Consider the following 70,456-nt stretch of genomic DNA (forward strand, 5'->3'; position numbering starts at 1 on the left):
ACTCAGAAGGCTGAGGCAAGAGGATTCTTTGAGTTCAGGAGTTGGAGGCTGCAGTGAGCTATACTTGTGCCACTGAACTCCAGCCTGGGTGACAGAGCAAGACCTTATCATAAATAAATAAATAAATAAATAAAGCTTAAACTCCTTAACAAACTAGGGAGTACAAAATAATACCACAAGGAGATATTTTCCAGGCACTAAATGGGCAAAATGAAGATATTGGAAATGCCAATGCCAAGAGCTAGTGAGAAAGTGAAGCCACAGGAACTTATATGCTATGCACTACCTTGCTGATTAGTATAAATTGTTCCAATCACTTTGGAAAATAATTCAGCCTTCTCTTGTAAAATAGAACATACAGTATGACACAGCATTTTCACTCCTAGATATATATTCCAGAGAATCTCTTTTACCTGTGGCCCAGGAGACATGTACAATAATGTCAATAGACTGTAGCAAGATATAACAGCATGCATAAATCCCACAAACAGTGTTGGGTAAAAAGAGCAAATTGCAGAAGACTACACAACATGATGTCATTTTTATAAGATACATACACACACACTATACATATATGTATATCATACATATGTTGTAGAACTATTTAACACACACAAAACGCAGTCATACAATTACCTTGGGCATGGAGTTGGAAAATAAAGGCAATAGAACACATGCACCTTCAATGCTATTGATAATTTAGCATGATTGGCTAGATCTGGGAACAGTGTGGGAATCAGACAGATTGCAAGAATTGGAGCAGTGATGGGAGAAAAAATGCAGCTTGACCAGTTAGGTCTAAACTCCAAATCATGGGTGTTCATGTTATTATTTACTTTACATACACGTTGTACATACTCTTAATTATTAAATATTATGTGATAAGATAATTTAAAGAATATTTAAGGACCAGGAAGTGTTTATGACATAATGCTAAAGGAAAAAAAGTGGAACATAGAACTCTGGATGCAGTATAAGAATCTGTTTCATTTTAAAACAGGGACACACTTCATTTGTGGGTATTTGTGTGCAGAGAAAAAAGATTGGATAACATCAAAATATTATAAGCAAATGTCTCTGGATATTGGGATAGCACGTGATTTTTTTCTTTATACTTTTCTTAATGTTCCAAATATTTCACAAGGGCATAAATATACATGAATTTTACAATCATAAAAATTGTGCTGGGTGTGGTGGGTCGTTCCTGTAATACTAGCACTTTGGGAGGCTTAAATGGCAGGGTTGCTTGAGTCCAGGACTTCAAGAGCAGCCTGGGCAAAATAGTGAAACCCTATCTCTACAAAAATAATAATAATTTTAAAAAATAATAAATACATAAAATAAAAAGTCTGTTTTAAAAAAATTTTAAAGTTTGGTAGAGGTTAAGCCACTTTTTACTAAAAATTATGTCAATGTTCATGTTTAAATTTCAACTCTATTTTTAACATTCTAAATCTTAAACTAGGTGGTGAATCCAGAAATGTTCATTATGTTATTCTTTATATCTTTATAATATGTGAAGTATTTCATGATACTGTTTTAAAGTTGCTATTAAAAAGTAACTAGGCAGGATGTGGTGGCTCACGCCTGTAATCCCAGCACTTTGGGAGGCCAAGGTGGGCAGATCACCTGAGGTCGGGAGTTCGAGACCAGCCTGACCAACATGGAGAAACCCCATCTCTATGAAAAATACAAAATTAGCCAGGCGTGGTGGTGCATGCCTGTAATCCCAGCTACTCGGGAGGCTGAGGCCAGAGAATTGCTTGAAACTGGGAGGCGGAGGTTGCGGTGAGCCGAGATCGCCCCATTGCACTCCAGCCTGGGCACCGAGAGAGAAAAAAAAAGAAAAGAAAAGAAAAGTAACTACATGGCTGAAGATTTTTTTTAAGCAAATCTTAAATGAAATGCAAACACCAGGACTGTGAATCTGTAGCTTTGGTCACAGGTAGCAATATGGCCTTACTGGCTGTATAGCACTTACTGAATTTTTCTTGAGAATTCTAAAATTTCAGAGTGGTGCCAAATAAAATTGCATCAAGAAATCTGGAAGGAACGATTTCTTCTGGTTTCAAGAAATCTAATTTTATATTTTTGTGACATAAGACAGGTTTTCTTTTTTCCAGAATGATCCTCTACTCTGAATAACCATAAAATTTCACTTGTGGAATACATCAAAATTATTTATATAACAAAATTCTCTTAAATATTTTATAGTAATCTTTCTAAAAATCCTTCAGTCTTTCTGTACTTGTCTAGAGTTGCAAAGATGTAGTGTTAACATTAATATTAAAAGCACTTTCAATGAAATTTCTAAACAGGAGCCAACCCTCTGAGCTGGTATTTCAAAGCAGTATCTATAAACAGAGCAATTTGTTCCAATTTCAGATGAAATCAAGCTGGGAACCTAGAGAGCTCCCCCGCCCCAGGATCTAGGGAATTGTAGTCAGGTCCTAAGCTTCGGAAAAAACGAGCAGCAGAGTATGGTCTGATAAGCTTCGTGCATTTTATTTTGCTTTTCCTCCTGTATTTGATTTGTTGTCATACAGGAAAGGATTTATGGGTGAGAGATCAAGTGCGGACCAGACTTGATTCTAGCCTGGAGCCCGACCTCACCTCTGCTCTGCTGGATCTGCTGGCCTCAGCACGAAAAACCACAACCCCCGAAAGGCCTTAAGGATCCTGGGCGGGGTCATTCTGTCAATTGGTTGTTCCGCTGTCCTAGCGAAGCGATGATTGGTCAGATCTGGAGATGCGGTGTGGCTAAGGCTGTTTGCCGGAATAAGAGCAGAGCCAGGGCCAAGAAACGCTAGTCTGAGCGTTTAGGTCAGAACTACCCCAGTATCCTGACAGCAGGAGCTCGAGAGAAGCATGGCTCAGCGGTGCGTTTGCGTGCTGGCCCTGGCGGCTGTGCTGCTCCTAGTTTTCCCCACCGTCTCCAGATCGATGGGCCTGAGGAGCGCGGAGCATCAAAGGGCGTCGCGAATCCCTTCTCAGTTCAGCAAAGAGGAACGCGTCGCGATGAAAGAGGCGCTGAAAGGTGAACCCGGGTCCCCTTCACCCACCTGTGCTCAGATGTGGGTCCCTCCCTCCCCAGGTCAACCCGTGACTCCCCGCTTCCGCCGCAAAGTATCCGCTACTGCAGCTGGAGCCCCGACACGGACCCCAGCCCGGCCCCAACACCCTTCCCAGCACATCGTGCCCCGGTCTGGGGACGCCACACTTCCCCCATACCTGGCTCCTGGAACTCTGGTGTGCCCTGCCTAACCTGGAAGCTCCAACTTCACCCCTCTTGGCGTGACCACCGTCCATTCTTTCCCCTGCTTGCCTCGAGTATTACATCAGCTTTCATTTGTACATCAATTTTAACCTTTGAAAGTTTGCATGCCTGATAAATTACTGCGGTGTCGTAAAATAAGACAAATGATATTAGTCTTATCTACAAAGGAGAGAAATTGAGGCTTAGGTCAGCTAAATGATCTTCCCCAGGGCCCCACAGCAAAGAGTGGGCAGTGGGTGACAGCATCTAGTGCCTGTCGGACTCGCTGGGATCAGATGGCTCTAAAGAAAGGGAGTGGAGTGTTCCCGGGGTGTGGGATGTTCCTAACTCTCAATCCTAATTGAAGAACATGTCTCCCCTAGATCTCTAATTCAGACCAAAATTCATTACCGTTCTGAATCTGCAGTTTCCGGGAAACAGGAAAGTTTCTGTTGAGTGCTAGATCCTATGGGATGAAATCCTTCTTTACCATTCAGCTTAGCTCCAGTCTTTTCCCTTTCATTAAGTAATGGATTAAGAGAGACTGCCTGCATAAACATATAGAAGCAGATGCAGGGACCAAAAGCTAACCCCAATGGTTGGATATAGATTTTTCATATGCTAGAGTGACAGGCCTGGGAGGCAGAGCAGGCCTTTCCCAAAGCATAAATAATCCTCTGAAAGGCATTAGACAGCCACTTACAGTCTGCACAGAAGAGAACAAAAGCTACATAAGCTAGAATAGGGACCTCATAGCAGCACAGCTTAGAACTCTGAGCAGGGGACGGAACACCTGAGATCAGATCCTTGGGTCTGCCCTTGAGTAGGTACTTGAATCTTTCTGAACCTCAGCTTCCCCATCTATCTGGTGGGCTATGCTATTGGAGGGTTGATCCTTAGCAAAACTGATGAAGTTTGTCTTTCAGAGATGCTTCCTACCTCAGGTGAATTTGTTCTCACTGTGTTCTTGGAGAGCAGTCTAATTCAATATTCTCATGATTCATGCTTTCCCTCCCAGTGGTTTTGTCTTTGATCATGGAACTCTTTAAAACTGTAAAGCCTTAAAGACTCAAAGGGATGAGCCCAGTGAAGATTCAGGAACTGAGACAACTGAGTAAGGAGGATGAGATTATTTTAGGACTGAGGAGTTTGTTTGGGGGTCTTCTAAATCCACCCCTTCCCAGGCATTATATGCCCAAAAAGCTGGTCTTGGTTGACAGACTAGTGAGACTCTGCGTGAGGAATAAGCCTTTACACACAAAAACACACAAGCCTCATTGATGTAGGGACCCAGGACAGTGGGTGCCTTGAGAATGATGAAACTTGGATTCATCAAAGCAAGTGGTGATCTCAGAGGTAGTGAGGCCTTAGGAAGCAATTTATAGTAGCTTCCCTTCAAGACCAGGGTCCAAAAATCCACTTCCCCCCAATCTTAGACTGTATTTGCCTTTAAGAACCACATCAGCCTAAACAAACCCAGAAGACATAGGTTTAAATCTGTAGTCTGCCTGTTGCTCAGACATCTCACCTAACCTCTCCAAGCGTTTTCCCTCATCTTTGAATTAGAAGAAACAATAGCGCCTACCTCACATTAGTGTTTTGCCCTCTGCAATATGATCATGAATGCAAAAGAACTTTTTGTGCACAGAGGACTGTAGAAAAAAAATGATTAATTCATTTTCAATCTTTCATCTCTATTTGACTCTGACAGGTGCCATCCAGATTCCAACAGTGACTTTTAGCTCTGAGAAGTCCAATACTACAGCCCTGGCTGAGTTTGGAAAATACATTCATAAAGGTCAGCTACAAATCAGGGGCAAGGGGTGGGTGGTAGAAATAGCAATGGAGACACAGTTCTTTTACAGACTGATAAAGAAGTTTATTTTGTGACTGATCAGAGGACAATCTAATTCCCATGGGCAGAGTAGAGACTGTAGATTTGCTCTTGGAAAAACTAAGCCACCACATGTAGGGCAAAGACTGAGAGTTCATCCAGCCATTGCGTTAGAGTATAAACTCTCTCAATCTTTGCCCTACGTATGTGTCATTCAATAAATGTTAAATCATCAAAAGGTAGAACTAGGGTTTCCTTTTACTTGTGCAACTGCCCAGAACTATGTTCCATGCTCCTCCCACCCCTACCTCCTTATACACCCCCACACACCGGTACACATACACTCCATGTACTCAGGCCTACCCCAGATTCATTACGAACACATTTCTAGGCCTCTAGGCAGTCAACAACTTTGAGCTATAACATCAGTCTTTTTCCCTCATCCCCACCACCCATTGAATACAGAGCTGAGGAAGGATGGGTCAGAGGAAAAAAGGATTCTTAGAACTCCTCCCTCCCCTTGTGAAAATCTCATGGAGAGTAATGAGATTACCTTCCTAAATCTAATTAAAAACAACCCCTCCAAAGTTGTCAGAGGTGGGAGAAGCTGGCCTAGGAGCAGCAAGCAGCCCCCTCTCTAACACCCTGGGACAAATGGCTCTGGGATTAGCCATGCATGGTGGCGAGCACCTGTAGTCCTAGTTACAGGAGGCTGAGATGGGAGGATTGCTGGAGTCCAGGAGTTCAAGGCTACAGTGAGCTATGAATGTGCCACTGTGCTTGAGCATAAGTGAGAGAGCAAGACCTTGTCTCTGAAAAAAGAAAGAAAAAAAAAAGAAAGGAAGTAAGGAAAAAACAAAAATGAGTGGCTCAGGGATTATTGCCCAGTAGCCAAGCTGAGGCCAGGCTGAAAAGGCTGGAAGTCTTTACTGAATAGGAGACAAACATAGGAAAAGAAATGTATAGTGACAGTAAACTAGATAAGCTAGGTGACAAGATAAAACCATATTCTTCTTCAGTTTTCAGGTATCCACAGAAGTATATGTGAATTCTTCCAAAAAGCCCAGAGAGAGATAAAATTTATTTCTCCTATGTAGCTAAGGTCACTTGAATAATTGACCCTAGGAACAACTACACCTGCATGCAGAAGTACGACCTTGTGCTAAACAGAATAATCTTTATGTTCACATAACACATACACTAGATGTGTGGCTTTTTAAAAAGAAAAATGTCTGTGAACTTTTTAATATAATATTTAAATATAATTTGGTTAATGAGGCCTACTAATGTAATATAATAATTTAATATAATTTGGTTAATGAGGCCTCCTATGGTCAAAATTTAATGCATCCCTCATCTGCATAGCCCTTTAACACGTACTTGTGATAGCATGTTATAGGTCTGACCAAGCCTGAGCTTGAGATACTGACCATCTTAATAGTGAGTCTTTTTTTTTTTTTTTGAGTTAGAGTCTTGCTGTGTCAGCCAGGCTGGAGTGCAGTGGTGTGATCTCGGCTCACTGCAACCTCCACCTCCTGAGTTCAAGCAGTTCTCCTGCCTCAGCCTCCCAAGTTGCTGGGATTACAAGCACGTGCCACCACGCCCGGCTGTTTTTTGTATTTTTAGTAGAGACGGGGTTTCACCATGTGGGCCAGGCTGGTTTCGAACTCCTGACTTCAAGTGATCTGCCCACCTCGGCCTCCCAAAGTGCTGGGTTACAAGCATGAGCCACCAAGTCCAGCCGAGTCTTTTTTTTTTTTTTTTTTTGAGATGTAGTTTTGCTCTTGTCACCGACACTGGAGTGCAATGGCGCAACCTCGGCTCACTGCAAACTCTGCCTCCCAGGTTCAAGCGATTCTCCTGTCTCAGCCTCCTGAGTAGCTGGGATTACAGACATGAGCCACCACACCTGACTGATTTTTGTATTTTTAGTAGAGACGGGGTTTCGCCATGTTGGCCAGGCCGATCTCGAACTCCTGACCTCAGGTGATCCACCTGCCTCGGCCTCCCAAAGTGCTGGGATTACAGGCGTAAGCCCCTGCGTCTGGCCTTAATGGTGGGTCTTGATTTGCATGTTATTACACAGTAATAGCACATTGAAATATGGGGAAGACAAATTTCACAGATTGTCCAGGTAGATCAGGAATCAGACTAGCTTTGTCCTAGAAGGCTTCCTAAAGAAGGATGCATGTTTAAAAAAATAAATAAATAAAGGAACAGGAAGCACAACATGGTAGGAAAACCTAAGGAAACTGTTAACCCTGGTTCTCTTTCCCTGCCTTTTTTGCTTCTAGTCTTTCCTACAGTGGTCAGCACCAGCTTTATCCAGCATGAAGTCGTGGAAGAGTATAGCCACCTGTTCACTATCCAAGGCTCGGACCCCAGCTTGCAGCCCTACCTGCTGATGGCTCACTTTGATGTGGTGCCTGCCCCTGAAGAAGGCTGGGAGGTGCCCCCATTCTCTGGGTTGGAGCGTGATGGCGTCATCTATGGTCGGGGCACACTGGACGACAAGAACTCTGTGATGGTCTGAGATGCAATGTTCCCTCTGCCTTGGGGCCCTAAAGATCAATTCAGGATGGGGGTGCTTGGCTGACCCTGGAAGGTGGGAGATAATGGTAAAAAGAACCTTGGCTCCAGGAGACCTGGGTTCCAGCCATCAGTTTGTCACTTCCCTTCTCTGGGCCTTGATTTCTCAGCTGTAAATGGGGTTAAATGGTCCCCAGGGACCCTTTCAGTCCTGACACTGATATGTTTATGCTCTTCTCCAGGTGGTAAAGGTTCTGTTTCTCCGCATCAGGTCCCCTGTACCATTTGAATCTGTTCTCTTTCAAGAGAATCTATCACATCCTCATCCCACCAGCCCTGATAACAGGCAACTGAATGTCTCTGATACCGTGGTACTCCCACCTAAATAATGTCTTTTTCCTCTTCCATTGTGCTTCTGAACCCCAGGCATTACTGCAGGCCTTGGAGCTCCTGCTGATCAGGAATTACATCCCCCGAAGATCTTTCTTCATTTCTCTGGGCCATGATGAGGAGGTAGAGCCTCCTCACCCTATACCTATCTCTGTTCTCTGTTGAGGGTAGGGGAGTGGGTGCTTAACCCTAGTCCAGTTTGCCCACAGCAGCAAGGTCTCCATGATACGGTAGTTTGCCAGCTTCTCCGTGTGTCTGTATGCCAGGACTATCTAAGGACCTTGACCAAAATTCAGATTCCTGGGCCCTGTGCCCTAGATCTGAATTTTTAACAAACTCCTTCATAATATCTGCGGCAGGCAGGGGGTCCATCACCTATACCCTGAGAAACATACGTGTGATGGAAAAAGAACTGAAAAAGGAGAGTGATGACTGCGTTTTATTTCCAATGATGCTACTTACTTAGACCCTGGGCAAGTCACTTCACTCTTTTGGCTCCAGTTTCTTCATTTGTGAAATAAGGGAGGGTGGGCCCTTCCAGCTCTGACATTCCAGAATTCTGTAAGGCAGGATTCTGTAGGGCCCTGGCTCCCAGGAAGGAGACTAGGTAGAAAGGTTCTGGAGCCCCTAGCTAGGCTGAATGGGTCCCCATTAGCTATGTCTGGAGGTCTGTCTCTGGCTGAGAAGGACTATAGCTCTGTGTTGCATGTCTGCAGTCGTCAGGGACAGGGGCTCAGAAGATCTCAGCCCTGCTACAGTCAAGGGGCGTCCAGCTAGCCTTCATTGTGGATGAGGGGGGCTTCATCTTGGATGATTTCATTCCTAACTTCAAGAAGCCCATCGCCTTGTGAGTAAAGCATCCCACCCCACACCTTGGAGGGAATTCTCACCCCATTTGAGATGACCCCAGCCTGCTGTCTGTAAGCCATGCTGAGACAACTCTTTGTTTACACCTCCGGATTAATTGCCTCGATCTTTAACCTCTCCTAGGCTTCCCCTTCCATTCTTCCTCCAGTATAAAATTTTTAAAGCAGCATGAAGCTACCTCCTTGCCCACTAGACTATTGCACAAATGGGCCTATGGGCCTATGGGAGAATTCAGAGAGGCAAGAAGTCAGGAGAGTGGTTTCTGATCCTCTTCTACAGGATTGCAGTCTCAGAGAAGGGTTCCATGAACCTCATGCTGCAAGTAAACATGACTTCAGGCCACTCTTCAGCTCCTCCAAAGGAGACGAGCATTGGCATCCTCGCAGCTGCTGTCAGCCGGTAAGCAACTCCTGACCCTGCTCCCATGCCAGACTTGAGATGGAAGACCTGGCACTTTCCCACTTTAAATTTGAGGAGGCTAAGCTTCCTGCCCTAAAGTTGGGCTGGGAAACTATGCTATAAAAAATTGACACTAGAGGAAGAACAGAAGGGGAAGCCCAGGACAGACTAAAGATCCAGGTGATTAATACAACAGGTGTAAACAAAGAGTTATCTCAGCATGGCTCACAGATACCAGGCTGGGGTCATCTCAAATGGAGTGAGAATTCCTTCCAAGGTGGGGGTTGGGGGATCCACAGGAGAGACAGAGCCACCAGTATCCTGCAAGGGCTGGAGTCAGAAGAGGATCTATCAGTATATCCATATGGAAAGCAAGGACCTACAGGCAGAAGCTAGGTCAGGCAGCTAGAGTAGCCCAGAGTCCAGACATTTAGAATCACAAATTGGCAATGACTGGTAGAGCTGTCGAAATTCTCCACCTGTCCTGGCAGGAGGACAAAAATAAATAAGAGTCGCTGGCTATGAATGAGGACAGCAGAATCTGTAACAGCAGAGCTTACCCCTGGCTGGGTTTTCTTAGCAAAGTGGGAAGGAGTGCTATATTCATTCAAATTGTCAGGAGACTGACAATTCTGCTGTAGTATGGGATGGGCTATGAGAGTGGACACACAGGATTCTAGAGAACAGCAGAGGGAGGAAAGAAGGACTCTAATGCAGATTTGGTAGACAGGGAAAGCTCCTGGGGGTGTTTTGAGATCTTCAGAATGTTGAGTTGGTGGAGGTGGGAGGGAGGTGAATGGGAGACCTCTTGGCCAGGAGTGTTGAAACTTCCTCCTGTCTCCCTTCTCCTCCTCTTCAAGCCACTGATCTTTGGCTGGGGTTCGCTAAGTCTTGAGGACTCTGTTTCTCTTCCAGATTGGAGCAGACACAAATGCCTATCATATTTGGAAGCGGGACATTGGTGACGGTATTGCAGCAACTGGCAAATGAGGTATGGGAAGAAGTATCACATACTCCTGGTCAGCTAGGAACAAAAGAGTGACAGAAAAGTAACCTTTAGAGTAAGAAAAGGACCCTAGTGCTGTCCAGTGCTCTGCCTATTCTCACCTATTCCCAGCCAGTGGCTGAGCCAAGACAGAGGGATCTGGCTTGTTCTCTATGGCTGTTAGTGTGTTTCTGAGACCCTAAGACCTAACCTACCCTTTGGGAGCTGGTTCCCACTTATCCTTGAGGTTGCTGAGCAATTGTTCTAACGAACCAGATAAGCCCAGCCAGACAGTAATTGCCTCCCCATTCCTGATCCTCTAGCCGGGATTGAGCTAACTGAATTTAGCAGCACTCCTGACTGCTAAGGGCCCCTGAGGCAGCTCTAAAGTAGAGAGAGACTCAGGTCTCAGAGACCTAGGCTAAACTAGAGGTGACCCTGTGGTGCTGACCCCTCTGAAATCCTGCTGACCTTGTTCTTTCCCAGTTTTCCTTCCCTGTCAATATAATCCTGAGCAACCCATGGCTATTTGAACCACTTATAAGCAGGTAAAGTATTATCTTTCCTTTTTTCACATCCGTCACCTCAAACCTACCCACCCCCCAGGCCCCTCTCCTTGGCTTAACTGGGCCTGACTAATCATCCCTCAGCCACCAGATACTGCATCTCTAAGTGTGTATATTTAAGACATCTCTAAGATGTCTCTCTCAGTCTTAAAGATCCCCAAGGTTCAGGAAAGTGGGTAATCTTTCTGCGCTTTCCTTCACCCCATTGGTTCTTTCTAACATCTGACCTTGGTCCTTTTGTTTTAGGTTTATGGAGAGAAATCCCCTAACCAATGCAATAATCAGGACCACCACGGCACTCACCATATTCAAAGCAGGGGTCAAGGTAACATCCCTTGTTCCTTCCCATATAGCTTTTCCCTACCACCCTCCACTCCTCCTTTCCTTGAATCTATCTACTGGCTCTTCCTTCCTTCTCTGTGTGTCAGCTGGATCCAAGCCTAGCCACGCAAAGACATAGGCCTTTCTGAAATCTTGAAGGGAGTTAGACCATTCTTGTAACTGCCAGTACCACCAGCACAACTTCAGGGGGCACCATTCACCTAGAGTATAATGTGACCTTGAAGCACTCTAGTAATCAGGTATATAAGTGAATGATGCCTCTGAATTAATTCCTGGCATAACTTACTGGAGTGTCCAGTGTGTCAGCTGTAGTGTTCATCAGAATAATAGCACTGTGTCCTGACATTTGAATGGTGTTTTCATCTCCCCAGGATACTTTGTTACTCCATCTGAGCCTTCTAAGAGCCCTATGAGTATTGCCCCAATACCCAGTTGAGAAAACAGAGGCACAAAGAGGTTGCAACAGCTAATTTGCAACAGCCCAGTTCTATCCCTCACCACTTAGTGCTTTTTTGCACCATACGAGTTCAAAGAAAGATATGCACTTGGGGAGTCTCCCGGCCTCCAAGGAACAATCCCTCCATAGCCTAACTCTTTTCTCCAATTAGTCCTGGATTCCTCCTGGTCAGGCAAAAAAGTCAGATTTTACAACTGGACCTGGGAAACCACCAATCCCTGCTAGAGGGTCGGGAATGGGGAGGCAATTACTGCCTGACTGGCTTATCTGATTGGTTAGAACAATTGCTCAGCAGCCTCAAGGATAAGTGGGAACCAGCTGCCAAAGGGTGTATTAGGTCTTAGGGTCTCAGAAACATACTAACAGCCCTAGAGAACAAGCCAGATCCCTCTGTCTTAGCTCAGTCACTGGCTGGGAATAGGTGAGAATAGGCAGAGCACTGGCCAGCACTAGGGTCCTTTTCTTACTCTGAAGGTTACTTTTCTGTCACTCTTTTGTTCCTGCCTAACCAGGAATATGTGAGGAGTATGTGTTCTTCTCATCCCCCTCAAGGATCAAACTTGATGTGAGCCCCGTGCTATGCCATGATAGGGGTCAACAGAGGCTCTGGCTGCCCCATCGTGAGTAAGCAGTAATGTTAACGGCTGCAGAAATGTCCTGGGTGTGCTAGGAAAGGAAGTGCACACAGAAGGCTTCTAATGGCACAGCATAGGGCCAAAACAGAGATATCTGGGCGATCAGAGAAAGCAGCCTTGCTCTGAACATCTCCGTGACCCTCTGCAGCACCAAGAAGCACGAAGCTCTGGCTTAAAGCAGAGACACCCCTTCAGCTCTGAATATAACATGTCACTTAGTTCAGAGAAGACAAGAGGCAGACTAGAAAAGCTAAGCCTTGGGTCCTTAAGTCAAATCAGCCAGCTCTGCCTGAGCTGAGGAAATTAGCATTTCCTGGGCAGGCAGAGGTAGAAGATTTGAGGTTAACTCAAGCCAGGGTTTTATGCTTCTCTCTCTAGGTGAATGTCATCCCCCCAGTGGCCCAGGCCACAGTCAACTTCCGGATTCACCCTGGACAGACAGTCCAAGAGGTATGTACCATATGTTCCAGACAACTCATGCAGCATCAGGGAGATGTGGCCCTCAGGGCCCGGGTTTAACTACAGTCCTAGGGCTGGTCCAGTGTCCCATTTATTCAACCAACATTTTTCAAAGACAACCTATGCACCGGATACTTCACTAGGATTGGAGATCCTGGGTTTGGGTAAACATGGGGTCTGGAGTGGAAGATGAGTATGAATAAATGATAGCAATACCTGTAGTAACAAACATTATATATAACATTATATATATGTAGTAGGCTTGCTATGTATTTGGCACCTTTCTTCCTTTCTTTTTTTTTTTTTTGAGTCAGAGTCTCGCTCTGTCGCCCAGGCTGGAGTGCAGTGGCACGATCTTGGCTCACTGCAACCTCCGCCTCCCAGGTTCAAGCAATTCTCCTGCCTCAGACTCCCAAGTAGCTGGGACTACAGGCACGTGCCACTATGCCCGGCTAATTTTTTGTATTTTTAGTATTTTGTATTTTGTATTTTTTGTATTTTGTATTTTTTTAATTTTTTGTATTTTGTATTTTTAGTAGAGATGGGGTTTCACCGTGTTAGCCAGAGTGGTCTTGATCTCCTGACCTTGTGAGCCACCTGCCTCGGCCTTCCAAAGTGTTGGGATTACAGGCATGAGCCACCACGCCCAGCCATATTTGGCACCTTTCTAAGCTATACCCGTACATTTTAATCCTCACAACCACCCACCCTAAATCTGCATTTAACTGGTGAAAATTGAGGTACAGAGTACCAGAGCAATCAAACAGCATAACCAAGATTATACATCTAGCAGTCTAGTTCCAGAGTTTGTGCTTTTAGCCACAACCCTAAACTATGATTATAAAAATTAGAGGTGAACAAATTGCCATAGGACCACTGCAAAGAAATAAATTCATGCTACTTCTTAGGGTCAAAAAAGTCTTTTCCGACTACAAAAATTTTGAACTGGGCCTTAGAGGACAAACAGAACTTGGCTAGAAGTAAGACATTCATTGTTGCTTAACGAATAGAATAAATTGGGGACAAGTAATAGGAGATGAAAACTGATAGGAAATGGAGTTGTAGTTTAAGGATCTAGGCCTTGTATGCTATGCTGAGGAGTTTGGGCCCTAATCTGTGAAATCTGTGACAGGAGAGAACTTTTAGAGGTCTTCAACCAAATACTCAGATTTGCTTTTAGAGAGGTCATGCTAGCAGCATTGCAGAGGGAGTGCTGGAGGAGAAGGAGACACAGAGCTATTTCAGCATCTTAGGTAGTGCATGTGAAGGTCTGGACTGAGGCCACAGTCATGGGGTGGAGAAGAGAGCAACCAGCAGAGGTGGGAGAGAGGTGGGTTCAATAGGATGTGGTATGTATATGGGTATGGAGCGAGAGAAAAGCAGGATGGCTCCAAGGTTTTTAACCTGGGTAGTAGGCCAAGTAGTTAATGCCTTTGACTAAGATTGGGAATTCAGAAATTAAAACAAGTTCAAGAACATCATAATTTGGAAGTTTGAGAAGCTTATAATATATGAAATAGGCAATTATAAATACCTCAGGTCTGGAGAGAGATATGAACTAGAGATATAGGCTGGAGTGTCATTAACATCATGGGAACCTCTAGATTCAATAAAAGCCCATGGGAAGAAGGTGCAGAGAGCTAGGAGAGAAAAGAGTTGAGGCCAGAGCCTTGCAATGGTCTGCTACAAACATCAATTTAAAAATGAATGTATAATTGCAAACCACGATGAGTACTATAATGAAGAGGAACCTGGTGCTTGTTAGAGAATATAACAAGGAAGCAGACCCCATCTGGGAATCAGGCAGGGCTTCCTAAGGCAGTAATGTTTAAGCTGAAAGCTGAAGGGTGAGTAGAAGTTACACAGAATGTCTGACATCCACAGTAAATGCCAGCTTATTTATACATCAGGCTGAGCTAAAAGGAATTCAAAAGGTAAACCCGATGCTTCAAAAAAAAAAAAGATCCAAAAAGGCAACCCAGTGACTATCAGATGAGTAACACATTCCAGAATATACCAGGGTTAGGGGCAGTACTGTGGCACAGATCATCGAGGGTCAGTGGCACTTGGACTTCTATGGTCCTTTCTCCTAAGTTCTTCTCCAGAGAGGACTTTAATTGTCCTCATGCAAGGAGAGAGGCACACTCCTCATTGTAGAGGGGGGAGCAGGTTGACATCCCGCCCAGAGCCCCCCAGCATTGAGGGGGTTGGGGGAGTGGGGGGTAGTTAGGACCAATGTGAGCCCTGGGTTCTCCTGCCTTTCATCAGGTGCCAACCTTTGTCCTCTCCCTGGGGTCTCATGGGGCCAGGAAATCACTGAATTCCCCTCATTGAGCTTCTTTCCACTAGTTTTTTTCCAGCCTCATTCCAACTCCATGCCCTTTCCAAGGGCTGTTTTCCACCCAGCTGGGGCTTTCATCTCCCCAGGTCCTGGCACTCTTCCCTCCTCTCTATTCCCCTGCCACAGTGACCTTCCTTCCGGTCTCTCTGATGAAACCTCTGGAATCCCTAGGTCCATCCTGCCCACGTGCCGCAGTGAGGAATGGAAAGCCTCCATATTCAGAAAGCTTGTGGGAGCATTTGTCCTGGTTACTCTTCTCCCTCCGACCCCAGTTCCATGTGTCAGGAACACTCCCTGCTGCATAGAGCCTTGGGCTGTATCCAGCAGGAACACAGGCTGCCCCCAGAGTTCTCTTGCTCCATATTCAACTTCAGATGTAGATAGGTCTCCAGCACCTATTTGTGAGGAACAGAACCTTCAGAAATCCAAGAGGCTGCCATGTGGAAAGGAAGGTGTGTCCTGAATGGGCCTGAGGGAGTAGAGAGAAGGCCAGTGGGAGATGTTTGAGGGAGTCTCCACTTGAGGGAGAGTTTTGGAATGTACTATCTTGGACAGTGATTGTGCTCCTCATCACTAAAAAGGCTCAATAAGAGTGTTGTAGAGAAGATTCTTTCCTTTCTTCCTTCATTTATTCATTCAAGTGTCTATTGGTAGCTACTGTGGACTAGACATTCTTCTAAGCATTTGGGAGAATGGTGAACAAGACAGATAAGATTCCCATTCTAATGGTGCTTACATTCTAGTGAAGAGACAGCAGTAAGCAAGGACTTTTTTTTTAAGTGGTAAATACCACAAAGAAAGTAATAGGATGCTGTGTCACAGAGTAATTGTGGTACAGAAGTAGAGCAGTGAGCTCCTTTAAATGCAATGGTCAGTGAAGCCCTCTCTGAGGAGGAGCAAAGACCTGGCAATAGCATCCAGGCAGCAAGAGCACAAAGTGGGGAGCAGTACAGATGCCCTCTAATTTTGACAGGTAAGATTCTGCTGAGTGTTTATGATGCGTCTAGTACTATATTACATCCTGTGGAGTATATTCATTGTCAAAAAAAAGGAGAGGCAGGGCCAGGCACAGTGGCTCATACCTATAATCCCAGTACTTTGGGAGGCTGAGGCCAGAGGATTGCTTGAGGCCAGGAGTTCAAGACCAGCCTGGACAACACAGCGAGACCCTATCTCTGCAAATAAAAATAAATATTAAGCAGGCACACTCCTATACTCCCAGCTACTCACAGGAGGCTGAGGCAGGAGGATCTCTTGATCCCAGAAGTTGGAAGTTACAGCGAGCTATGATCACACCACTGCACTCCAGCCTGGGTGACAGAGCAAGACACTGTCTCAAAAAAGAAGGAGAGGGATTAGATATTACGGGACACCATATCTGAGTTATAAGGAAGACATTTAAAACTGAACTGCTCAAAAATGGAGTGGTATATAGCATGCAGTGACGAGCTTTCTGCCACTGGAAATATTCCAGCAGATGGGATGACAACCCGTCATGATTTTTCTAATGAGCAGCCTTACAGCAGGACAGAAGCTGGACCTGCTAACTCTAAAGACCTTACCTGTTTTTAAGTATCCATTGTCCTTGCCTTCAACTGCTGTACCGTTCACTTACAGGAAAATATCTCTACACATAAAACAGAGAACAACATAAGGTTGTGGGAATGCACTGCAAGAACTACAGGAGATGTGGGCCCAGTGCAGTGGTTCACGCCTGTAATCCCAGCATTTTGGGAGGCCAAGCTGGGCAGATCACAAGGTCAGGAGTTCAAGACCAACCTGACCAACACGGTGAAACCACTAAAAATACAAAATTAGCCGGGCATGGTGGTGGGCGCCTGTAATCCCAGCTACTCAGGAGGCTGAGGCAGGAGAATCACTTGAACCCAGGAGGTGGAGGTTGCAGTGAGCCAAGATAACACTATTGCACTCCAGCCTGTGTGACAGAGCGAGACTCCATCTCAAAAAAAAAGAACTACAGGAGATCAGAGAAATGAGAGATTTGTGTGCTCTAAAGTCACCTTTGAGGTCTCTCACCATTGACAAGTCTCTCCTCCTAGTTCCAGTCTTGTACCTCCGATTCTTGCCCAAGGTGGTCCCTCTATTCTAAATAAGCAAATAACAGCTAGCATTTTTTGAGTGCTTACTATGTGCCAGGCACTGCCCTAAGCACATTACACTTTTTTTTTTTTTTTGAGATGGAGTCTTGCTCTGTTGCCCAGGCTGGAGTGCAGTGGCACGATCTTGGCTCACTGCAAGCTCTGCCTCCCGGGTTCATGCCATTCTCCTGCCTCAGCCTCCCGAGTAGCCAGGACTCCAGGCGCCCACCACCACACCCAGCTAATGTTTTGTATTTTTAGTAGAGACGGGGTTTCGCCATGTTAGCTAGGATGGTCTCGATCTCCTGACCTCAGCACATTACACATATTAACTCCAGTAACGGTCACCACCACTTATGAGGTAGGTGCTACTATCATCTACATGTTAACAGATAGGCAGCCTGAGGCACAGAGAGATTAAGAAGCTTGTCCAAGGTCACACAACTGTGAGTGACTGAGGCACAAAGTTGGTTGTCACATCTCAATTTTTGTGCCTGCCCTTCTCCATGCTCAGACGATCTGTTGCCTCACCTCTGTCAGTTTCATATCCTTCCTTGAAACTCGGGCTAAACATTCATACCACTAAGGAGTCCATCTCAGATGAACACCTCCTCTCAGGTTCTGCTCCACACCACCTCTAACTGTATGTACTTGGGAAGCAGTAAAGCATTATTCCTGTAAAGTCAGACAGATACCCGACCTGACAATACTGACTGTATAACCCATGGCAAGTTATTTAATGAATCAACGCCTATTCTTATTTTTATTGGTTCACATCTTTTACATTTTATGTATCCAAGATTTATTGCATGACTTTATGTGCTTGCTACTGGAAATGTGGAAATGAGATAGACACAGTCCCTGCCCTTGAGTCAGACACAGTCCCTGCCTGGCCTAGCAGCTAGTGGGAAACCTGAGCTCCTGCAGCCTCTTACTGAAGGGATCCATTCTGCATGCCTTCTTCGATTTCTGGAGGGACCTCTAAGGAATTCGGGGCAGTGGGCACAGTCCCAACCCACCTCATGGAGGCTGACTTCAGAAACTTGCCAATGGGCTGAGAATATGTCAAGACCGTGCATTAATTCTTGTATTAGAATATTTGTATTATAAGTGCTAGAGTGAAAATATGCTCTGAGAAGTGAGAATACACTTTGATGACCCCTTCGCCCATCCAATAGCAGGATATTTGTTTTGATTCAAATGGTGGTTTCTAAGCCAGAAGTGGGAACCTTCACTTCCTCTCCAGACTCAACTCCTAACATTCTTCTGGCATAAAAGAGGTACTCTTGGGGCCGGGCACGGTGGCTCATGCCTGTAATCTTAGCACTTTGGGAGGCCAAGGCAGACGGATCACCTGAGGCCAAGAGTTTCAAGACTAGCCTAGCCAACATGGCAAAACCCCGTCTCTACTAAAAATACAAAAATTAGCCACACATGGTGGTGCATGCCTGTAGTCCCAGCTACTTGGGAGGCTGAGGCAGGAGAATTGCTTGAATCCAGGAGGCAGAGATCGCAGTGAGCCGAGATGGCGCCACTGCACTCCAGCCTGGGCGACACAGTGAGACTCTGTCTCCAAAAAAAAAAAAAAAAAGGTACTCTTGACCAGGCGTGATGGCTCACGCCTGTAATCCCAACGGTTTGGGAGGCCAAGGCGGGCAGATCACTTGAGGTCAGGAGTTCGAGACCAGCCTGACCAACATGGTGAAACCCAGTCTCTACTAAAAATACAAAAATTAGCCAGGCGTGGTGGTGCATGCCTGTAATCCCAGCTACTCGGGAGGCTAAGGCAGGAGAATCGCTTGAACCTGGGAGGCAGAGGTTGCAGTGAGCCGAGATTGCACCACTGCACTCCAGCCCGGGCGACAGAGTGAGAGTCCGTCTCAAAAAAAAAAAAAAAAAGAGATACTCTTAAGATAATGTCCCCCATTCAGGTGATCTGCAGCTATGGGACAACCCACCCTTTCTGGAGCAGAGAAGTTTTAAAGCAACTACTGAACAAATGGGTTGGGACTAGTGCTGGAGCTTTGGAGAGCAAGTGTCCCTCTAAGCCAGTCTCCTGGTCCATTCCCACGTGGCTCTATGTGACCTAATCCTCAGGGTCTGGTCTACTTCCTGACTGGAGCCAGGAATTTTTCTGGATTCACTCTAGTCGTTTCAGACTGAATTTTCTAGGAGTTTCCTCAGGTTCTTTCCCCAGGAAAGGAAGCAAAGAGAGAAAACTTGAATACAAGTATCATAACTTCTGACTTTTTGTCTGTGTTGAGCTCATCTTCCTGGCTCCAGTGCAGCTGGTTACAAACAGGAAGCAGGAATGCCCAGAGAGGGGAAAGAAAAGTGTGTGACCCTTTCATTACCTGTCTGAGGTTCTCCGAGGCTGAAGCCAGGTCATCACATCTATTCCCCAGCCTCGAGATGATTGACATTCTGCTGTCTCTTCCACACTTTCATCCAGCCTCTGGCTCACCACCCAAGGGGAAAGATACATAACTTCCTGACTTTCCAATTCCCAACCAACTTTCCATCCAAGGGATGTCTCACCAATGCCCTTGGAAGGAGATTCCATGTTCCTGGCTGAAATGGTGCTTTTTGTAAGGATAGCTATAGGCTTTCAAGAGAGCCCAGGCATTGCTCTGTAGTGACCCAGTAGTCAATTTTCCAGCCAGGCCATCCCCTTGCCACTTTGTTGGTTTGATTGCTCATGTAAATTTGTTCCAATTCAAGATCTGATTCATAACTGTAACACAAGTCTCCCAAAACACTTAACCTAAATCTATCATGCTGTAGGTTGCTTTCCAGGAAGACCCAGCTCTTACATCACCTATAGCCAGTCAACTGAAATTGAAGTCCCAGTGCTTAAAAAAAAATAAGTCCTGTCTGTAAACCCCCAGGCTCTGCCTTGCTGGAAAGAAATCAGGATATTTAAGCTCATATCGTAGGTGTATAGAAATCAATAAGAAATTGAACCCCCTTTGTTTCTACCCTGGAGGTCCTGGAACTCACGAAGAACATTGTGGCTGATAACAGAGTCCAGTTCCACGTGTTGAGTGCCTTTGACCCCCTCCCCGTCAGCCCTTCTGATGACAAGGCCTTGGGCTACCAGCTGCTCCGCCAGACCGTACAGTCCGTCTTCCCGGAAGTCAATATTACTGCCCCAGGTAATGACTTCATCAGCTGTGGCTGGAGGGAGGAGGGGGCTGGAACTGTTTCCTATCCAATGTCTACTTCCCCACCCCCACCCCAGATGTTCAGCCTGTAAACAGCTGGCTGCTTCCCCTCCTGAAGAAACTAGAACTGTATTTTCCCTTCAGAGTGGAAGTGAGAACGCAAACAGGAAAGGAACAGAAACAATAAATTAGGTCAGTCAAGCCTGGGTCCTTGCTTAACCTAGGCCAGCCACTCTGGCATAGAGGGGAGAATTGGCTTAGACTACTCCCTCCTCTCTAGGAGCCACAGAAGGGGCCAAGATCTTCCCAGAGTCTGGTTCTGATCCATTCTAGGATAACAGCTCAGCAGCAGAGCTCAGAATCCTCAGCTCAGAAAAGCCTCCCAGCCCATAACATTTGCCTTAACCTAATTTATGCTTCCCAGCCCGGACCAATCCCAGCAGCACCCCTCTGTACCCCTTCTGCAGCCTTCTAGCACACCATCCAAATCTATGCTTTGCAGACAGTGGTTCTCCAATCTAAGAGTGGAAGAGGTCTCCCCAGGCAACTATTAAAATGCAGATTACCTGGATCCACTGCAAAGATTTGGGTTAACCAAATCTGGAAGGGACCCCAGAATTTGCCTTTTTCACAAATACCCCCAGGAGATTCTGACACAAGGTGATGACTAACTATAGTTTGAGAATCTCTGGTCAATGGTTATTGCTCTAATATTAAGGCATTGCTCGGCCGGGCGCGGTGGCTCACGCCTGTATTCTCAGCACTTTGGGAGGCAGAGACGGGTGGATCACGAGGTCAGGAGTTCAAGACCAGCCTGTCCAATGTGGTGAAACCTCGTCTCTACTAAAAATACAAAAATTAGCTGGGTATGGTAGCTCACGCCTGTGGTCCCAGCTACTTGGGAGAATGAGGCAGGAGAATCGCTTGAACCCAGGAGGCAGAGGTTGCAGTGAGCCGAGACAGCCCCACTGCAGTCCAACCTGGGTGACAGAGCAAGACTCTGTCAAAAAAAAAAAAAAAGACAGACGTTGCTCAATAATAATGATATTGCTCAATTATTAATGCTCTAATATTAAGGCCTGTGTCTAGTTTTCTTTTCTCTTGGTTTAATCAGAGATTCCTCCAAACATCCAGGAACCTGGCCCTCACAGTCCCAGATTCTCCTCTCTTGGCCCTCAAAGGCTACCTACTCTATTCTCTTTCTTCTGGAGCACTTACTGTAATCCACCAATGGGGCCAGGCTTTTGCAGAAAAAAGATAGGCAGAAATCAACTACAAAGCAAGGAACTGTGAAGGGCCTGGATGTCCATTTGAAACCAGGAGTGGAAGATGGAACAAAAACAAATTACCATCTCAAATCACCACACACACTTGAATTGATCCTCCAGGGTGTCTTTTCCCAGAGAACACACCTATGGGCACAAGTCCCAGCCTCTGCTAGGTGACCTGCTACCACCTTAAGGAGAGTGGGAAACTGGAAAAAGAGTATCCTGGCACTTTCCAGACCTAAGGTCTGACTCTAGGAAGACAGAGTCATCCTTCAGAGGATGAGAATAACAGGAAATTTTGTTCCAATTCAAGAGGGTTATATTTTATAGTAGTAAAGTTCTCCCAGAGGGTATTTATTCCTGACCTAGAGTGATACAGAATAAAGGTCAGGTGATAAAGAAGTGCTATCTAGATTCTGGTTTCTTAAATAGCAAATGGCCACGGCCTTGGGTATGAAATGAAGATATTGGCCTCCCTGGTCGTCATGGGGAGAGGACACTTCCAAGGGCATTGGTGAGACATCCCTTGAATGGTCCATCCAAGGGATGTCTCACCAATGCCCTTGGAAGGAGATTCCATGTTCCTGGCTGAAATGGTGCTTTTTGTAAGGATAGCTATAGGCTTTCAGGAGAGCCCAGGCATTGCTCCGTAGTGATCCAGTAGTCCTGATTTTCCAGCCAGGCCACACCCCAGCCACTTCGTTGGTTTGGTTGCTCATGTAAAGCCCCTTTCCTGTTGATCTTCCCTCTCTAGTTACTTCTATTGCCAACACAGACAGCCGATTCTTTACAAACCTCACCACCGGCATCTACAGGTTCTACCCTGTCTACATACATCCTGAAGACATCAAACGGTGAGTGGAACAGGTTTGAGCAGCAGGTGGGAGAAAAGAAATACACTTCACGTGTCCTTTTCTCACCCCATGCTCCTGACAGTCCACAGAATCAGGGGGAAAGCCAGGATTTGGCAAAATGAAATGGAGACATTGTAGAACCTAACAGATCTACTGTCCTTATTGCCAGAGTCTCATTGTCACCCCCTAGAATTTATGGAAATTGGCCCCTCTTTTACAAAGATGGAGATAATTGGGTGATTGGGGAGAACCTGGTGGAATCGGTACCCTTGGGTGCTAATCCTAGCTCTTCCTCTCTTTGGGAGAGGGCTTATCCTCTGGACCCCGTTTTCTCTACTTACAAAATGGGGAAACTCCTCAGCATTTTCTGAAATGCAGACACATATGAGGTCAAAGGTGGATGCGTGTTTTGACTTCTCAGAAGAAAGCACTATGGAAATCCAAGATGTGAGCACCAATTTTAACTGCTCTGTGTGAATTACTATTTTTGTGGGTTCTTCAGCACATTTTCAATCCTGGGGTTTGGGAGGATGATTTCCATTTACCTCTCTGCTACTTATCACATCCAGACTTGATTTCCCCATCCTAAATCCTCTGTAGACAGAGAGAAAATATTTGAATAGGAGCTTAAGAACAGCTTTCATGTCTTTGTTTTTTAAATAGGAGATGGATAGGTACTCTGTTTCCTTTCATCTTTGAGATTACATATGTAGTTTGGTTGTTGTTTGTTTTGTTTTGCTCTGTTTTGTTTCACTGTGGGGAGGCAGGTTGGTGGATGTGAGGTCTGATAGTAAAGTTCCTAGGTGCCACAGAAAACTGGGTAGGTACCCTAGGCAGTTGCCTTCCCTACCCTCTCTTAGCCCTAGTAAGTGGGAGAGTAGGGGCCTGGCTTAGAGATAGTCTAGCTAGGCATTCTGTCCTAAGAGAAAGAGAATTGGAAAGATAGTTCTTGGCCAAGTGTGGTGACTCACACCTATAATCCCAATACTTTGGAAGGCTGAGGCAGGAGGATCACTTGAGCCCAGAAGTTTGAGACCAGCCTGGGCAACATAACGAGACTCCATCTCTTCAAAAAAAAATTTAAAAATAAAAAAATTAGCCACACATCTGTGGTCCCAGCTACTCAGGAGCTGAGGTGGAAGGATCACTGAAACCCAGGAGGTTGAGGCTGCAGTGAGCTGTGATTGTACCACTGCACTCTAGCCTGGGCTACAGAGTGAGAACCTATCTCAAGAAAAAAGATAATTCTCCTGGAGGACATATTATTGAATGGATTTCAGAGCAGGAGAATATTTTGGACTCCCCAGGAGTTTATTCCGCACTGTTCTTTGTCATGAGCATGGATGGATCCCTGAGAAACAACCAACGTGCATCTGAAATCTCAGATGGCCCCTCCCTTGCCCCTCTCTTTCCTAGCCCTGGAGGGCCAGTAGTTTCCAGGTTGGTGAGGGAAGTAAGGAAAGTGCTCTGTAATAACACTTGTGCTGTGGTACTTGGCCCTCCCCTCCTTCCCTAAATGCACCTTACTTTCCTCAGCATGCATGGAGTCAACGAGAAAATCTCAGTCCAAGCCTATGAGACCCAAGTGAAATTCATCTTTGAGTTGATTCAGAATGCTGACACAGACTAGGAGCCAGTTTCTCACCTGCACAAACTGTGAGGTCAAGGGGCCTGCTGGGTTAGGCATGCCCGACCCCGGGATGGGACTAACCCAAGGGGGAAAGCTAGTGTTGATGAAACTTTTGATCAAAACCACATTGTAAAACATTACCCATCTGTCTTACTCACTCTTAAACTCACCCAAGAACAAGGCCGGGGTAAGGTAAAGCCAGCAGAAATCTGGCTTCTCCCTTCCTCCCTACATCTGCATCCCTTGATCCACTGGCATTTGCTGCCCTCTTGTCCCTTATCTGTCTTATGATGGTTATTTCACTGCTTCGCCTTCCAGGCTTGACTTAACAAATGTAGATTTGAGAAATCTCAACCAGGTGTTACCTAATAGGAGTCTTTAATTTAGGGCACACCTGCTGGGATGCTTTCTCCAGAGCTTATATATTTCTTCTTACTAGACCTTTCTTCCCCCTTTTATTCCCCTCTCTTCTTGGACTCATGAGCTGTCTCTTCATCTCTCCTCTCTCCCCTGCATCTCTTCCCTTACTCTCCAATTTATTCTGCTTCTGGACCTGGACTTACCCAAACTGTGATACTACCATAATTGTTACCATAATCAGTCAAATAAAGTGATTGTGCATCACCAGCTGGTCACTGAGGGGTGGAACTAAGGCAGGGGCTTTGGAGGAACCCCAAACCTCCTGGTTCTGGAGGCCAGAGACTGGAAAAGAGAGCCTCTGTCCTTGGGCTCCTCCCAAGGGCTCCCTGGGCTTTGTTCCCTCCTTGCCCTGTTCCTGACACCTGCTGCTACTGTCTCACCACAGGAGGCACTAATCTGTGGAAACATTTCCCTGGCACATCTGATGGGCTTAGCTCCCAAGGGAAGGGCTCTCGGAGCTCAGGACCAGCAGGGCCGTGGCCCTGGCATCGTGTTCTCGTTCAGGCAGATCAAGGGAAAGTGGAGGAGGAGGGGGAGGCTGGCTTGAGGGGCTCTGCCCTGTCTGGTGGGGTATGAGGAGGCACAAACTAGCCTCTACTGGGGACAGCAGAATTCCTGTCTTTTTGCTCTGGGCTCCAACCCTGAGCATATTTGAATCTGCTCAGTAGCTTCCAGGTGGGGGGCACTGGAAGGCAGCATTTCTTGGCTCAAAGCTGGAAGCTGTGCTTTATGGATCACAAGAGAGTCTGGATCGCGGAGGAAGACACAGCAGGAGCTGGGACTCGAGAGACACCCTCTTCTTTTCCTCACCAGGCAAGGACCTTCCATGTCCTCCTGGGCTTTGACAGCAGTGGGCTCTTTTTCCCTCTCCTCATAACCCCCTTCCCCCTCGAGTCCCCAGTTTCTCACCTCCCTCCCTGGATGTGTACTGTTCCTTGGAGCTCAGGCTTCATGAAAAGTGTTGGAAACACAGTGTGGGGATTATTCCAGCTTTTTTGCTACACCCCCTAAGATTCACATTCCTTCCTTTGCCCTCCCTTTTTTGGCCAATTCAGTACTTATTCAGCCTTTGTTAGAGGGCGAGCTGAAAAACAAAAATAATCCTTCACATTTCTACAGAGCTGTACAGAGTGCTTTCATACATCTTATCTCAGCAGAGCCCCACAAGAACCCTGCGAAGAAGGCATTGTTACTCCTTCTTACAGGGGAGGAACTGGTTCTCAGAGAGGCTACACATCTAGCTGCAGGCAGTTGGCTCAAGCCCATGTCACCTGGCTCCAAACTCACTGTTATTCTGCAATCCTACGTAACCAATAGAATCTACTTCCCATCAATTATCTTATTTACTCATCGCAACAACTCTAAGGTGTTACTGTTCATTTTACAGATGAGGCAACTGAGTCTCTTAGGTTGAGTAATTTGTCCAAGGTCATGCAGGTGCCAGGAGCTGAGTCTATCTGAATCCAAAGCCTGTGCTAAAAGTACTGAAACTGAGATTCAGAGAAGCCATTTGACAGCGTTCTTAAGGGGCAGCCCCAGAATTGAAATGCAGGTCAAAAATCCCCAAGTCCAATACTTCTTCAATTGCACCGTGCTGCCTGCCCCAAGAACCTGTGGTGTGTGGCTCATTCATTCTGACCCAGAGAGTTGTCAAGGACAAAGGCTATTCTACTGTTGGACTTGGTTCTTAGCTCTAGCTCTCTGTATTCCTCTGGCTGAACTCTCCCTATTCACACCTCTCCCGCTGTCTGCCAGCATTTCTTTCCAGCCCCACCCCCAGCTTCTGGGTTCAGCTTTTTTCCCTTTTCTCTGAGTTTGGGAACAACCAGGTCTCTAATGATCATAGAGAAACTGGGAGAAGAGTGAACAGCAGACCCTCTCCTCCTCTAGTCTCACTACCCTCTTCCAGCTGTAGAAAAAAAGCTCCAGAGGGGGTAGGAAGCCCATGAGAGTGAACTGCTACAAATCCTGGCTCTGAGAACGCACGAATTACAGCCCAGTGGGCCCTGAAGGCTTCTCAAGACAGCAATTCAAAGTCCCCAGCCTGGCTGGAACAACAGCAGCCTCAAGACTGGCTGGGGCTTGGCGCAGTAGCTCTCGCCTGTAATCCCAGCACTTTGGGAGGTGGAGGCAGGAGGATCGCTTGAGGGCAGGAGTTCGAGACTAGCCTGAGCGATACAGTGAGACCATCATCTCAAAAAACAAAAGAAAAGACTCTGGATGGGATGAGGCAACAAATCGGTGACTTTCCACCACCCCATCCCCATCCATCTAGACCACTTCCCAAATCCCCCAATGAAAGAGCTCCAACAGATAATCACAGGTACATCCTACACCCCTATCAAGGACTTAGCTCAAGCTTTTTACACCTCACTACCTAAGGCGAGAAGGAAGACAAAATATTCATAAGCAAAGAGAATGGGAAAAGAAAGTTTGGCTGGAATCCCTTGATTGTGAATCCGGGTTGCTAAAAACATGGCCATCCTAAACCCAGTATTCCTTTTGTCCAAGGGAGATAATAGGAGACAAAATTCCTACTTGAGAGCTGAACATTTCATTAAATTTTTTTTTTGAAAATTCAAATCCAATCAAAGAAGGTTGGTTTTTGTTGTTGTTGTTGTTGTTGTTTCTTGAGAGGGGGTCTTGCCCTGTCACTCAGGATGGAGTGCAGTGGCAAGATCATGACTCACTGCAGCCTCAACTTCCCAGGCTTAAGAGATCCTCCCACTTCAGCCTCCTGAATAGCTAGGACCACAGGTGCACGTCACCACACCTGGCTATTTTTTTTTCTATTTTTTTGTAGAGATAGGGTCTCACTGTGTTGCTAAGACTGGTCTCAAACTCCTGGGCTCAAGTGATCCTCCCACTTTGGGCCTCCCAAAGTGCTGGGATTACAGGTGTTAGCCACTGCACCTGGCCTAATTAAATATTTTTATAAAAACAAACCTACTTGCAACTCTAGCATTCAGTGTCCAGCTAATATCAATAAAAAGGATCAGTATCGTGTTTAACATGTTGTATCTAGAGGTACAAATATAAAAATTTAAGAATAATATAAATTATTTATTACTACAAAATGTTCCTTAGCACTCACGTGCAATGTTGCAAACACTACACTAATTCATGGGTGCCTCCAGAACCAGAAATTGGAACATAAAACAGAGCAAGAAAATGGACACTCAGCACTACTGGTAGATAATATGTCATGCAAGAATTCACTACACAGCCGAGCGCGGTGGCTCACGCCTATAATCCCAGCACTTTGGGAGGCTGAGGCAGTTGGATCACCCGTGGTCAGAGTTTGAGACCAGCCTCGCCAACACGGTGAGACCCTGTCTCTACTAAAAATACAAAAATTAGCTGGGCTTGGTGGCAGGCGCCTGTAATTCCAGCTACTTGGGAGGCTGAGGCAGGAGAATCGCTTGAACCCAGGAGGCAGAGGTTGCAGTGAGCCGAGATGACCACTGCACTCCAGCCTGGGCGACAGAGCGAGACTCCGTGTCAAAAAAAAAAAAAAAAAATCCACTACAGACAGGGCGCAGTGGCTCACGCTTGTAATCCCAGCACTTTGGGAGGTTGAAGCGGGTGAATCACTTGAGGTCAGGAGTTTGAGATCAGCCTGACCAACATGGTGAAACCCCGTCTCTACTAAAAATACAAAAATTAGCTGGGTGTGGTGGCATGCGCCTGTAATCCCAGTTACTCAGGAGACTGAGGCACGAGAATTGCTTGAACCAGGGAGGCAGAGGTTCAAGCAGTATGCAATGCGCAGTGTGCTGAGATCGCACCACTGCACCCCAGCCTGGGCAATAGAGCAAGACTCTGTCTCAGAAAAAAGGAATCCACTACAGCCATGCTACCTAAGAGGAAGGATTTGACAAGTTAATTTTCTTTTCTCTTAGCTAAGCACTTTGACGGCTCAATTCCTGCCTAAACTCCAAAACCACGGTGGCCTCCAAAGTTCACACTGATACAACCCACAAACCTTCAGGCATCCTGACACAGTTACCTTTTTTTTTTTAAAGACATAGAGTGTGTTTGCTTAGGTAGCACATATACTAAAATTGGAACAATACAAATTTCCAATTAAAACAACACAATTGCACAACGATAACACAAAAATTTGTGAAGCACTCCATATTTTTAATGTATACATATTTCAAAACATCATGTACACAATAAATGCATACAATGTTTATCTATCAACTTAAATAAATAAGACAGAACAAGATATATAAAGAAGTGACCCCCGGAGCCTGAACTGTATTAGACTTAGTAATGTGTGTTCAGTGTTACTGGTTGTTCTGTGCCAGTGCTGAGCACAGAATCCCAAGGGACAGAGGCATCTCTGTGTTTTTAATGGATTTATTTCCTTTGTGGTTGTATTATATGATGCCTTCTAAAGCATTAAGTTCGGGGCAGGGGGCTTTCTTGCCTGGGTCTGAGAGATAAGGTGTTATTTTATATACCACATGGTGCCTGGTCTGGAAAATCAGGAAAGCCTCTGGTAAGGAAGTCATGACTGAAGCTGAGACTTCAAGGTTGAGTAAGAGTTAGCTAGGCAAAGCACAGAATGGGAAAAAATATTTGCAAACTTTGCATCCAACAAAGGTCTAATATTCAGAATCTATAAGGAACTGAAACAATTGAATAAGCAAAAAACAAATAACCCCATTAAAAAATGTGCAAAAGACATGAACAGACACTCCTCAAAAGAAGACATACAAGCAGCCAACAAACTTATGAAAAAAATGCTGCACATCACTAATCATCAGAGAAATGCAAATCAAAACCACAGTGTGATACCATCGCACACCAATCAGAATGGCAGTTATTAAAAAGTCAAAAAACAACAGATGTTGACGAGGCTGCAGAGAAGGGAACACTTACACATTCTTGGTGGGAATGTAAATTAGTTCAGCCACTGCGGAAAGCAGTTTGGAGATTTCTCAAAGAACTTAAAACAGAACTACCATTTGACCCAGCAATCCCACTACTGGATATACATCCAAAAGAAAACAAATCATTCTGCCAAAAAGACACGTGCACTCACATGTTCATCACAGCACTATTCACAATAGCAAAGACATGGAATCAACCTAGGTGCACATCATTGGTGTTTTGGATAAAGAAAATGTACATGTACACCATGTAATATTATGCAGCCATAAAAAAAAAACAAAATCGTGTCCTTTGTAGCAACATGGATGCAGCCAGAGGCCATTGTCCTAAGCAAGTTAACACAGGAACAGAAAACCAAATAGCACATATGCTCACTTATAAGTTTGGGTAGTCATGGACATAAAGATGGCAACAATAGACACTGGGGACTGTTGGAGGGGAGCAAGGAAAGGGGAACAAGGTTGAAAAACTAACTGCTGAGTACTATGCTCAGTACCTGGGTAACAAGATCATTCATACCTCAAACGTCAGCATCACACAGTATACCCAGTTAACAAACCTGCACAGGTACCCCTGAGTCTAAAACAAAACTTGAAAAACAAAAAGAAATGAAAATATATACCCCTAAAAAGGCTTGCACACATTGCATATAGCAGCCTTATTTGTAATAGCCCCAAACTGGAAACAACTGAAATGTCCATCAACAGGTGAATGAATAAACAAACAGGTGCATCCATATGATGGAACACTACTCAACAGCAGAAAGGAACAGCCTGTGGATACACATAACATGGATAAATCTCAGAATAAGTATGCTGAATGAGAGAAATCAGACAGAAAAGATATATACTACATGATTCCATTCATATGAAATTCTAGAAATGAAAAACATCTGTAGTGACAGATGGCAGGTGGCCTAACACATGGGTTGAGAGAGAAAGATTAAAAGAAGCAGGAAGAAACACAGGGGGTCATGGATATACTCTTTATCTTGATTGTAGTGATGTTTTACTGATGTATACATATGTCAAAACATCAAATTGTACACGTTAAATCTGTGCTGTTTATTGCATATTATACCTCAAAAAAACTCTTTAATTTAAAAACAAAACAAACAAACAAAAAAACAGTGAGTTAGCTAGGCAAAGAGTTGGGGGACAAGGGAGAGAATTGTGCCAGACAGGGAATACAGTAGGCAAAGACTATAAGGCAAATGAGAGCCTGAAACCTTCATGAAATGAAAGGAGTTGGCCGGGCACAGTGGCTCACGCCTGTAATCCCAGCACTTTGGGAGGCCAAGGCAGGGGATCACCTGAGGTCGGGAGTTGAAGACCAGCCTGACCAACATGGAGAAACCCCATCTCTACTAAACATACAAAATTAGCCGGGCGTGGTGGCGCATGCCTGTAATCCCAGCTACTCAGGAGGCTGAGGCAGGATAATCGCTTTTACCCGGGAGGCGGAGGTTGCGATGAGCCGAGATTGCGCCATTGCACTCCAGCCTGGGCAACAAGAGTGAAACTCTGGCTAAAGAAAAGAAAAGAAAAAAAAAGAAAAGAAAAGGAAAGAAAAGAAAGAAGTCCAGTTGGGGCCTTGTAAATTAGGACTGGAATTGTGGGCTTTGACTTAGGACAATAGGAAATAAAGTATAGCTAAGAGGTCCTTCTTTCCTTCTGTTCTTTTGTTCCTTTTCCTACTTTCTTTTTAATACTTATACATTATTTATTATATGCCAGGCACTGTTCTAAGTTATATGTGTGTGCATATATATATATATATATATATATAATGATCATTTAATCCTAATAATTACCCTACGAAGTAGGCAAATTAGAAGGTTACTTAGGTTAGTCATTTGGGAAATGCAGATCAAAATCACAGTGGGATACCACTTCACATCCACTAGGTTGGCCACAATCCAAAAACGCAAAATAAGAAATGTTGGTGAGGATGTGGAGAAACTAGAACCCTTGTACCTTGCTGGTGGGAATGTAAAATGGTGCAGGAGCTATCGAAAGCAGTTTAGTGTTTCTTCAAAAAGTTAAACAAAGGCTGGGCACAGTAGTGTGTACCTGTTGTCCTGGCTACTTGAGAGGCTGAGGCAGGAGGATAGCTTGAGCTCAAGAGTTCAAGTCCAACCTAGGTTAAAAAAAAAAAAAAAAAAAAAGGCCAGGCGCAGTGGCTCACACCTGTAATCCCAGCACTTTGGGAGGCCAAGGTGGGCAGATCACCTGAGGTCAGGAGTTGGAGGCCAGCCTTGCTAACATGGTGAAACCCCGTCTCTACTAAAAATACAAAAAATTAGCCAGGCATGGTGGTGCGTGCCTGTAATCCCAGCTACTCCCAGGAGGCTGAGGCAGGAGAATTACTTGAACCCAGGAGGCAGAGGTTGCAGTGAGCCGAGATCGCGCCATTGCACCCCAGCTTGGGCAACAAGAGTGAAACTCCATCTCAAAAAAAAAAAAAAAAAAAAAGTTAAACAGAATTGCCATATCACCCAGCAATGGTATATGGTCAAAAGAAATTAAAGCAAAAGATATTCAAATGAAGCTTATATATGAATGTTCACAGAGGACTATTCACAATCAAAAAAGGTGAAAACAACCCAAATGTCTATCCGTGGATGAATGGATAAACAAAATGTGTTGTATCCATACAGTGGAATATTATTTATCCATAAAAAGGAATGAAGTATTGATCTATGCTACAATGTGGTTGAACCTTGAAAACATTTGGATAGAAGAATATTTGAGGGCAAAAAATAAAACAACAACAACAACAAAATTATGTTAAGTAAAAGAACCCATTCGCAGAAAGTTACATATTGCATGGTTCCATGTATATGACATATCCAAAACAGGGAAATCTATAGAGACAAAAACTGACTAGTGGTTGACTAACCAGGGAGGGAAGGGGAGGGTGGGTACTGACTGCTAATGGATACAGGATTTTTGTTTGGGGTGATGAAAATGTCTTAAAACTAGACAGAGGTGATGGTTGTTCAACACTGTCAATATAATAAACACCAGTGAATTGTACATTTTAAAATGGTTAAATTTATGTTATGTGAATTTTGCCTCAAAAAATAAAGAAATCAAAAAAAAAAGTTACTTAGGAGGTAGAGTCGATGGATGGCAAATGGTGATTGATGGGTGGTGGGCGAGGAGGCGAGGAAGTAGACGAAGGATCAAGAATGACTCCCAGATGGCTGACAAACAAATGGGAGGGGGAATCCTCTTTTCTGGGATAGAGAAGACAGAATAAGAAACATACATCTGGGAGATAACTAGCGCATTTTGGATATCACAAGTTGGAAGTGCTGAGACATCCAAGTTCAGAGCTCAGAAAAGAAGTCTAAGACAAAGATGTGGGCATCATGAACAGAGCATCATAAATGGACACTATGCAAGTGAATGAGACTCCATATGTAACGGTCTGACAGAGAAGGCCCAGATGTGTAAATTACAAGGTGTCAGCAAACATCACAGAAATTTTAAAATATAAGCCATTTCGAAATTAATATAAATTTTAAAATATAAAGTCTCTGTGTTCAAGGACCTTGTGATCAAGCATAAAACAATAAGTTCATGTCAAAGAAGCCTTCAGCTGTGTAACATTATCACCAAAGCCTACCATTTCATCTTTCATTTTACACGTCCTACATGCATCCAACCACATGTTGAAGAACCTGCTGTTCCTTGAAAATGCCAGATTCTCCCTTGCCTGCCTGCCATTTCACTCTGTTCTCTCTAATTGGAAGAATTCTTTCCCATTTCCAATTCTTTTAGGCATATACTTAGGAATGAAATTGCTCAGTGATATGGTAATTCTGTGTTTAACCTTCTGAAGAAATATCAAACTGTTTCCTATAGCAGCTGCACCACATTATATTCTCACCAGCAAGTGGACAAGGTTCCAATTTCTCCACACTCTCACCAACACTTGTCATTTTCTGTTATTTTCTCTTTTTTTTTTTTATGGCCAACCTACTGGATATGAAGTGGTATCCTATTGTGGTTTTGATTTGCAATTCTCTAACAACTAACCTAAATAACTTTTTAATCTATTTACCATTCTCCAACCCACTGACCTCATTTTCCACCTGATATATTGCAACAGCCTACCTCCTAGGGTAATTACTAGGATTAAATGAGTTTGCATATAAACCCACACAGTCAGATTCAATCAAAGCACCTCCATGTCTTTGAAGACATCCTGAGCCTTGCCTTCCTGTGACAAAATATACCTTTGTCACAGTGTTTCCTCCTGTGACAAAGGTATATTTTTGTTAAAGCTCCCCAGGAGATTCTAATATGCAGCCAGGACTGAGAACCACCAGACTGGGGCAGTTTCCCAACCCAGTAGGATCGTGGGAGTCACCTGGGGCACTTATTTAAAAGGGTAGGTTTCCTGGCCCAGCACTAGACGTTTGGAAACAGAATTTCCAGGAAAGAGGCCTGGAAATCTATATTTTAAAAGAAGTTCCCAACAGGTGATTCCTATGACTAGGCCAGTTTAGGAAACCCTGGTCTAGAGGATAATCCTAGAGCAGTAGGCAGTAAACACAGAGGGCAGTTTGAAACTAGGTAATGTGGTTTGCAAGATACAGTCTTTTTGTATCCTGGCTCTTGCAAGATAAAGTTTGCTCATCTTTGGCTTGTGACCCACTGTGGGGATGCTGCCCCTATAAGCTCCCACCTGCATCTATGTAAGAGACTGTCAATCATTAACCCTTTCCAGGTAGGCATGCCCTCACACCCTGGGAAGTCTAAAATTTCACGTGAGGCCCAGAGAGAGCCTGAGCTGCCCGTTCCAAATGCCTAATCCCTGTTTATTGACTGTTTCTCTTTGGTGAAATCTTAACAGTCCTACTGTGTGCAGGGAATGTTCCAAATGCTATATTATCCTAATCCTCTCATCATCTGTGAAGGCTAATGCAACCCCATCTTGGATGCTAATCCACCATGTCGACTTCTGATTAACCCCAGTTCCGGAAATGTCTCTAAGATTTCTATTTTATCTACTATTCCTTGGTAAGACCATGTAGTTATCATAAATCCTGCTCTTAGGTTAAAACAACTGACCATAAATCCTGCCCTTAGGGAGCTTCACATAGCATTCTCGCCTTTCGCTACAATTGTCCTACACATTCCTTCCCTGTAAGGTATAGGTATTCCTTCCTTATAAGGTATTCAAGCCCTGGTCTTACTGCTGTCCGAGATATAGACAGGGCTTCTGTTCGCAAGTCCCTATTAAATGCTTCTTTCAAGAAACAAGATTTGTCAGCCTCTTTGGCCTCTGAGCTTTCTCAGACTTTGGGGGTAGGTTTGCATAGAACAGCTCACCATGGAACATACGTTGCAGAAAGGGAATTATGTCTCCATTTGATAGACATGGCCCAAGGTCACGTACCTAATGAATGGCGGAGCCATTCATGGATTCAAATCCATGTGATTACAAAGCTGTGGCATATTCCACTCTGCAGCACTGCCTCTCAAAGATTGCTTTTCTATCCCCAGTTATAGTTCACCAGACCATTTTGTTTGCTGTCAAGGCTTCCCAGCTATACTCAGTAAATTCAGAGCTGCAGCTCCAAATAATTGGAACCATCCTGCCTAAGGGAATCCCAGGGTGGGTATCCAGGGGTCTTTGGGGAAAGGGAGCTCAGTTATAGAGAAGCAAAGGGAATGATGACAGTGCTGAGCACAGATGGCCACACTTCCCTATCCCACCCCCATCACTACATCCTCCTAAAACTGAATGAAGCCGGAAGGGGATGTCACCTCAGCTCTGGGCAGCAGGAAAGAAGTTGACCTCTGGGAGGGAGGGAGCAGTGGAGGGGTCACAGCAAGGGGAAAAATGGGAGGGGGCACCCTCCCCCACAGAACAAAAGACAGAAAAGTTTCCAGCCATGTCAGGCTAGTCTTATGACTAGCCATACTGGTTAGGGGGTCCAGGATCTATGGGGCTCTGGAATTTTATGATGTCTCAAGATGAGTATTCAGGTAGTCTATGGAGAAGCCACTGCTAGACAGTACTTGGCCCAGAAGGAAGGCCATGGGGCTAAGAGAACCTCAGGATAGAGGCTAAATTAACCACATATTAGGACAAGTGCCAAGCAAGACTGAAGAATGCTGCCCCACAGAGGACCTTCCCACACAGGCTCCTCCACAGGCCCCTGCCTGTGGAGTGATCAACAATTCCTTTTGCCACAACACTCTTTCCCACCCCACACCCAACATATGCTCATATTCTAAGTGAAAACACTGTGCTTGCTATACAAATGATATTTCATGACAAGTCACCCAGCCTCTCTCCAACTAGATGGCGTCCCCAAGCTCAGTGTATATAAAAATTTGGGGTGCTACTACTAGCTTCTAGTTAAATGCCGCATTATATTCTGAAGGACATGAGGAGGGGATGCTGTGAGTTTGTTAGGGTGCTGAAAGAGGAAATTTCTGTCTCCCAGAGTAACAGGAATCAGTGAGACTCTTGACCAGAGCTGGTCAAGGATGCTGGAGAGAAACACAGCAAGAGAAAAACGCTGTAGAATGCAACAGGCCTATGAAAATAGTGCATGGAGAAGAGGCTGATTTGGTGGTCTTCCATATTCAGGATGGACATTACAGGCCGTGAGGAAGTTAAAGCTGATTTAAAAAAAAAAGAGTTGCCCAATGGGGGATAGGAATAAGACCCTCCAACCAAAGTTTCAGGGGACCTCCTTTGGAGAAAGAAATGTGTTTCCAGGTGTGGAAGAGCTCTCTTGGCTAACAAGCTCTAAGATTGGGCATGTCTTGAGGCAAGAGAGAGTCCACATGACCTTTGGAGGTTCTTGTCATACAAAGGTCCACAGTGATGCTCAGAGACCCTCACTATCTTTTTGATACCCCCAACTGAGTCTCTCCTTCTGAAGTATCTGGCTTGCCTGCTACTTGCTGGTAGTTCCTGTCTTTTCATCTGTGACCTCCGCTCCCTACATCTGTGCTCGTCATTTCACATACTGTAGCTATTTCTGCTCTTTCAGTAGAGAAGGGCCAGGATGTCTTCCTCTTCCTAAGGTCACAGCTGGCTAAGCCAGAGGAAATCTGCTTCCCCCAGGTCCTCTTGGTGTTTGACTCTAGGGATCAGCACAATACAGAGCAAAGTACCTACATCAGTCTTATCCACCTCATCCATCATTCATTCAACATATTTATTAAGTACCTACTATGTGCCAGGAGCTGGGTTTACACTAGTGATCAAAATAGATATAGAGATTATATTCTTGTTCCAGTGGCCCTGACACTTCAGAGGACACCACAACCAAGGGCTTTTGTATTTATTTACTCATAGAAATATTTGCAATACCTATAACCAACAAACGACTCATATCTGATATTCATAAAGAACTCCTACAAAGTGGTAAGACAGGGCCGGGCTCAGTGGTTCACACCTATAATCCCAGCACTTTGGGAGGCCAAGGCGGGCGGACCACTTGAGGTCAGGAGTTAGAGACCAGCCTGGCCAACATGGTGAAACCTTGTCTCTATCAAAAATACAAAAATTAGCCGGTCATGGTGGTATGTGCCTGTAGTTCCAGCTACTCGGGAGACTGAGGCAGGAGAATCACTTGAACCCAAGAGGTTCCAGCCTGGGCAACAGAGTGAGGTGCCATTTCAAAAAAAAAAAAAAAAAAAGTAGTAAGACAGAAAGAATAGAATAATAGAAAATTGACATAATACTTGAACAGATATCCAAGAGTCAAATAAATGCATGGAAAGGTGGTCAACTTCATTGGTTATCAGAACAAGGCAAATTTAAACTACAGTATCACTATACCCCCACCAGAATGGCTAAATTTTTTAATTTTTCTAGATTGACAATATCAAGTGTTAATGAGAATATAGAGCAACTGGAACACTAAGATGCTGCTGGCAGGAGTGTAAATTAATATGAGCACTTTGAAAAATTGTTTAGTCGCATTTGCTAAAGCTAAAAATATGCATATCCTTTTATGACCCAGTAATTCTATTCCTAGGTATAGATCTAGTATAAATATGAACATAAGTGTACCAAAGGACATGAACAAAAACGTTATTGCAGCCTTATTCATAATAACCCCAAAGTAGGAACAACCAAAACTTCCATCAACAGAATAACAGATAAATTGTGGTATATTTATTTAATGGCACACTGTACGGCAATGAAAACAAATAAGCTACTGCTACCACAATGTTTTGGATGAGTTTCACAAACATAGTATTGAGTGAGAGGAGCCAGACACAAAATAATACCTACTGAATGGTTCCATGTATATAAAGTTCAGAAGTAAACAAAACTAACCTGTAGTGTTAGATAAACGTTACTTTTGAGAAGGAGTGTGGCATAGTCACCAGGAGCGGATAGAAGGAGGGTATCTGGGATGCCAGTAATGCTCTCATTCTAGATCTGGATGGTGGTCATATGAGGATGTTCACTGTGTCATCATTTGTTGACCTGTACACTTAGGTTTTGTGTTCCTTTCCTAAATGCCTGGTATATTTCAATTAAAAAAAAAATACACACAGGAGAGGGGAACTGTTTTCAAGTAAGTAAAAACATGGAAGGTAGAAAGGAAATAGGAGAGAGATCAAGATTTTATACACAGGTAGCTGAGCTGTGGCCAGATTAAATGGGATAGTGGAGGGGAGGGAACTGTTGAATAGAACAGGGCAGAAGTTGCCTCCAGCCCAATCAAAGTTCCTCCAGATACATCAGCCTTAATTCCCCATCCAACCCCACACCCCGTATTGACAAACCTCATCTTTTTGGACAAGTCCCAGCATTTCCTAGACTAGCAGCTACTTCTCCTGGCAGAAAAACCCAGTATTTGAGGCCAAAACTGGGGTCTGAGACACTGATATTTTGCTCTAGTATGTCCTGTGAGTCTGCAGGCCCTTGATGCAAATGCTCCAGAGCTGATCTGGAATCATCCTGGGGGTACTGATTTGGGGTGGGTGAGGGGAACAGGGTTTGGTATGTGTATCTGTCATCCTTATCAAAAGGAATGACCTGATCAGGTTGCTGTGTGTGCTCTTGTGTGCACGTGCCCAAAGCTTCATACACAGCACTGCGTTCTCCTCTCCCCAGGCACATCTCTGCTCCAAACCCTATTCAGGGGTCTAGAGCCATGTTCGAATGCCCCCGGGCTACTTTCAGGGAGGAAAAGGACAGGAAGGAACCGTTGGTCACAGGTTCCACTGACAAGAGAGGAAAACTTGGGAGTGGGGGTTCCTTTATGAGGGAGGTCACACCCCCTGCACAAAAACATCCCAAAGAGAACTGGCATTGAGCTTGTGTTGGAGAGGTGGAGATACCCCAGGGAGGAAGTGGCGAAAGGTGAGCATGGGAACACCCCTCTTTGATCCCACAAGGTGCGTCAGGGAAAGTTGGATTTCATTTAGTCCGGGATGGTGACATCTCTCCGCACGCTGCCACCAGGCTCAGTGGGTCAGAGGAAGTGAGGCTCCCCTCCCCTCCGACCTCAGGTGATGCGTGTGCGACCCCAGCCATGAGTGTGACCTCCTTTCGCTCCCGCCAGCCAGTCTCCACCCCTTTCAAGGCTGGGAGTTTTTTAAGGCCGGATTCGGCAGGGGTGAGCCATTGCTCAAGGAACGCGGAATCTGGAAGGAGCCCAGAATGACGAGCCGGCGGGAGAGGAGCTGTGTCCAAGAGCACGGTAGGGACTGTTCTGTCCGGGTACCAAGCGGGAGGAGGGAGCACGCGGCTGGCTGCTTGAGCCCGGGGGTCAGAGGTGGCTGGCTGGCTGGCTGGCTCCACAGGGACGTTTACCGGTCTTCCCGAAGGCCAGAAGCTCCAAGGAAACATCCAGAGGCAGGAGAGGACGCGCACTGTCGCACAAGCCTCTCAAAGTCTGCTGGGGCTCCGACGCGGCGCAGCGGGCCCAGGGGCGGTAGCACCACGCAGTGAGCCCGGGCAGCGGGCCCCTCGGACCCCAGGCCGATGGGCGCTGGGACCCGCGCGCTCCAGGCGCGTAGAGCCGGCTCCCGGTTCCCGTCACTCCTCCTACTGCGTTTCCCCGGCGTCCCGCCTCCTGGGCACGAAGCGAAGGAAGGGGGCCGGGCCGAGGTTGATCCCGCCCCCTCCCCAGTTCCTGATTGGCTGCTGCTGTTGTCCATCCGAGAATCTATTTTTGATGGAGGGGGGGTGCCACCCAGTCTGCCCCAGATCACGTTTGCCACCGGCAGCCAACCAGCTGGGCCCAAGTCCGCGGGCAAGAAGCGACTGGGGGCGCGTGAGCTCGCCCCCCCGGTCCCCCGTCCGGGTGCCCCCCCGCCGGGCCCGAAGCGATATATCCTGCCCTCCCCGGCCACCTCCCCCGCGTGGAAGCGGAGCGGCGGCCTCGCTGTAACGCAGAAGCGAAATGTAGCGAGCCGGGTGTAGCGGCTGGACGCTCGCCTTGGCTGGGGGTGTGGGAGGGCACGCCGGGGGCCAAGGAGGACTGCCGAGGAGGAGTGATGAGAAGAGGGGGTGCCCTGCACCCCCCGAGACCACGGGCCACGCTGCCACTGGCCAGGCTCCCCCCTTCCTCCCAAGCAAGGGGCAGGTCAGTCCTGTGGGGTCCTGTGGGGTCCTGGGGCGGGGAGGGGGTGGTGGAGGGCGGGAGTCCTGGCGCGCAGCGCATTTGCTGAATCTGAGTGGTGGAGAGACTGAGGAGGCCACCCAGTTACTTTCTCTCCCTCCTCGGGGTTGGGGATACCAAAATGGGTCTTTTTTGTCCCCGCCTGGGAGGAGGGGATAGGGCGTCCTGGTTCACTTTTGCTTCTTTCGTCCCAGGGCCTTAGGCCTGTCTGAAGTCTCTTTACAAGGGGAGTGGTGAGGGAGGACTGGCTTCCCCTCCTGGGAGCCCCCTCTCAGGTTCAGTGGCCTGCCAGGAACACAGGAGGGAGGCGGGGGTGTCAGCTTTTAGCGGACTCAGAAACTTTTCTGGCATAGGGGCACTGGACTCAGAGGTTTCCTCCTGGATCTCTGGTGAGGGAGTTTGAAAGAACCACAGTACTGTGTTTAAGGAGATTGGAAAAGGGAGTCCTGGTGGGTGCCTGAATTGATAGAGGAAACAGTTCTCCTGGGCCAGTTCCTGGGGTTTGATACCTCCTTTCCTAAACTGAACTTGACTAATTGTGTGTGTTTGGAATACTTAAGGACCTGTTCCTCTTACCTGGTGGAACTCTCTTTAAATTTATTTTTTACGAATAAGAGCTCTTCTGGTGAAATGGAATAGGATGGGAGTCCATGAGGAATTAGGAAGCCTGGGGATTCCTTTAGGCAAAGAGAAGTGGAGCCATTACAGTTAAAGAGATGCATTTGGAGCAAGTGCATATTGGCTTACGGTGCTTTGGTTTTTGTTTTGGGTTTTTTTTTTTTTATTGCTTACTTTTGTTTTTTTGTTTTTGTTTCTAAGAATTCCACTATATCCAACTCTCAGTAACCCTGGGGAACAGGAGGAGCCTAATTAACTGAAATGCGTGGGTAATAAGCAATCGTTTTATGCTCTGTCCCTTCTAACTGAGATAACTCCCTTGTCCTATCTGACAAGCTCACAGGGCCAAGAGCAGGGGGAGAGGGGGAGAGACAGAGGCCTGGATCCGAGTCAGCTGTCTGAGCTCTTTGTAACACTGTTGACTCTCAAGGGCAGGAGTGGGTAGGCCTCTGGCTCTTGGCCTTGGTCTGGCAGGCTTGCCCCACTGCCCAGGGAGTCCTCCTAGCTTTGTTTTGTTTTCTCAGAAGCTAGAGCGATCTGGGGTCTGGGGGACTTCACTCAGCAATCAGTTTCTCCCTGTTTCTTTGCCCTGTGTGGCTGTCTTTCTGTTGCTGTCTTGTGATGATAAGCAGTCACTTTATACAGGGGTGGCTGTGTGGCAGGGAGTTTGTGACTGAATTTGTAACTGAACCCCACTTAAATAATGCAGGGTTCTTAATGGGCATTCAAGAAGGGGTCTTGCTGAGGACATACCTACCCACCCCCAGTTGCTGAGGAAACAGTGCAGAGGGCTCCTGCACAGCATCTTCCCAATCCCAGGCTGGTCACATCTCGTTGCTGGTGACCACGGTGGTGATCCCCCAGGAGGGTTGCTGGTGGGGAGGATGGCAGGGATAGCTCGTGCTGAGCCTCCAGATGGAGCAGTGCAGGACTGAGTAATTTTTGCGGAAAAAGGGAGACAAATAGCAAACTCTGTAACTACATGACGAACTTCTAACTGCCTTGAGGGGAAATTCTCCCAGTACAAGCTGTTCTTTGCTATAGCGTAATGTTCTTTTTCTTTTATCTCCTTCCCACATAAGGTGTTCCACACTGATTCTCGTGACTTTAAGGACCAGGGATTTGAAGAGGTATTAGCTCTTCCCAGGAAGAGAGGAAGTTTCTGGAAGAGAAAGGAAAGACGGCAGACGCTGCGCTGGGACCAGCAGAGCCTGAGGAGCTGTGGGAAGCTGACGGAGCCCAGCCAAAGGAGCGGGAGGGAGCCGCAGCCCCAGGCTGGCACTGTGTTCTGAAAGATTTGAACTCAAGCTGCTTTTTACGGAAGAGGGGCAACTTCAGAGGGCACCCCAGACTTTGGTTGAGCTCTTCTACTCCGGATGCCCCCTGCTCTGAGGAGCCTGCCGCTGAGAACCAAAGAAGATAAGAGGACAGATACATTTTCTTCAAGCACAGAGCTGGTGGGTTGGAGTCAGGCACCTGCACCCCTAGTGGCTGTCCGGTGAGGAATTTCTTGTTTCTCCCCAGCTTGCGGCTTCAGTGCTTGATGGGGCTGCCTGTTGGTGGATCAGTTTTTGCAGTGCCTGGTAGGAGTGGAGAGCCGTGGGAAGAGGTCCCACGGCGCCCAAGCCTGGGTTCACCCCAAGACTAAGTTCTTTCCCAAGTTAGAGAAGGAGAGAGAAAGCAAAAAGAAGAGAGGAAAGTTCTCCCTTCCCCTCCTCCCTGCCTGTCATGTCCTCTAAGCCAGAGCCGAAGGACGTCCACCAACTGAACGGGACTGGCCCTTCTGCCTCTCCCTGCTCTTCAGATGGCCCAGGGAGAGAGCCCTTGGCTGGGACCTCAGAGTTCCTGGGGCCTGATGGGGCTGGGGTAGAGGTGGTGATTGAGTCTCGGGCCAACGCCAAGGGGGTTCGGGAGGAGGACGCCCTGCTGGAGAACGGGAGCCAGAGCAACGAAAGTGACGACGTCAGCACAGACCGTGGCCCTGCGCCACCTTCCCCACTCAAGGAGACCTCCTTTTCCATCGGGCTGCAAGTACTGTTTCCATTCCTCCTGGCAGGCTTTGGGACCGTGGCTGCCGGCATGGTGTTGGACATTGTGCAGGTAGGACCTGAGTAGGGCAACCCTTGACTGTGAGCCCAGGGCCACCTTTGCCTGCTGGGAAACTTGGAACTTCCTCTCTACCTCCCTGTCAGAAGTGGCTGCTGTTTCCTAGAATACTGTTTCCCTTTGGATCATGTCCTCGGTTTCTTCTTGGTCTAGTTCCTTTCTACAGAAGCCTCAAGGAAACCGAGTAGCCCTGGGGAGGTGATCAGGGCAGTATTGCTAAATAGAAACAGAATTGGCTCCCGAGCTTAGGCTTGGGAGAGGAGAGATGCAACAAGGTCGTTGCTTGCCATCTCTCCCAAGCATTCCTGCCAAGCCGAGCTCAGTAGGAGACATTTACAAGGGTCTCCTCTTTATGCCTTTTCTCCCCTGCATTTGGGGTTTCAAGGATACCCATAGTAGAAAGCTCAGTTTCAAGCCTCTCCTCCATCCCCCTACTGGGCAGGAATTTGTTCAGCTGCCAAGAGGGTCTCAAATTAAGTAGGAAGGCTCTTGAAGGCATTTTGTGTTGCTTATCTTCCTGTAACCTTGGCATAATCCCCTTGTGGGGTGGGGGTGGGCACTTGCTGTCTGATGCATGATTTGGAGATTTGGTGTAACAAGACCCAAAAGTGCTAATTATCTGATGTAAATGGGGATAAAATGTAACTAGGCCTGGGCAGAACTGTCTCTCCTCTTTGCTCCTCACCTGTCATTCTGAACCTGCCCCAGGCAAAGAGGATTCTTTTTGAGGACATTGGGTAGAATGAAGGATGAGAGTCGGTGGGACATGGAAGCTAACAGCCAGAGATGTGCCACGTTAATTTATTGTGAGTCAGGACTTATGAATAACCTCCAGGTCCAAGAAATAAAGTTTTGTTTTTAGATAAAAGTTTTTTAGGCACAGTGTGGCACACCAAACTTTTTGAAGGTGCTGGGTTTATCTAAGTAATTCAGCAATGTGTATCAAATTCCTGCTGAGTGCTGGCCTCTGTCCTAGGTACTCAGAGAAATATTAATACCAAGGCAGGAGGAGATCTGGCCTTTGCTTTATGGGACCCCCAGTGTTCCCTGATCGTGATATCTCCCAGAAGGACACGAAGCTTGGCATCACCTTCCCTGTGCCAAGCCGACCCTACAGACCATAGTGATATAGAGTCCTGCTGGTAGGTCTCACCATGCCTGTGTCCCAGGAGACTGAAGGTAGTTGGTTCTTAATAGTGTGTGCACATGGAGTACTTTGACTTGAGCCCTTCAGGGGAACCCTGCACCTTTGGTTGCTCGTGAGAATGGTGTTTAAGTCATGCCAGAGTGCCTTGCACTGCCTCCCTTTCCCCAAACCTGTTATCTTGAAGATTGTTCCTACATGGAGGTTGGGAAGCCAGGCGGGAGCTTTGAGTTCCTCCCCTTAGTGGCTGCTTCTCCCGCTAGGGCCGGGGCTGGGATAGTAGGAAGAGGAGAAAGAGAACAGGGTAATATTTTTCTCCACCTCTTCTATTCCTTTCCTGTGGCCTCAGTTCTCATTCTTGAAGTTGTTGCATTCTGGTTTGATACCTACAAAGGAGTGCAGAGCCAGGGTCCAGAGGTGAACTGAAGAGGGTTTTCATATTTTCTGGATAATAATAATGGTAGTAGGGAAGCATTTGGGGGGCTCTTCGGTAGGCCCATGAGGTAGGATCCATAATCATCTCCATTTTGTAGGTAGGGAACCTGTAGTTCAGAGGGATTAGGTAACTTGTCCCTGGTCATCTGACCCTAGAGCCCACACCACTAACTCCTGTGGCCTTCACCATGGCCATGGTTCACCAGTTGGTTAAAAACTCCGAGAGGGGGCCGAGCTCAGTGGCTCACATCTGTAATCCTAGCACTTTGGGAGGCCAAGACAGGCGGATCACCTGAGGTCAGGAGTTTGAGACCAGTCTGTCCAACATGGTGAAACCCCGTCTCTACTAAAAATACAAAAAATTAGCTGGGCATGGTGGCAGGCACCTGTAGTCCCAGCTACTTGGAAGCTGAGGCAAGAGAATCATTTGAGCCCGAGAAGTGGAGGCTGCAGTGAGCCAAGATCGTGGCACTGCTCTCCAGCCTGGGTGACAGAGCGAGACTCCAACTCAAAAAAAAAAAAACTCTGGCTGGGCATGGTGGCTTATGCCTGTAATCCCAGCACTTTTGGAGGCTGAGGCAGGAGGATCGCTTGAAGCCAGGCATTCAAGACCAGCCTGGGCAACAAAGTGAGAGCTTGTCTCTACCAAAAAAAAAAAAAAAAAAAATTAGGCATGGTGGCATTCTGTTGTAATTCCAGCACTTTGAGAGGCTGAGATAGGAATGATCACTTGAGCCCAGGAGTTTGAAGTCGCAATGAGCTATGATTGTACTGTTGCACTCCAGCCTCAGCGACAGAGCCAAACGCTGTCTCAAAAAAAAAAAAAAGACTCTAGGAGGAGCCTATTTTCTTTGTCTTTCCTTGAAGAACTGGGTGGACTAGAATCTGGATTAATTAGCGTTATCTTCTGAAGTGAGCAAGAATAAAAGTTCTTAGATGGGGTAGGGAGGGACCCCCACATACACACCACACCCCTACCCATCCCACACACTTAGATTCCAAAGCTTCTGATGTGTTGCCCCACCCCCACTCCAGGCCCATGAGCTGGAGACATTGAGAGGCCTAGGTAGGGAATCTTTGGAGCTGCTCTCAGTGTGGCACCTTGGCTCACACCAGAGCTAGGGTCCACTTGGTGTGGATGACAATGGCAGGTTTGTCCATGTCCTCCTCCCCCAGCCTTCCTGCTACAGCTGGGCTGGAGCAGGCCCTGCAACAGTGAGATGGCAGGAGGGGGTGAGTGCAGAGGGACCAAGACGTGGGACCACAGGGAGATTGTTATTCCACATCCACGGGAGTGAAAGGGGGACTGACAATCTCAGATTCAGGAAGAGCAGGACGGTTTCTAAGGATTCACACCTATATCACCCCTTCATGAGCTAAGATGGACTTCAGTAAGAGTATCTGAAAGTGCCCCGAGACCCTGGGGCCATCTGGAGAAGCTGGCTATGGAGTGTCCCCAGCATCTTGGAGCAACTGAGCAGGAGTCCGTGTTGGCCCTGGTTCAGATGTCTCCTTGGTCCAGGGCCCCCATCTTTCCTTGCTGCTGTAGAAAACTTGGTTTCTTTTTCACCAACGCGATGCAAAAAAAAAAAAAAAGTTAAATTTTAATTTTAATTTAAAAGAAAAAGAAAACCCACTCCCTTCCTAGAAGGCTCATTTCTGCCTCCTCTTATCTGCCCTCCCGTAAATGTGCACAGCAGCATCTGCAGTGAAATAAGGGGCTGGTGCTGGCCCAAAGTAGGAAAAGGATAAATGGACCTCCATCTGCTCTAACTTCCCAACCATGGCTGAAAGTTCCTGCAGCATCTGGAAGGGAAGCAGGCTGGGGCCTGGTGTTGGCTTCTGAAGGGATTGGGATATGGGAGCCTCATCCCTGCAGGAGCCTTGTGTCCATCTGCCCAGTTTGGTCCTAGGCTGCTCCAGATGTCTCACTCCCTTTACCTATCAGCCTTTGTGAGGGATGGGTTGACAGGAAGTAGTGTGCCCATCTGCACTTTAATTCCCAGCTAGGTTAAGACAGGTCCTTATTTTAACTCACTACTCACCTGCTAAGGATCTCGAACAAAGTAGACCCTGCTGTGTATACAGAAGTCTGCAGCGATGAAAGTGCATGGCAAGCGTGGCCTTGGGGAAGTGGAGTGGGAAGGAAGTATTCCTCCTGTGCCTGGCCTGCTCCTGTGGCCACAGCATCCCTGGGCGGGACACTCATATCTGCTTCACTTGACCACACCTTCTGCTTTTCCCATCTCTGTCCCCTGCCTGCTGTCAGGGACCCATTTGCTTTGCTCCTGCTTTGTACCGCACCGTATATCCAGGTGTTGCCCTAAGGCCCTTTCCTGGACACCTAGAGGATGCCTCTTGGAAAAGCCTCAGACAGGTGAAGCCTGGGGTTACTGTAATCTCATCTGACCCAGTCCTTACCCTAAAAGATCAGCTCCAGCCCAGCTTCTCCCACAGGAGCCCAGATTCTCCCACAGCCTGGAGCCTAAAGCTTGTATCTGGGAATTTGAGTCTTCTTAATGTCTTGATTCCTGGCTCTGACTTTCTTCCCTGCTGCTACCCTCCTGAGGTGGCTCAGACCAGAACCCTTGAAGGCAGGTCGGGGTCAGTGTATGAGCTTGGATTGGAGTAGGTGAGGGTTGGAAGAGGCGCATTGGAAGGGCAAGGAAGAGGTACTGGCAGGACCACTGAGGACCGAGACTTAAGGTGATTGCTGTGCCTCAGGATTCGTTTTGGCTATGGGGGAGGCAGTCTCTTCCCTCACCTGCAGAATACCAGGGATCCATGAGCCCCTCACCCCAAGGTTAGAGAAGGAAAGAGATGAGGGGCTGCATTTCTGAGAAGCAGTTAAAATCTAGATGCTCCCCTCACCTCCAAGCAGGGCAGCACTTCCTGGAACGTGCCCTTTTTCATCCCCATCAGAGCAGGAAGGCGTGGGTGGCTGCTTGGCAGACGGGTGTGACTTCAGGGGCAGATACTCCCAGCCTGGATGAACAGGATGGGGCTGAATTTGGCCAAAGGAAGAAGAAGAGCTACTCACTGTCTGCCCCTGCCACATCCTGCCTACTCCTAACCTCAGGGCCACCTTGATTCCTGGGCTGGTTCCACATCTCCAGCCTCCAGCATCTCTTCCCAGAGTCCTATGTGTGCCCATGTGTCAGAGGCTTTCTGCCTGAGCTGCAGCTTTGAGAGGGTTTGTGGGTGAAGAAAGTATGTGTGTAGGAATTGGCTTCTCTGACCCAAGTGCCAACTCGGGGCTTTGCTGGCCTGGAGTCAGGTCGTGTGAGGTTCCAGGCTATATTCTGTAAGAGTCGGGAAGACTTTTGCATAGGGGCTGTTACTGTGACTGCTCCCTCTCCTTGCCTGTCTGTCTCTCAACCCACTGCTCCTAAAACTCCGTACTTTATAGGTCCTCCTGTAGCTATAAGGAGAGGGTACATTGTGCTGGGAGATTTGGGGGTGCTTATGGTAGCAACCGGAGGAACTTAGCTGAGCTTTATACATTTTTTCTTAAATAATAATAAAAGCAAGCAATATTCATTACAAACAGCTTAGAAAACATTGCTTGCATACATGTGGAGTCTTCTTCTGGGCTTTTTCTTTCTACGAGTACATATACATTACATACACCTACCTGCAGAAGTGAGATTTTCATGGAGCTGGCAGCTTGGAAGCAGGGTGGAGCTGGTGTTTTGGGGTGAAGATGAGCTCTGAGGCTGTGCTCTGAGAGGAGCTTTGAAAGCCCACAAGGGAGGGGAGAAGAGGGGAATTTTTCCCCTCTCTGGAGCTGGTTTGGGAGGAAGCAGGAGGCAAAGCAGAGCAAGGCTGGACTGCAGGGAGCTGGAGCCTCAGTGGTATGTACCAGCCGTGTCCAAGAGTAACACTCCCCAAGTTGCTCCAGGGCAGATGGGGCTCACTGGGGCTGCCCTCTCTCTGGGGGGTCTTAGGGTGGGAAGGGATTCACCTCCCTTCAGTGTTTGGAGGGGGCTGGCTCATCCGGTGGCTGCCTGGAAGCCCAGTAACTGTTGTTGAGATGCGGGGCAGTCTCTTCCCCATTGTTAGTCTCTACAGTGGGGCTTCCCTAAGGAGAGTCCCAGGTCTTGGCCAGACCAGGAGCTCAGGCAAGCGTATGCTCCAGCCCCAGTGAAATGAGCCCTTCCCCAGGGTCGTGTGAGGCCTCCCACCCCATTCACACAGAGAGAGCTCCGACAAGAAAAGAGAGGTTCTTGCCTTATAGGGCCACCCAGCGCCCAGCCTCTCCTGGTCTCAAGCCCTAGCCCCACCCCTTCTGATAGCCTTGCTTATCTTTTTCGTTATTGTGGTAAAAAATGCATAAGATAAAATTTACCATCGTAACCCTTTTTTAAGTGTGCTGTTCAATAGTACTAAGTATATTCACCTCATTGTACAACAGATCTCCAGAACTCCTCATCTTCCCCAGCTGAAGCTCTGTACCTATTAAACACTCACTCTTTTCCCTGCTCCCCCAGCCCCTTGTTTCCACCATTCTTCTTTCTGCCTCTATGAATTTGACTACTTAGGCTGGGCATGGTGCCTCATACCTGTAGTCCCAACACTTTGGGAGGTCGAGGCGAGAGGATCCTTTGAGCCCAGAAGTTCGAGACCAGCCTGGGCAATATAATGAAACCCCTGTCTCTACAAAAAATACAAAAATTAGCCAGGTGTGGTGGTGCATGCCTGTAGTCCCAACTACCCGAGAGACTGAGATGGGAGGATGGCTACAGCCCGAAGCCATGATTGTGCCACTGCACTCCAGCCTGGGCCACAGAGTGAGACCGTGTCTCAAGAAAAAAAAAAAAAAGAATTTGACTACTTTGGATACCTCAGATAAGTAGAATCATACAGTGTTTTTTATGACTAGAGTAATGTCCTCAAAGTTCATCCATGTTATGGCATATGACAGGATTTCCTCCCTTTTTAAGGCTGAGAAATATTCCATGGTATGTATGTACCACACTTTGCATATTTTGTTTATCCATTCATTCCTTGATGGACATTTGGGGTGCTTCCACCTCTTGGTTATTGCATATAGTGCTACTATGAACATGGGCATACTAATATATCTTCAAGACCTTGATTTCTATTCTTTTGGATAGATATCCAGAAGTAGGATTGCTGCATCATGTGGTAGTTTTATTCTTAATTTTTTGAGGAACCACCGTACTGTTTTTCATAGCAGCTGCACCATTTTATAGTCCCACCAAGAGTGCACAAGGGTTCCAATCTCCACATGCTTTTTTTTTTTTCTTGAGACGGAGTCTTGCTCTGTCACCCAGGCTGGAGTGCAGTGGCACTGTCTCGGCTCACTGCAACCTCTGCCTCCCAGGTTCAAGCAATTCTTCTGCCTCTGCCTCCCCAGTAGCTGGGATTACAGGTGTGCGCCACCATTCCGGGCTAATTTTTGTATTTTTAGTAGAAACAGGGTTTCACCATGTTTGCCAGGCTGGTCTCCAACTCCTGACCTCAAGTGATCCACTTGCCTTGGCCTCCCAAAGTGCTGGGATTATAAGCATGAGCCACTATGCCCAACCCAAACTCTACATCCTTGCTAACACTGATTATTTTCTGGGTTTTTAAATAGTAACCATCCTAATGGGTGTGAGGTGATCTCTTACTAGTCTACAGTATTGCTCAACTTTATTTTATCTATTTTATTTTATTTTATTTTATTTTTGAGATGGAGTTTCACTCTTATTGCCCAGGCTGGAGTGCAGTGGTGCGATCTTGGCTCACTGCAACCTCCACCTCTTGGGTTCAAGCGATTCTCCTGCCTCAGCCTCCCGAGTAGCTTGGGATTACAGGCATGTGCCACCACGGCCAGCTAATTTTTGTATTTTTAGTAGAGACGGGGTTTCTCCATGTTGGTCAGGCTGGTCTCAAACTCCTGGCCTCAGGTGATCTGCCCGCCTCAGCCTCCCAAAGTGCTGGGATTATAGGCGTGAGTCACTGCGCTTGGCCACTGCTCATCTTTAACGACAGAGTGTGGGTGTTGGAATTGCCTTGAAAGACCATCTGATCTGGTCCCTGAATTGAACATTTTTCTAGAGCTTGAGGCCCTTGTAACTTGTCTAAGGTGTCCAGCTGGTCTACGTGAGGAGGCGTATTGGGGAGATAAGTAGGGGGCCATCCCTGCTGTCTCCTGTAGGAGACCCAAGGCTCTTGGTCCAGTGCCCTTGCCTAACATAGTGCTTGGCCTCCCAGCCATGATACCCAGACCAACCCATATATATCCACCTGGCCTCTGGCCTCCTCCTCCCTCTCCAAACCTGGAGACTTTCCATTCTTAAAACAAATAAAAGAAACCACCTACCCTGTTAGGGCCAGGGAGGGAGACACAATCCTAACCTTTTTTTGCAAGTCCTCAGTTTCAATTGCAAGTAAAGTCGCTTTCAAATAGCTAGTCCTGGTTCCTGCAATCCTCTTAGCACTAACTAGTAGAATACTGTCTGAACCCCAGTTTCCTCATTCACAAAATGAGAATAAAAATAGCCCCTACCTTATTGGGTTGTTAAGATGATTAAAAGAGAAAATACATGGAGAGCACTTAGCCTAGCACATAATCAGTTCTTAATAGATGTTAACCAAAGACATTGGTAGGAGAGCCAGGATTGATTGTCTTGGGACTAGAACTCAGGTCTCCTGACTCCTGGTCCAGGGCTCTTCCTACAGGAGTACACTTGCTTCTCCTAGCTGAGAGATTGAGGAAGGTGTGTGGGGTAAGGCAGTGCACAGAGAAATAAAAAGCCTCTTGCAGGCCAGCATTCAGAGGTTTGGGGGCCACAGTCTTAATTCAGAGCCTGTTCAGAAGGAGAGTTGCTGTGGCTGAGGCCCAAAGCCCTTGGAGATAGAAACCAAACAAACTCTCTAATCTCCCCAGCCTCGGCCCCAGCCCTGTGGAGCCCAACTCTTCACAGCTGAGACAACAGAGAAACTGGACTGAAGGCAAAGCGGCCAGGGATTGCAATTTGAGGGGGTATTGCAAAGGATTTCTGGGGTGTCAGGCAGCCCAGGGCAGCTCAGCTGTGTGGGTCCCCATTACCATTCCCCAGCCACCTCCAGGAAAGCAGAGAAGGTAGGGCCAGACTGAGAGTCTCCCAACCAGCAGAGACCCTCTCCATCTCCCTGGTTCTGGGTGGCAGGAAGGGGGGTTGTGTTGTTTGAAGAATCATGGGCTTGGTTTGGTTCCAGGGTTCTTGGAGGAAAGGTGGCTGGCGTGCTCACTCCCTGCTGATTCTGTTTCCTCCTCAAGACCCTGATCTCAGAGTACCTGTGAACCTCAGTGCCCGCCCTTTGGGGCACTGAAATTCCTGGGTTCTGTTTTCACCTCTTAGCACTGGGAAGTCTTCCAGAAGGTGACAGAGGTCTTCATCCTAGTGCCTGCGCTGCTGGGGCTCAAAGGGAACCTGGAAATGACCCTGGCATCAAGGCTCTCCACTGCAGTGAGTGTCCTGGCTGGGAGGAGTGGGGCACAGAGAGGACTCTGGGCAGCACAGAGCCAGAGACTGGGAGAGGGCTACTAGCCCTTCTCCACTGCCCAGGCCTGGAGTGTGGGGCTGGGGTGGGAAGGGAGGGCCTGGCTGGGCAGGTGTAGGGAGATCCCAGGCTGGGTGTCCTGCTCCTGGGCAGGGGCTCCCTGCCCAAAGTGGTTCCCAAGCTTGGTTTCTGGATGTCCCAGCCACCCCTGGACTCCTGCCCCACCCCCTACCTTTCAACCACCTCGTGACTGTTTGTGCAGCTTTGACAGGCAGGCATCATGCTGGTTCCTCCACCCGCACAGATGGGGGCCTCCTCTGATCTCCAGCCCTGCTTTGCAGCTGGGCGGGAGCAGAGCCAGGCCCTCCCAGCACCCCCAGCCCCCCGGCCATCCCATTCCCTTTACCCATGGCAGCTTGCTCTTCTTTAAGGGAACAGACAGAGAGGAGCTGCTCATCATTCCTACCTCCCGCAGTTGTGAGCCATGACGATTCCGGGCCTGAACAGATACAGGGCCCTGGGCTGGAGGTGGGAGATGATAAAACTCAGGAGGCCAGGGATGTCCCTGCATGGCCAAGAGTCTAGAGAAGGTGACAGACAGAAGTGGCATCCAACTTAACCCACCCTGACTTGCCATACCCGACTTCTGGCCCATGCCACCCACTCCTTCCCAAATACTCTTGGAGCCTCAGTCCTGCACCAGCAGCTGACCTTTCCTTCCCTGGGATAGCAGTCTGGCTTCAGAGTCAGGGACTGGGTTGTTCTGACCCATGCAGGAATGGGCTGCCCAGATAAGCAGGGCAAAGGATAGAATTTGCCTCTGCTCAGCTGGTGTCCTGAGAGGAAGAGAGGCGACTGCCTAGGGGACCCCCTTCCCACCCCCCACCCAGCTGCAGGAGCTCAGCTTTAGCTCCTTCCCTCTCTCCTCAGTTTCCCTGATCCTGCTTCACCTTTCCAGGACTGTCAGGTCCTGCTCTCAGAGTCTTAGGCCACATGTACTGCCTCATGATCTAGGCAGGAGCCTAATGGATGGAGCTTCAGGCCTTTTCCAGCCTGGAGCTTCAGTCCCTTGCCCTCCCTTTCCCAGGCCAACATTGGACACATGGACACACCCAAGGAGCTCTGGCGGATGATCACTGGGAACATGGCCCTCATCCAGGTAAGAAGGCAGGGACCAGAGAGGGTGGGCTAAGCTTCCCCTTAGTCAGGAATCTCTGAAAGGCTTAGGTCAGCCCCAGCAGGCTCCTGAGTGAATCTCCAGTATCCCACTGAGCTGGCTTCCCCCAGAGTAGCTCTAGGAGGTAACTAGGTTACCCAGGAAAATGCCCAAGATGAGGAGGGCCCAGCATCACCCATTCTGGTTCTCAGTTCTTGGTGGTGCAGGTGCCTTTGAGTCCCAGCAGATCCTGGCAATATGAGCAGACTCAGGAGTGCTGAGATGTCCTGTGCCACTGCAGTCCCATCTCCCCATGAGACCACACAGGTTCAGACTGGGAGCCTTCCCCCTTGAGGCCCAGGCCTTGACTCTGGGCGGAAGGCTCCGGCTCTGTTGAACCTCACTCCCATCCCCAGAGGCACACTCATTCAGCCAGTAACATGTTCTGGGCTCCTGCAGAGTGCACTGCCCAGTACTAGTGTCTGGTGTGAACCTAAATAAATAAAGACATCCTTCCAGCCTGGGAGGGCTGGACCATGCAGTCCAGCCTGCCTCCTGGGGCTACTGCCAGCCAGGAAGAGGTCTGCCCAGATGCTTATGACCTCAGCTTAGGAAGCCCACTGCTCTCAGGGCTTTCCAAGTTACCACTCCTGTCCCCAGGTGCAGGCCACGGTGGTGGGCTTCCTGGCGTCCATTGCAGCCGTCGTCTTTGGCTGGATCCCTGATGGCCACTTCAGTATTCCGCACGCCTTCCTGCTCTGTGCTAGCAGCGTGGCCACAGCCTTCATTGCCTCCCTGGTACTGGGTAAGGAAGGGAGGGCATAGAGGAGTAAGGAGTGCTGCCCCAGAGAACACTGCATCTGGCACTTCCACTCTCTCTTTTTGTTTGTTAAGACTCCTTTATCTCTTCTCACCCTGCCTGCCCCTCCTCCCACCTCCTCACCAGGTATGATCATGATTGGAGTCATCATTGGCTCTCGCAAGATTGGGATCAACCCAGACAACGTGGCCACACCCATTGCTGCCAGCCTGGGCGACCTCATCACCTTGGCGCTGCTCTCAGGCATCAGCTGGGGACTCTACCTGGAACTGAGTGAGCCACCAAGAGTGTGGCTCGGGTGGAGTCCTGGGTGGGGTTGGGAGAGATGGTAGTAGTTTGCAAATGTGCAAGAGTTTCTTCTGTGTTCTTAAACTATTTGGTTTGAACACAGGTTGTAATAACAATTCCTGATCTTAGAGATGTGAAGCTAAGTACTGATCTCAAATTCAAGCAGGCATCAGGGGCAGGGGAAAAGTATCAGAAGTATATTCCTATGTGGTCCTGCAGATTCTTACTTCTGTGGGAGGGATGAGGTGGAAAGGGTAAAGGAAAGGAACCAGAGGCTGGGATCTGCTTGCAAAATGAAGAAGCGGGTGGGAGATGGTGATTTCTGGGATCCAGTCAAGAGACCTAGAGTCTCTGTCCTCTGGTCGCTGTCCCTAATTGGTTCAGTGCCTGGCTAGCTCTCTCCCTTGGTTTCCTCATCCATAAAATGGAAAAGCCTGGTCCCACCTACCTCCTGAGCTGCCAGTGAAGATCAAATGGGGTAATGTGTTTACTGGCATTTAGTGTAGTCTTGCTATTGATCTGTTGGGACGTTTTCAGGCTGAGCCAGGGAGAAACTTGGGGTAGGGAAACACAGTGCTTATCTCCTTCTGACCTCTGCCCTCTCAGATCACTGGCGATACATGTATCCACTGGTGTGTGCTTTCTTTGTGGCCCTGCTGCCTGTCTGGGTGGTGCTGGCCCGACGAAGTCCAGCCACAAGGGAGGTGTTGTACTCGGGCTGGGAGCCTGTTATCATTGCCATGGCCATCAGCAGGTAGGCTGGGGCCCTGAGTATCCACTCCTACCCCACTCCCACCCTGCCACAGACTTCTTTTTAAACCCTGGAGAGAGGGGGTGGGGGTCAGACCCTAGAAATGTGTTCATTAGTGTATCAGTCACATGTCCTTCTGTTGAAAATGACAGAAACCATCTGAACTGGGTTTCATTCCAAGGCAGAATGTATTGGCCTGGAGAACCAAAAAGGCACAGCTGAATTCAGGGACCTACCTAAGATCAGGGCCTCAGTACTCTGTGACTCTCAGCTCTGCTCTTCTCTGTCATGGCCTACAGCCCAGGTTTATGCTTTTGTTACTCCTACCAATTCCAGTGGGAAGAGAGATTCTTTCCCCCAACAGTTCCACAACGTCCCAGAATAGAGTTCCACTGCTTCTCATCTGGTGACATGATTATCTCCAAACCAGTCAGCATGGCCTTGGGGCTGCAGTCCTCTGATTGGATGGACCTGGAGCCTACCTATCACTCAGGCATTGTCACCTGAGCCGCAGTCACTGAGCTTGAGAGAGGCGGTTCCCTGAGGAGGAGCCCAGTGCTATCACCAGAAAGGGAAGTAAATGCTGAGTGGGCAGAACAACAGAGGTCCTCAGAGGCAGATAGTCCTGCAGGCTGCTCCTCCAGCCAACTTAGAGGGCAGGTACAGGAGGTGGTTGCCTGACCCAGTACCACCAACTTGTTCTGGAGTCACTGTGCCCGGTCAGAATGTTATGAGCAGCACCTAATCCTGTCAAGGGAGGCAAAGACTGGACGATGAGGAACTCCTGAGAGCCATGGTGCTTCCCTTCATCTCCAAGGATAGGTGGGCCTGGACCTCTCATCCCAGAGACTAAGGCAGAACCCTTCAGTGGTCTTTGTGTCATTTTGTCTTTATGTCTCTAAAGTGTGGGAGGCCTCATCTTGGACAAGACTGTCTCAGACCCCAACTTTGCGGGAATGGCTGTCTTCACGCCTGTGATTAATGGTGAGGTCTGGGCATCAGCTGTCAGAGGGCAGGGCTGGGGGAAGGAAAGGGACAGGAGAAGAGGACTTAAGGGGTTGGTTTCTGTATCAGTCAGGGTTCCAGCAGACAAGAGAATCTAGCTCAGATGATTCAAGACCTTAATGAAGGGACTGCTTACAGAGGTGGGAGCAGAGTAAAAGGACAGATAAGGGATGTTGAGGCACCCAGAGATTAGCAGCAATGGGAAGCCTCTACTCCTAAAGGGTCAAGGGGAGTATCTTAGTCCATTATCTGTTGCTAGAACAGAATAATTGAAACTGGCTAATTTATAACGAAAAAAGGTTTATTTAGCTCACAGTTCTGGAAGCTGGGAAGTTCAAGATTGGGCAGCTGCTTCTAGTGAGGGCCTCATGCTGCATCCAAACATCCAAATGGAGAAACAGAAGGAAAACTGGGCATGTGCAAAATGGGCAAAACAAGAGAGGCAAACCTCGCTTTATGACAACCCACTCTCGTGGGAACTATACCTTTCCCAAGAAAGACATTAATCCGTCTTAATAACCTATTCACTCTTAAAGGCACCACCTCCCACCACCACATTTGGGGACCAAGCCACAACATGAGTTTTGATGGGGACAAACTATATTCAAACCATAGTAACGAGGGAATAGCATTATAGGAGTCCAGTGAAAGCTCTGTCTTTGCCCTCAACATGGGGAAGCCAATGCTGAAAAGCAGGGAGGGATTGGGAAAGAAATACCTGATCTCTCTCTCCACCTGCCCTCTGGTTGCCTGCTGTTGCCTCCCACTGAACAAACACAGTGGAAGCAGCCAGCAAGGGAGACTGGGTGATGCAGTCCGTGGAGACCAGTCTCCCAGAGCTCAGAGCAAGGCTGAGAAGAGCAGGGACCAGGTTGGGATGTGAGGGCAACAGAGAAATCAGCACAGGTCCTGGCGGAGATACCAGATTCCAGAGTTTGGAGCTCAAACCTGATCTTGAAACTGGTTACCAGAATCAGCATATGACCATAGGATGCCTGGGTCTGCTCAGAGCATTGGAGAGGGGGTGAGGCAAGGCAGGGCTTCATCCCCTCAGCTGTGTAGGAAGGCAGGTGCCCATGCTCTACTGGTGGAGAAGTCAGGCTGTCTGAGTCTGCAGATCTGCATGTATCCTTTCCAGCACTGTCATAGCTTTGCCAGGGGAACATGGAACTGCTGCATCTCCATCGAGGGGAGGTTGGGGGAGGCTGGAAAATGCCCTGGAAGCAGGGGTCTTTGTCTTCCTTCTTAGTGCCTTACTCTTCTTTTGGGGACTGGTGAATGGGTGATGCCCACATAGACCCTAAATTAAGGCAGAGGACAGTGCCTCTATAGATAAAAGACAAAGAGTGAGAAGATCATTTTGTTCCCACTCCTCGCCCTGACCTCTGTCTGTGTCCAAGCCTGTATGTGTCTCTGCAGGTGTTGGGGGCAATCTGGTGGCAGTGCAGGCCAGCCGCATCTCCACCTTCCTGCACATGAATGGAATGCCCGGAGAGAACTCTGAGCAAGCTCCTCGCCGCTGTCCCAGTCCTTGCACCACCTTCTTCAGCCCTGGTAACGGCAGATTCCCAGCCTTCCAGCCCTGGGGGGAGTGGGCCTACTGTCAGTGAGCTCCACTTAAGAGACAGCTGGGGCCCAGATCCACAGGTTCTCCTTCTCTGCTGGGCTGTGCCAGCTGTTCTGAAGGGCAGAGCCCAGGCAGGAGGGCTGTCTTTTCCTGGAGCACCCTAGGGGTTGGAGACCACAGGATGCAGAAGTAGAGACATTCATCTGTCTGTTGCCCTGGGGTATGGTGCCGTCCCTCCTGACTTTGAAAGGCCTTCTGGGGCCAGGTCTTCTCCTCCCCTCCTCTTTACACCCTCTTTTCCCCAATTCCAGATGTGAATTCTCGCTCAGCCCGGGTCCTCTTCCTCCTCGTGGTCCCAGGACACCTGGTGTTCCTCTACACCATCAGCTGTATGCAGGGCGGGCACACCACCCTCACACTCATCTTCATCATCTTCTATATGACAGCTGCACTGCTCCAGGTACAAAGTGGCAGGAGCAGGGGCATGGGAAGGAGCCAGGATGCCCTGCAGGGATGGGAGAGGAAGCCAGACTTGGCCTCTTAGACACTCAACCTCCTCTTTCTCTGTGTCAGGGCAGCTGATAAACACCAGACAAGGGTGCAGGAGAACAGATGGTAGTTCCAGTAGAGTCACCAACATGCTGTGTGACTTTGACCCTGTTCTTTTACTACTCTGATCCTCAGCGATACATTTGTAAATTGAGAGGAATGGACCAGGGGTGGTAGTTTTCATGCAGGTGGTTGTAGGATGCTGAGCGTGTAGGGTTTGCATGCCAACCCCACTGGCCACAGAGCTCCACGTGGCTCTGTTTTGCATGTTGAGCTTTCTCAAGAAATTCATTTTCATAAAGCGTCTCATAGCTTGAAAAACTGTCAAAACCACTGCACTAGATAATCTGTCGGATCCTGTGTAGCCTTGCCATTCCATAATACCATGACACTTTCTCCCTTCTTGTATTATTACATTGTAAAAGCTTTTTATTTTGAAATCATTACAGATTTGTAAGAAGTTCTCAAAAAAAGGTTCAGAAATCCCATATACCATTACCCAATTTCCCTCCATGGGAAAATAACATTTTGCATAACTTTAGGACAGTATCAAAATCAGGAAATTAGCATTGATACAATCCGCAGTGCTTATTCAGATTGCACCAGTTTTACATGCACTCGTGTGTGTGTGTGTGTGTGTGTGTGTTCTATGCAGTTTTTATCACAAGTGGAGATTTGTGTGACCACTACTATAACCAAAATACAGAAAGCTGTTTCATCACCACAAGGCTCCCTTACGCTAACCCTTTACAGCTAGGTCCACCCTTATTATTACATTTTAAATTTTTATAGGTTTGATTTTTGAACAGTCACATAGTTCAAAAATGTTTTAAGGGTCATAGTGAAACCTCAGTGAAAAGTCTTCTTTTCTGTCCTCTTCTTCACAGCCATCTGGTTCTCTTCTTCACAGACCATCAGTGTTATCCCTTTCTTGTGTGTCCTTCAAACCTATTCTATATTTATAAAAGTAAACGTCTATTTTTCTTATTTCCTTCCTCTTTTTTACACACATGTGGTATACTGTACACACTGTCTGCACCCTGCATTTTTCACTTAAGCTTATCTTTGAGATCATTCCATATCAATACATAAAGAGAACAACACCCTGATTTTCTTACAGCTCCATCATATTCTGTGATACACAGACCATAATTTTATTTCACCAGTCCTGTATTGATTAACACCTATCCCTCCAGCCCCCTCACCCCCAGCTTTAGACAGGTTGTGTTCGGACATCTTGGCAGGGGCGGGGCTGAGAATCAGCCATATGCTGTTGCTCTGCAGCAGTTAGCCAAGCCGCCACATTCCATTGCTAGTGGGTTCCAGTGCAGCACGTGGTGAGAAGGTGGGGGTGGATATGCCAAGGGTCTGTGGTGGAGGTTTTCAGCTCATCCCTTGGCCTGGATTGGAAAGGATGAGCCTCGGTGCCATCATCCATGATGAATACCCTGGAGACACTCTTGCCTCTGCTCTCCTCTCTAGATCTGTGGAGGGCCAGAGCATGACACTTGATCCCCTGTAAAGGCTCTTATTGATCCCTTTGCCACCTCCTCCCAGCTGTGTGTCCTGGGGCCTGCTCAAGAAGCTGGAATGTGAGGATAGCTGCTACCATTCCCTTCCTAGGGCATGGCCCAAAGGCCTCCTGGCCATGCTGTTTATTGGACCCTTCTGCAGCTGCTGGAAAGGGTGTGAAGTTATGGAGGGCAGGGGGGGCCAAGGCCGTGGTAGCACAAGACAGCTATGTGCAGGGCAAGGGAGAGTGTGGAGAGTCACCTCTGGCTTCCTTGGAGAGAGGGCAGGATTCTCTCAGGCAGAGCCTAAAATTTAAAAAAAAGAGAGAGGACAGGAGAGCACCCAAGACTGCCTAAAAATAGATATCAGTTCCGGCTTCTGGATCCCTTAAGGGTTATGGTTCCCGCATCTGGATCCCTTAGGGCAGAATTTTCATACCACAGTATTTACAAAGTATAGTCAAGGGTAAAACCTCCCAGATGACTGACTGTATTGGAGCTTGACTGTCAGAATCTGTTTCATTCTCACGCAGATGCAGTCATTTAGGGAGCCCAAATGTCAGGCACTGTGCAGATTCTAGGAGATTCAGGCCTGCCCCACCGTGGTATTCTAGATCAAGGGCATCGCCAACTTAAAAGCGCATGTAAATCTTGTTAAATGCGGACTCTGACTCAGAAGGTCCAGAGATTCTGCATTTCTAACAAGCACCCAGCTGTTGTTGATGCTGCTGGTCCTGGGCCCACTAGCGAGATTCTGATCTGAGTCATTCTTAATTATCTGTATTAATAGAAGGTAAGCAAGAGCACAGATAAAATCAAAGCTGCAGATCATGTCAAATGTATTTTGAATTGGTATGCATTGTCTGCTTTATGTTAATATTGAGGTGACTTATTCACAATTCAACTTTATTAGGACTGATGTTAAAATAAACTTGCATTCTTCGAACGCAAACAATGGAAAGGAAATGGAATGAAAAGCCACAACAACAGAATGAAAAGGGTCAGGAGGAAGCCATACCACTCTGCCTAGAGAAGACATCCCTTTAGGAAAAGCTGACTCCAACAGCCAGCCCCCTGCCAGGCTCCTGGAAAGGCCAACATGGCAGGAATTGGAGTGACCCCAGAATGAGGTGACCCAGAGTTAGAGGCAAGAGGGCTGAGTTCCTGCAACAAGTAGGATTTAGGTCAGGAAGCTCCTTGTTTGGTAAACTTGGGAGCAGAATATAATGCTGATGTGGGTGACCCTGGGTCGTAGCAGCATCTTCCTTTCTAAAGAGCTCTCATTGTGCCTGTTGTCTGCTCAAGGTGGTAATTGTGGGGTGGAGGAACACAAAGAGGTTGCTGGGGTGGAAAGAGGAAGATTAAAAAGTAAGGATTGTGGCCAGCCAAGCCTTGTGATGCACTGAATGGGTCTGATCGTGTGGCCTCTGGCTCCCCCTGGAGAGAGAGGGTGGCTATAGGCTGCGCCCTTTTGTCTCCCCAGGTGCTGATTCTCCTGTACATCGCAGACTGGATGGTGCACTGGATGTGGGGCCGGGGCCTGGACCCGGACAACTTCTCCATCCCATACTTGACTGCTCTGGGGGACCTGCTTGGCACTGGGCTCCTAGCACTCAGCTTCCATGTCCTCTGGCTCATAGGGGACCGAGACACGGATGTTGGGGACTAGCTTGGTCACTCAACCTTTTCCCCATCCCTCTGCACTTTCTATTTGAAATTTTTCTTTTGTTCCCCTGTCCCTACTCCACCCCACACTCCCACCTCTTTCTAGGACTTCACTTTGATACCAAATTCTCATTATTTTCAATGGGAATTTTTATACATTGAGCCAAGTTTGTATAGCAAGAATTCGGGAAACACAGATGGCCTGAGATAAGCAGTACAAGTAGGTTTTTGAGACAATCACCAAGTGCAGTTTCATGATGGGTGCCTCCAGGTGATGTGGACTGGGGCAGGGGAGTTTTGTCTGGAATCTGGGGATATGGGGTTTGGCTTTAGCAACCTGTCTTGGCCCTAATGAGAAACCCTTTGTAAGTGGGCTCTGGATTTTTGGTTTTGTTTTCTTTTTATCTGTTTTGTTTTATTTTTGGTTTTGGTTGAACAGAGGGACAGAAGAATAAGTAACACTCCCAAACACAGACATACTTTTGTAGAAGTGGACCAACTTCAAAGCTCTGGACAGGAGACAGCTGCTCCAGGCCCCTATGATCCCCGCTCTGTTCTCTTGCCCTCTGGACCTAAGTGTTCCCACTCGCAGAAAGAGTAAGGTGGACTGACTTTTCAATTTGTGCACATGCCTCTTGTTCAATGGCCTGATCAACATCAACAACCCCTCCCTCTGATCATTTCCAGTTGATTGTAATATCCAGGAAAAAATGGAACAGTGCACTCTTCTCCCTGTTGACCCATGTCCACCTATAGGTTCCCCAAAATCCACATTCTCCTTGGGCCCAGAGGACTGATTCTTTGTCTCTCTTCAACCTTCATCTCAAATTGTCTCTAAGCACTACCTTCCCCAGAGCTTGCCAGGTTGGGTTTTGAGATTAGGGACAGGTCATGGGTATGTGGAGAATGGTTTGGAGGTTGAGGACAACCACGGGTGTCTCATTGCTGCCATTTCTTCTGAGGACATAATCACTTGGTCACCTTGGACCCTGTCACTTCCTAAAATTACTCATTCTGTCATGCCATAGAGGTCAGTTTTCCTCTTTCTTGGCTTCTGCCCACAGACATTCACCAATCATTTATTCACTTATTCAGCAAATACGCAGCCTCCGCAAGATGAGCTCTCCTGCAGACAAGCATGGTCTGAAACATTCTTTGAGCAATATTTACTGAGTGCCTACTATGTGTTAGGTACTGTGCCAGGCACTGATAAGCCAGTGGTAAGGGAAACACAGCTCTAACCTCACCTCATTCTCCAGGTTACAAAGGCCATGTGCCCCTTTCAATCTGGCAGAGAAAGTTTCCTCGTTGTATTTGCATCTACTTCAAGCCAGATTCTTCTGCCTCTTTCTCCTTTCCAAACCCCTACTCTGTGCAGTGCTGACCACAGCTAGAGCCACCATTCCCATTGCTCAACCAGTATTTATTTCCCTAAACGACCCTTCCTCACATTCCCTTCCTTTCACCTCTCCTCACCAAGCACCCAAAAGAGGGTTTAGAACTAGCAGGGTGGACATCATCTGGTTGCTTCTACTTTTCTCTGCCTAGCACAAAATTGGGAGAAAACTGGAGCCTCCATCCGCAGTCACACGTGTACAGATCTGGGGATTTGGATGTAGGCTTTTTCTAACTTCTCTCAGAAGCTTCCACAGAAACCCTTCCATCTGTAGCCTCAAGGGCCCACCTCCAAGGGAAAGCTTAGGCAATGATCCTGTTTCTACCAACACCACACCTTATCCCAGGAACCTGCCCTAGACCTCCAGAGACCATAGTTTCTCTCCCTCCATTTCTACCCAGACCTCTAGGCCTCCTTCTGGAATCATAGAACCGTAGAATTGGAAGGAATTTTAGAGGTTTTCCAGTTGGAGTTGTGTCCAACAGAATTCATTAACACCAGCCTGGGCTTGTTTTTCCTCCTCCCCCTGGACTTTTTTCATCTTTTCCTCCACCTCAAAAGACACTGACACACAGATTCTTCTTGTACAGGCACCAAAACCAACTCTGCCCCTAAGGCTGTGTCCCTATGGTCTCCAGCCACCCCTACCCCAGTCACTCGCCCCTTCCTCATCTCTGGAATTTGGCCAGGCAGTCCCAGAAGACTCTGGAGCGACCTCCTTTGCCTAAAAAGCAGACAGATAGGCATGCCCCAGGCCCTGAGTGTGTGAGCAGAGGAGGACTGTAGGGTGAGAGGGAAAGAAAACAAAGGTGACTTTCATGGAAGATTCATTTCTTTTCCCCAATTGTACCAACTGCATGTACTTTTGGCCTGGCTGCAAGGAGCAATATTGGTTTACTCTCGTATCCTTAAAAAGTTACAGAACTGTGTCTTAAGAGAATTATTTATAGTTACTATAACTGAATTGACAAATGTCAACTTAACTGATAAATTATATTTGGTAAAATAAAGAGGACGTTTATTTAGATGGTTGGTGTTTCCTGTATGTCTCATCAAAAAGCAGCTTCAACTGTTGTCTTGGGCTGCTCTGTAGGCCTTACCCTCTCCTCAATTAGGAGTAGAAAGGGGCCAAAGTGTGACAAGAAATGAAACATCTCAGCCGGCTGCAGTGACTCACGCCTGTAGTCCCAGCACTTTGGGAGGCCGAGGCGGGCGGATCACAAGCTCAAGAGATCAAGACAATCCTGGCCAACATGATGAAACCCCGTCTCTACTAAAAATAAAAAAATTAGCCAGGTGTGGTGGCGGGTGCATGTAGTCCCAGCTACTCAGGAGGCTGAGGCAGGAGAACCACTTGAGCCCGGGAGGCGGAGGTTGCAGTGAGCCAAGATCGCGCCACTGCACTCCAGCCTGGCAACAGAACGAGACTCCATCTCAAAAAAAAAAAAAAGAAAAGAAACATCTCTAAAATGCAGAGATTGTGTGATAGAAAATACAGCATCGCCAGACACAGTGGCTCATGCCTGTAATCCCAGCACTTTGGGAGGCTGAGAGGGGTGGATCACCTGAGGTCAGGAGTTCGAGACCATTCTGGCCAACATGGTGAAACCCCGTCTCTACAAAAATTAGCTGGGTATGGTGGCGGGCGCCCGTAATCCCAGCTACTTGGGAGGCTGAGGCAAGAGAATCGCTTGAACCCAGGAGGTGGAGGCTGCAGTGAGCTGAGATCATGCCATTGCACTCCAGCCTGGGTGACAAGAGCAAAACTCTGCCTCAAAAAAAAAAAAAAAAAAAGACAACACAACAGGCATTTATTGAGAAACTGGTGCATGGGGACACACTCAAGAAGCTAGATGCAGGGTCCTTGCTCTCGAGGAGGTTGTACTCTGGTCTCCATGTGTTAACTCAGCCTCTGTTGGGGGATTGTGCTATGGGTCCAAGCATTTATGGGTTAAGATTCCCTCCCTACAGAGGCTTACAATCTGGGTCAAAATAATGACGGCTCTTATTTGTTGAGTATTTCCTGTGTGTCTTCACCGTTCACCTTGTAAGCCCTTAGAAACATAATAGACTGACTGCAAAGGGTTTGGAGTCAGATGGGCCTTGGTTCAAATCCCAGCTCTTCTGCCTGTATTTGTATAACCCTGGGCAAATAATTCACCCTCTCTGAGCTTCAGTTTCCTCATCAGTACTAATACTTATTTCATAGGATCATTATGAGACCTCAGTGAGATAATAAACAAAGCGCTAAGCTCCGTGCCTGGTATATACTAAACCCAAAAATTCTAATCAATACTACAGTGGGGGAGGGACGAAGGCCAGTGACTAGGTCGTGTCAGTACGCTGGCCATGGGATAAATTCAGGGTGGATAAGGGAGCGGGCCAATGAAAAGGGCACCTAATCAAGGCTTGGGAGTCAGGGACATCCTGGAGGAAGCTGAGAAGAATAGGAATTAGCCTAGCAGAAAATAGGAGAAAGAGCCGTCCTGCAAAGGGAACAAGGAGCTGAGCAAGGAAGTAAGCCTGATGCTTTTGGGAACCGCAAATAGCTCTGTATGACTGGCGTTGGGAGCGCAGATGTTGATAGCACAACCTTTATGAGATGCACGTATTTGTGACAAAGCAGTTTTTCTGAGATGGCAGATACAGAAAGGCAGAGTCAGAGCACAGCCCCACTGAGGTATCTCTGACTACAAAGCCTGTGTCGGGAACCACTGCCCACCCAGGACGTGCCCCCATGGGATATGTCACAAAAGTATTGAGCAGATACTGGGTGCAGAACATTTGCCAGTCTCAAAAATCTGCCTTTTATCACAGCCTGTGCTCCAGTACTAACTCTTCAAAGCAATGTTAATAAGGCTAGTAAAGGTTAATGGAAAGAGGATAATTGCTTGTTAATTATTATTTATACAGTGTTTCACTATATAGTATACTATACATATACTTTTAAGTGATAGACTCATTTGTAACATCAATGTTATCTCTAATAATGCTATGAGATAGATATTATTGCTATTTTACAAGAGAAAAACTGAGGCTCAGAGAAAAGTTAAATGTCTTGCCCAAGGTCATATATTCACACCCAGGTTTCTTAGCCCCGTACCTGCCTTCTATGCCTGGAGCCAGATGAAATGGCTGGCCATGGTGCCCCTTTATAGGAATATAAAACATTGCTAAAACGATCAGAAAAATGGGTGCCTGTTATCTCAGTTTTGCTTATGAGACACTATACATGACTGCAAAATGTTAATTGTTTACTGAAATAGTATCTTCCAATGGACATTTAATGTCTTGCCTCCAAGGCACCAGCCTATCTCTGATGGTATTTTTGTAACATAATTACAGGCAGCACTACCAATTCAGAGGTCGGTCAGCTGACAGTCTCCTGAACTTAGTTGTCTCCTTTAGCTAAACTTCAGAAACCGCATAATGCATAGTATAATGCTGTTTACTGTACTGTATTTTTATTACATTATCTAAATATGAAATCATTTAATATGGCACCCATGAAAATGCCTGGCTTGAATGATTAAAAACAAGACCAAAAAAAAACTCTACAGCCAGGCATGGTGGTATGAGCTTATAGTCCCATCTACCCAGGAGGCTGAGGCAGGAGGATCAGTTGAGCTCAGGAGTTCAAGTCTAGCCTGGGCAATTTGGAGAGACTCTCTTTTCAAAAAAACAAAAATCTCAATAACTCAAGTAAAAAAAAAAAGAAATTGCAGCAAAGTGAAGACAGCTTGGCCAACCAAAAAAGAATGTTTAAAAATAATTTCAAAGACTTTGTGGTCATATTTGTGTTTAGTTAAGTATGAATGACTAATATTATCTAGTCATTGGTGATTTTTTTAAGTTAAATGAAAAACACATCCAAATAAGTTTAAATGTCATGTCCTGGCTGGGTGCGGTGGCTCACACCTGTAATCCCAACACTTTGGGAGGCCGAGGCGGGCAGATCATGAGGTCAGGAGATCGAGACCATCCTGGTTAACACGCTGAAACCCCATCTCTACTAAAAATAAAAAATAAAAAAAATTAGCCTGGTGTGGTGGTGGGCGCCTGTAGTCCCAGCTACTCAGGAGGCTGAGGCAGGAGAATGGCATGAATCCGGGAGGCGGAGCTTGCAGTGAGCTGAGATCGTGCCACTGCACTCCAGCCTGGGCGACAGAGTGAGACTCCATCTCAAAAAAAAAAAAAAAAAAGTTATGTCCTATTCAGTCATATTTATGTGATATACAGTCCTTGTTTTGAACATAAATATTTTGTATTATATTCAAATGTTAAATGAAAAAAATGTTGAACAGTTGTATAGAGAACATTGCATATTAGAAGAGCCCCAAATTGCGGCCTTCTTGGGACACCCACATGTTTATCTGACTTTTACTCGGCCACAGACTGTCATGCGCATAACTTTCAATCATATTACCTAAATTGTTAACTACTTCACAAATTACTCAGAAATAAAGTATGTGGTTTTTAGGAATTCGAGGTCCATGGAAAGAGAGACTAAAGCTTTAAGAGGTTAACTTTAAGACCTGCCCCAGGTGTCAAAGACAGAATATTAACTACAATCTCCTGATAGGCAGGCCACACACCAAACCACCCTTCAACACAGGCTCAAGAAGGTAGCGGGGGAAGATGTCACCATGGCCAGAAGTGCTCTTAGGGGACCCACTTCCAAGCCAAGAACAAGGCCACTGATCTCTCGCCCTCATAACTCCCATCCTGTGGAGCCAGAATAGTCCATCATGTGCCCACTCATGCTTCTACTCATGCTTCTACATTCTATATCTCTCGCTTAGCTTAACATCTAGGTTATCTTTTTTCTGCATGAGGTCACAGCTGGCTGCCAGAATCCTCGGGATGACCCACGGCTTACCTAGAATTTCTCCTGCTTCTCCAACCAGACACAATTGCCAGGCTGCCTTCGCCAATCAGGGCAGATTCTTTTTTTTTTTTTTTTTTAATACTTCAGTAAGTAGGGGTCCTGTTTTCCACCTTTGGAAAGAGGAAACTCAGAAAACACGCTGAGGATGCTGTACTCTTCTGGGAAGCCTCCCTCATCCCCACACCCAGCTTAATTTTTTAAAATAGTTGTAATTAGAGGTAGACAGACATAGCATAGTAGTAGAGTTGGATCCCAGCTCTCTCAGCTTGTGGCCATAATTAGCCTCTTTTGGTCCCCAAAATGGAACAATAATGCCCTCTCTGTGGGGTTGTTAGGCACACAGAAGATTCGATAAATAGAAGCTTTGATGATGATGATGATAAAATGTGGGTTGAATTAGTGGTGGTAATAATATGAAGGAACTGGTGAATGAAGAAGTGGATAGCCCTGGAGCAATGCTGGGTTTTTTTGTTTCTGTTTTTGTTTTTGAGATGGAGTCTTGCTCTGTTGCCGAGCTGGAGTGCAATGGTGTGATCTCGGCTTACCGCAACCTCCACCTCCCAAGTTCAAGCAATTCTCCTGCCTCAGCCTCCTGAGTAGCTGGGATTACAGGCATTCTCCACCACGCCTGGCTAATTTTTTTGTATTCTTAGTAGAGACGGGGTTTCTCCATGTTGGTCAGGCTGGTCTCGAACTCCCGACCTCAGGTGATCCGCCCACCTTGGCCTCCCAAAGTGTTGGGATTACAGGCGTGAGCCACCATGCCCAGCCGATGCTGGGTTTTATCCATCTGTGACATGGGTGCAGCTGAAGTTGGACAACGCCGAGCAGTGAGGAGGACCAGCCCGTTTCACAGCTAGGTTTCCACTGGGCGAAGACTATTACACAGCTAAGCTAAGCCAACTATGACCCTGAGTCCAGCTTCATCCTCAGAGGCTCAGAAACCTAGTCCCATTCAGACGTCATCCCACTCAAGGAGGCTGACAGACCCACACACCCCTAGAGGCCTGTGCGTAAGACCAGATGCCAGCTGGTCGGTGGACTGGACGGACACGTCAGCCTGACCAGCACATTCACTCCTGGAAGCAAGCCACATGGGAAGGCAGATGATCAGAAAGTACCTGGAAAGTCAGGAATCCTAATAGAGAAGTTAGTTTTAAAAACTCAAAAGTCCAGCAGGCGCCAGGCCTTGTTATATTTGGCTGCATGAGTCTGCACAATAGGGATACCTGACAGAGGGCCAGATATTCTCGTAAGACTCTGGTCCCTCTGCCAGACAGAGCCCAAAGAAGTGAAGCCAGAATTCTTGCAGAGTCTCCTTTCTTTGCCTCTGAGAACTTTCTTTGGATCAGTGCATTCCTTCTTTAGGTGTGTTTATACTTTGGGTCAATGTCACCTCCTGCCTGGGCACCTCTCATTACATGTGGATTTCACAGTTTATCTCTGAGAGGGGTGGGAGGACAATGCTACTTCCAAGTTCTTGGCAAGGAGGGGCAGGTTATCAGTGGATAACTAAGGATGGCCTATGGGTGCAATAATTTCTGCTTTTCTCACCTCCTAGAGAGTTGACATAACATAGGAAATTAGAACAGTCATGTCCGTGTTGGAAGGGAACTTTATTTTGTTTCACAGATGAGACTTTCCTATGCCATATTGACAGTTGGGAACCACACAACCAGTTCTTTAAAGCACAATTTTCTCTTTAGTTTTCACTTTTTTCCTGTCTTCTTTCCCTGGCCTTTATTTGGGGTGGAAGGAGGGAAGTCACAGAAGGAGGCAAATGTGACAACCAAGGCAGTGAAAACTATAGTTTGATGTTTTCCCTAGATACTCCCAGGCCCAAATCTGGCCTAGATCCTTGGCACATGCCAGCAGAGAAATGATTGGCAGGCTGCCCTTTGAACTTGCCAGACTCTCTGTCCCGAGGGTTTCCTTGGGCACCTTGCTGCGAAGTCTTCCGGCTGAATGCTTAGCTGGGTCACAGGCATTTCACCAAGCTGCCTGCCCCTCCCCAAAGCAATAGCCAAAAATTATGATCATCGAAGTGAGTCTGGGGGTTGGGGCTGAGGAACAGCTGTAGCCTCTTGACCTCACCCTCTCCTCTGTGCTGCTGCTAGGCCATTTGCTATGTCACTTCAGTCTTCCCTTCATGTTACAAAGCATTTTTCCACTCTGCTCCTAGGACAATGTTGGAGGCTCTGGAGGTTATATAAGCTGTCTCTCTCCTATTTGAAGTCAAGCTCCCAAGTCCTTAGGAGATTGCCTGGCACCAGATCATTTCTTCAACAAGTGTTCATTGAATTCATAGTGTAGGCATCACCAATAGCTACCTGACATCAGCAACATACTAAGATGCACACCACATCCTCTGTGTGGGGCTTTTGCCCAAAATGTTTCTTAAATCAAATCTTGAGGAAACAAACAGACAATCCAGGATATTAGACTTTCTGTAAGACAACTGGCATGGACTCTAAGAAGAAAGTCAAAAAAAAAAAAAGGCAAGGGATTGTTATAGACAGTACTGTCCAACAGACCTTTCTGTGATGATGAAACTAGTTTATGTCTGTGCTGTTCAATATAGTAACTGCTAGCCAAATATGGCTGCTAAGCACTTGAAGTGTGGCTAGAAAACAGATGAGCTGGTCTTTACATTTATCTATTTTAATTAATTAATTTAAAAAATTTGCTTAGAGATGGGATCTCGCTATGTTGCCCAGGCTGGTCTTGAACTCCTGACCTCAAGCCATCCTTCTGCCTCAGCCTCCTGAGTAGCTGAGATTGCAGGCAGGAGCCACCAAGCCCAGCTGATTTTATATAATTTAAATGTAAATAACCACACATGGCTACTGGCTCCTGTATTGGACACAGCATGCTCCTAAGATTGAAAGAGACTAAAGAAATAGAATAACCAAATTCCATGCATGAAACTTCATTGTATTCTGGATGAGAGGTGAGGAGAAAATGAGAAAAAAATATTGGGGAGCTATAGAGAGATGTAAACTGTTTGTTAGATGATATTATTGGATTAAGGTTAATTTTCATAGA

At 47.0% G+C, this 70,456-nt stretch overlaps 2 protein-coding genes across 6 annotated transcripts; both read left to right on the plus strand.

The window, feature by feature from the left end:
- The first annotated feature begins 2,581 nt into the window (after window positions 1–2,581).
- Window positions 2,582–24,699, plus strand: PM20D1 (peptidase M20 domain containing 1). The gene is made up of 13 exons (XM_054457755.2): window positions 2,582–3,037; window positions 4,968–5,054; window positions 7,385–7,617; window positions 8,046–8,132; window positions 8,726–8,856; window positions 9,156–9,275; window positions 10,191–10,266; window positions 10,747–10,808; window positions 11,073–11,151; window positions 12,639–12,710; window positions 20,146–20,314; window positions 22,346–22,445; window positions 23,982–24,699. Exons 1-13 carry the CDS (start codon window positions 2,869–2,871, stop codon window positions 24,073–24,075), a joined length of 1,479 nt encoding a protein of 492 aa, XP_054313730.1. The 5' UTR covers window positions 2,582–2,868; the 3' UTR covers window positions 24,076–24,699.
- Window positions 24,700–37,540: 12,841 nt separating this feature from the next.
- Window positions 37,541–63,548, plus strand: SLC41A1 (solute carrier family 41 member 1). 5 transcript variants are annotated; one of them, XM_063646648.1, is made up of 12 exons: window positions 37,541–39,094; window positions 39,222–39,982; window positions 41,719–42,736; window positions 51,674–51,781; window positions 52,903–52,974; window positions 53,632–53,776; window positions 53,918–54,064; window positions 54,686–54,833; window positions 55,735–55,814; window positions 57,255–57,389; window positions 57,714–57,862; window positions 60,946–63,548. In XM_063646648.1, the coding sequence occupies exons 3-12, from the start codon at window positions 42,365–42,367 to the stop codon at window positions 61,129–61,131; spliced, it is 1,542 nt and encodes a 513-aa protein (XP_063502718.1). In that variant the 5' UTR covers window positions 37,541–39,094; window positions 39,222–39,982; window positions 41,719–42,364; the 3' UTR covers window positions 61,132–63,548. The 5 variants fall into 5 exon arrangements, with proteins under 5 accessions (XP_063502718.1, XP_063502720.1, XP_054323492.1 ...); XM_063646650.1 differs by lacking the exon at window positions 39,222–39,982 and adding an exon at window positions 40,838–40,905; XM_054467517.2 differs by lacking the exon at window positions 51,674–51,781.
- Window positions 63,549–70,456: the final 6,908 nt, after the last annotated feature.

This window comes from Pongo pygmaeus, chromosome 1 (assembly GCF_028885625.2).
Source record: "Pongo pygmaeus isolate AG05252 chromosome 1, NHGRI_mPonPyg2-v2.0_pri, whole genome shotgun sequence".
Taxonomy (NCBI): domain Eukaryota; kingdom Metazoa; phylum Chordata; class Mammalia; order Primates; family Hominidae; genus Pongo; species Pongo pygmaeus.

Coding starts and splice junctions, on each gene's coding strand:
- PM20D1 (XM_054457755.2), top strand. CDS start 2,869: ATGGCTCAGCGGTGCGTTTGCGTGCTGGCCCTGGCGGCTGTGCTGCTC. Junction 8,857..9,155: donor TTCAAGAAGCCCATCGCCTT/GTGAGTAAAGCA, acceptor CCTCTTCTACAG/GATTGCAGTCTCAGAGAAGG. Junction 10,267..10,746: donor TGCAGCAACTGGCAAATGAG/GTATGGGAAGAA, acceptor GTTCTTTCCCAG/TTTTCCTTCCCTGTCAATAT.
- SLC41A1 (XM_063646648.1), top strand. CDS start 42,365: ATGTCCTCTAAGCCAGAGCCGAAGGACGTCCACCAACTGAACGGGACT. Junction 51,782..52,902: donor CATCAAGGCTCTCCACTGCA/GTGAGTGTCCTG, acceptor TCCCTTTCCCAG/GCCAACATTGGACACATGGA. Junction 52,975..53,631: donor GGAACATGGCCCTCATCCAG/GTAAGAAGGCAG, acceptor TCCTGTCCCCAG/GTGCAGGCCACGGTGGTGGG.